Source organism: Podarcis raffonei, chromosome W (genome assembly GCF_027172205.1).
Source record: "Podarcis raffonei isolate rPodRaf1 chromosome W, rPodRaf1.pri, whole genome shotgun sequence".
NCBI lineage: Eukaryota > Metazoa > Chordata > Lepidosauria > Squamata > Lacertidae > Podarcis > Podarcis raffonei.
This window is the reverse complement of record NC_070620.1, coordinates 25401513-25473601: the sequence shown is the minus strand read 5'-3', so window position 1 is coordinate 25473601 and position 72089 is coordinate 25401513. Positions and strand designations below refer to the sequence as shown.

Genomic DNA, 72089 nt, shown 5'->3' with positions numbered 1-72089 from the left:
AGCCCAGTGTAAGTCCCTGGAATGGTATCAAGCGGGTACTGTGGTACCTGCAGGATACCAAGGACTTCAGTCTCAAACTGTCAGCTGCTGGTGAGACGGAGCTCACGTGCTGCACAGACAGCGACTGGGCGAATCTGGATGATGGGAAGTCCGTATCTGGGATGGTAATAAAGGTTGGGGAATCTCTTATTGGGTGGAAGTCCTGGAAGCAAAGTCTCATTGCGCTGTCCTCTACTGAGTTTGTGCCGGGAACTGGAGTTCTATAGATGCCTGGTACAAGAGATCTGTGGGGATTGTAACTCTTCAAATGCTGAAATCTGTTTCTTCAACTGCAGCAAAGAGGTAAGCGTTATGATGAGACTGACCAAACGTACATTATCCTTTCAGGTTTGCCTGAAAGCTGGTTGCCTGTGATTAACAGCATGGAGAGTATGCATCCCTGAGATCTGACCCTTGAGTATGTGGTTGGAAGATTGACCAAAGAAGCAGAAAGGAGGCCAGATAGACAGGCTGAACTCCAAGAGCGAAGGAGTTACAGCCAAGGGGGCCAGCAGCAGAATCTGCCAATGGAGCAACGCCAAGGTTTGGACTTGGCCATGGCATTGAGGTGGTGCTATAGATGCAACCAACCTGGGCATCTCCAGCGTCAATGCAGGGCAAGACTTCCAGGAGACGACATGGAGCAGAGACAGCAATCGACACAGAAATGTAAGCAGAAGGGGTTCTCTTCAGGGAAGAAGAACACACGTTCTGCTCAGCTTGGGTCTGCATTTTCTCGAGAGGAGAGGATACCTCGAGGAATGTGGTTGCTGCACTCTGGCAGCAGCAGGGTTATCTGCAACAATAAGGAGGACTTTAGGACCCTCGAGAAGCCAGTCGACAGAAAAGACTCGATCTATCTTGCTGATGGTCGTAGGAGCAAGATTGATGGCCAGGGAATATGTTTCCTGCAGTGCTTGAACACTACTCTACCAGAGATTCTGTTTGTCAGCAGTTTGGACGATTGTTTACTGTCTGTAAGCTGTTTGATTAATGCAGGGTATATATGCAGGACAGATCCTGAAGCTGAGACTCCAATACTTTGGCCACCTCATGAGAAGAGAAGACTCCCTGGAAAAGACCCTGATGTTGGGAAAGATGGAGGGCACAAGGAGAAGGGGACGACAGAGGACGAGATGGTTGGATTGTGTTCTCGAAGCTACCAGCATGCGTTTGACCAAACTGCGGGAGGCAGTGGAAGACAGGCGTGCATGGTGTGCTCTGGTCCATGGGGTCATGAAGAGTCGGACACGACTAAACGACTAAACAACAACAACAACAAATAGTGTTAAGTTCACGCAGGATGGTTGTCTGATAAAGAATGGAACACAGGTATGTGGCCATGCAAAGATGGAAAATGGGTTATATGTAATGCAGGACAAGCCTGTTAAAGCAGCCTAGGTGGTTCAGGATAATTTGCCATTTCATAAGGGGTGTGTACGTGAATTACATAGGAAAGTGGGTCATGCAAATTTTCGTGTGCTTTCAAAGATGCAAAAGGTGTGCAAGAACCTAAAAGTAAATAGCTGTAGCTGTTTCCTAGATTGCAATGTATGTAAAATGGCCAAATCTAAGAGGAAGCCTGTGGCTACTAAAAGTGACAGAGTATCTAAAGAAGTTTTAGAACTTGTCCATTGTGACATGATAGGTCCTTTCCCACAGAAGACTGAAGGGGGCACCAGATATGTTTTTCTGGTAATAGATGATAAATCACATTTTAGTTGGTTGTTGTTGTTAAAGCAGAAATCGGAGTGTTTCCCCACATTCAGAGAATGGGTTGCCCAAGCTGAAAAGCTCTTCGCTCACCCTGTTGTGCAGTTGCAAAGAGATAGGGGCGGAGAATTTCTGAACAAACAATTTGGGGCATGGTTGTGACGTAAGGGTATCACTCATCATTTCACTAACCCTTATAGCCCTGCTGAAAATGGTCTGTGTGAAAGACGTGGGGCTGTAATAAAGTCAGTAAAGGATTGCCTGCTAGTGGATGCAGGATCAGGTCACAACCATAGGCTGTGGGGCGAGGCTTTCCTCACAGCAAACTTTCTGATTAATAGAACCTGGTCAAGCTCTATAAAGGATTTTCCTTATCGTGTGTTGTTTGGGAAAGAACCAGAGTGGTTGATGATCATAACTGGGGTTCTTGGGCACATGTAAATATCCCCAAAGCTCAGCACCAAAAAGGGGGTGCTAGATTGCAGAGACTGCGGTTTGTGGGGTATCAGTCCTATGGCAAAGGGTGGTGTTTCAATTTACTCCCAGGATGCTTGGTTTTGTCACGAAGTGCAGACTTTGCTGACCAGGACAGATGGACTACGATCCATGCCAACCCAGATTACCTACTGCTCCTGCAAATAAGAGAAGAGGTTTCTTCTCAGCCATTGGCAACACAGGAGCAGAAGGCAGATTTTCCCAAAAGATGTGGCAATAGATAATATTTCTCTAGAGGTAGGGGAAGAAGAGCCAGAGATAAGGGAGCAGGAAGTAGTTGTGGCTAGACGCTCTCAGTGTTCAAACAAGGGTGTACCTCCTCAACGTTTGACCCTAGGAGGAGTGAAAGTATGCAATGACTTGTGTGGAACCACAAAGTTATAATGAAGCCTTAGACTTACCCTCTGGGGAACGTGCTTTGTGGGAACAAGTAAGTGTTTGAGGTCATAATGCTGCCACCTGGTGGCAGAGTGGTGTCATGCAAGTGGGTTTATAAAAGGAAAACCCTTGCATCTGGGGAACCATGTTTTCAAGCCAGATTAGTAGCCAAAGGGTTCACTCAGATTAAAGGGGAGAGTTATGATGAAGTGTTTTATCCCACTGTAAAGAGTGAAACCTTTCATTTAATGCTTTCCATTGCTGCTGTAAGACAATTAGCAGTGCACCATTTTGATGTTGATGCTGCATATCTGCATGCAGATTTAGACCATGAATTGTTAATGAGACAACCCCCTGGGTTTAAAGAGGGGAATGGTGCAGTTTGGCATTTGAAAAAGGCTGTCTATGGTCTCAAACAAAGTGGAAGGTGTTGGAACCAGCGTTTAAATGAAGCCCTTGTAAAACTTGGTTTTAAAAGGAGTGTGGCTGATCCATGCCTCTACACCAAGGGGACAAGCAACAAATATCTAATGCTCTTAGTCTTTGTTGATTATTTGCTTGTAGCAGGGAGTTCCACAGATGAGATCCAGAAGCTAACAAGTCAGCTGGAAAAGAGGTTTAAGCTTAAAGCCTTAGAGCCTGTAAGCAATTACTTGGGAGTAAAAGTAAGGTGGGAAGCCAAAGGAAGCTTCCTATTGAGCCAGAAGGAGAAAATTCTTCATTTGATAGAGCAGTTTGGCATGGAAAACTGCAAGCCAGTTCAGACTCCCATGACACCAGATTTCCCAAAGACAGTGTGTGATGATGAATTTGATCAGCCTGAGTTGTATCACTCAAAAATAGGATCACTGTTATATTTGAGCCAGTGGTCAAGGCCAGACATTGCGTGTGCTGCAAATGTTCTGAGCCAACGTGTATCTAAACCCAGTACTGCCGGTTGGTGTGCTTTGAAAAGGCTTATCAGATATCTAAAGGTAAAAGGTAAAGGTACCCCTGCCCGTATGGGCCAGTCTTGACAGACTCTAGGGTTGTGTGCTCATCTCACTCTAGAGGCCGGGAGCCAGCGCTGTCCGCAGACTCTTCCGGGTCACGTGGCCAGCGTGACGAAGCTGCTCCGGTGAACCGGCACCAGAGCAGCACACGGAACGCCGTTTACCTTCCCGCTAGAAAGTGGTACCCATGTATCTACTTCCACTTAATTGTGCTTTCGAACTGCTAGGTGGGCAGGAGCTGGGACCGAACGACGGGAGCTCACCCCGCCGCGGGGATTCGAACCGCCGACCATGCGATCGGCAAGTCCTAGGCGCTGAGGTTTTACCCACAGCGCCACCCGCGTCCTATCAGATATCTAAAGGGGACATTAAGTGTATGTTTGAAGATATCTAGTACACAAGATGAAAAACTAGAAGTATTTGTTGATGCGAACTGGGAAAGCTGTGTAGCTACCAGAAAACCTACAAGTGGAATGGTTATGATGTTTGCCAATTCCATAATTGGATGGAGGTCAAAGAAACAAGGATTTGTTGCAACCTCATCCTGTGAGGCAGAATATGGGAGCCTGTCACTAGCATGCAATGAAATCATGTGGTTTATACAGATACTAAAAGAGCTAGATTGTAAAGTAGATTTGCCTATCCAAGCATATGAAGATAGTCAATTCTGCATTGAATTAGTGGGCTCAGAAATAACGAAGTCTGCATCAAAGCATATTGCTATCCGTCATGCAAATGTTAGAGATTGCGTACAGAATGGGGTAATCAAACTGGAGTATTGTCAATCACAAGATAATATTGCTGATTTGTTTACCAAGCCTTTGCCAGCAACATGTCATAATGAATTGATGACAAAACTGGGTTTATGTATATAGTGTATGTATGTTTTGTTTTCTGTTGCGGTTTTTTGCATTTAAGAAACAGAAGGGTTGTCACGGCTAAAAATTGACCGCTGTTTCTTTAATGCTCAAAGAACTAAGTCAGCATGAGTCAACGGCCTACAATGACTCATGCAACCTTTCACCTAATTCTACATGTATATATAGAGTGGTCAATGTTAGTGTTGTGTTGTGGGTTGGTTAGAGAAAGCTGGTAGTGTTGATGTGTGTACAAGCTCATCTCTAACTTGGTTTTGCAGAATTTGCGAGAGGAGCTCAGCAGCTACGGGGGAGTTGCAGTTAAGGAGATGTTGGTAATGTTCTTTCCAGCACAGTGCAATAGCTTCTTTTATCTTTTAGAAGTGTGGTACCGTCTGTTGAGCATAGGGGGCATATGCCATGATTTATTGGTTCATATATGGTCTTTGTGGCTTAAAGAAACTCTGTGCATCATGAGTGTCGGCTAAGTGTTGGATCTCTTGAGCTTTTTTTTATCCAACAGGTGTTCTTTAGTTCTCTGGTTCTTCTTTGAACCTCGGCCTTAGTGTTGGCATGTTTTTACTTAGTGGCATAGTTTCTATCTCTTTGCCAGATCTGAAAGGCTTTCCTTTTCTTGTTCATAAGACGTTCAGTCTCACTGTTATTCTCATCAAACCAGTCCTGGTGTTTCTTGGTTTGGTATTCAATAATTTGTTCACAGCCTGCACTAATGGATGTTTTAGCTTGGCCCAGTGTTCCTCAATGTTATCAGGGAATTCTGAAAACAGATGGTCCTTAAGAGTTGTTTGGAAGCAATCCTGCTTAATAGGATCTTGAAGGGCTTGAGTGTTCATTTTACGCCTTGGTTTCCTTCCTTGAAGCCTGCATTGAGGTATAATCTTGATAGCCATCGTGGAGTGTATTAACACTGGGAAACAGTGTGGGTTTTTTTGCATTGACACCTGCAGTTGTTCTAACCTAATTTGACGTGCTGTTTTCATATCTGAAGTTGGTTTTGTTCTGTAAGCTCTAGTTTAATTCATGTTTTTCACTTTTCACCATAAGCTTTGTTTTTCACAATGCAAGAATTCAATATTTTATTAAACACATAGCCAAAGTAGTACAATATGAGTATAAATGTAAGTGACTTATATAGCATTGAACATGACATGTATATCTATGTACAGTTGGAGGTATGCAAAAAAATGTATTCCCTTGGGATACACAGTATACTGGGGAACAATTTTTTTTTCCATTTTCTGTTGCATGAGATTGAAACTGATTGAGAAGGAAACAAACCACACTTTTATGAAGTTAAAGAAAACTACACACTTCTTGTCTGAAATAGAAAACTGTAAACAGTGAGAGAGCAAGCGAGGGAGCACGTGGTAGATTGGAGAGATTACTTGAGTCAGTAGGTGGGCTGTTGCGCCTCACTTTTCTCATATGTAAAATGGGAAGATAACCTGTATTTTACACACTGCTGTTGCAAGAACAAATGAGATGGGGGGGGGGTTGTGGGAATGTTAAGGATAGTAGGAAAGGATATACTGAATAAGTATTATCCTTCCTTCACTCATGCTAGTAAGTGATGTAGCAGAGCAGATTCCCCTCAATATACCTGGAAGCTAGCTTGTGGCTTCGTTTGAAATACAAATTTTATTTATATCCCGCCCTCCCCAGCCGAAGCCAGGCTCAGGGCAGCTAACAACAATAAAATAATGCAACATTAGAAACCATTTATTTCTAAAATTAATTCAAATCAAATTGATGGCAACCATTGGGCTAGAGTTCTGTGAAGATTGCCAAAGGAGGGAGTCAGGCTGTGCCCTGGCCAAAGGCCTGGTGTAACAGCTCTGTCTTGCAGGCCCTGCGGAAAGATGTCAAGTCCCGCAGGGCCCTAGTCTCTTGTGACAGAGCGTTCCACCAGATTGGAGCCACAGCTGAAAAAGCCCTGGCTCTAGTTGAGGCCAGCCTAACCTCTCTGTGGCCTGGGACCTCCAAGATGTTTTTGTTTGAAGACCGTAAGTTCCTCTGTGGGACATACCAGGAGAGGTGGTCCGGTAGGTACGAGGGTCCTAGGCCGTATAGGGCTTTGAAGGTTAAAACCAGCACCTTAAACCTGATCCTGTACTCCACTGGGAGCCAGTGCAGCTGGTATAGCACCGGATGAATGTGATATGGCAGCCAAGACCCCGTAAGGAGTCTCGCCGCGGCATTCTGCACCCGCTGGAGTTTCTGGGTCAGTCTCAAGGGCAGCCCCACGTAGAGCGAGTTACAATAATCCAGTCTGGAGGTGACCATCGCGTGGATCACAGTGGCTAGGTCAGGACGAGAGAGGTAAGGAGCCAACTGCTTAGCTTGGCAGAGATGGAAAAATGCCGCCTTTGTTATAGCTGCAATCTGCGCCTCCATGGAGAGGGAGGTATCGAAGATTACACCCAAACTCTTAACGGACGGTGCTGGCACTAATTGCACCCCCGCAAGAGATGGGAGTTGCCCCCTCAATCCCATATCGTCCCGTCCCAGCCAGAGGACCTCTGTCTTCGAAGGATTTAACTTCAACCGGCTCCCACGTAACCATCCAGCCACAGCTTCCAAGCATCTGATCAGTGTGTCTGGGGCCGAGTCAGGATGGCCATCCATCAACAGATAGAGTTGGGTGTCATCAGCATACTGATGGCAGCCCAGCCCAAAACTCCGGACAAGCTGGGCGAGGGGGCGCATAAAGATGTTGAAAAGCATCGGGGAGAGTATCGCACCCTGAGGCACTCCACACAGCAAGGAGTGGCGCGATGACAATTCCCCCCCAAGCGCCACCTTCTGTCCCCGACCAGAGAGAAACGAGCGCAGCCACTGAAGGACTGTGCCCTGGATCCCCACGTCGGCGAAGCGGTGGTCCAGGAGTTCGTGAGCGACCATGTCAAAGGCTGCTGACAGGTCTAGAAGAATCAGCAGCCCCGACCCACCTCGATCCAGCTGCCTGCGGAGATCATCTGTTAGGGCGACCAGAGCCGTCTCGGTCCCATGACCAGCGCGGAAGCCGGACTGGAATGGATCCAAAGCCGATGTTTCATCCAGAAACCCACCAAGCTGTTCAGCAACCACTCTCTCAATCACCTTACCCAGGAATGGAAGATTTGAAACCGGGCGATAATTGGATAGATCTAAGGGATCTAATGATGTTTTATTTAAGAGCGGACGCACCACTGCCTCCTTCAGTTCCCCTGGGAATGTCCCCGTGCCAAGGGACAAATTGATGATATCCCCCAGGGGGGCCTGCACCTCGTCTGGACACGCTCTAATCAGCCAAGACGGGCACGGGTCAAGAGGACAGATGGTGGGCTTTCCAGCTTGGAGGAGTCTGTCCACATCGGCTGGGGATATCCAGTCAAAGTGGACCCGAGGACAGTCGAGGGGCCTCCAGTTCCGTTATTGTATCCAAATTGGCAGGGAGGTCACAGTGGAGCAACAGGACCTTCTCCGCAAAAAAAGCTCGCAAATGCCTCACAGCTGTGTGTCAAATTGTTATTTAAATTTGGCTGTCCCTCGAGGGACGTTAAAGACCTGATTATACTAAATAATTGCGCCGGGCGAGAGCTAGAGGATGCAACGGAGGCCGAGAAGTAAGACCTCTTAGCGGCCTTCACTGCCATCTCGTAGGTTTTCATAAAAACCCTATAAGATGTTCTTGAGGCTCTGTCACGGGCACCCTGCCATACTCACTGTAGCTGTCTGAGGTCCCGCTTCATTTTCCGGAGCTCCTCAGTAAACCAGGGAGCCTGGTTTCTGCGGGGTCGCAATAGATTATTATGGGCACCACTCTGGGCAGCTCCCAACAGATTAAAAACAGAATAAAACATCAAACATTAAAAACTTCCCTAAAGAGGGCTGCCTTCAAATGTCTTCTAAAAGTCAGATAGTTGTTTATTTCCTTGACATCTGATGGGAGGGCATTCCACAGGGCAGGTGCCACCACTGAGAAGGCCCTCTGCCTGGTTCCCTGTAACCTCACATCTTTTATTTATATAAGATATTTATTAGCATTTTACAAAAAACATAGGTTTACAGAATAAAAAAAATTTAAAACAGTAATTAACATACTAAAAAGAAAACAGAGGAAGAAAAAAAACAGAAAAAATACAAAGTTCAAAAAACAAATAGCTAAGAAAAAATTTAAAAATCCATTTTTCAATATCTTTAAGTTCATTTGCTTATTTCCTTGACCTCCTCACACCTCCCCTTTTTGTGTTCCCATTTACATAATCAATTCAGCAAATCCTTACCCTCTTTCATTTATCTTAACTCTGTATCTTAACCTATTATAAGTATGCATTTTCATCCATTATCAATCCATATATGCATATTCTTATTAACCTTGTTACCAATACCACTTATTTTCAATCCAACATCATTTTAACATTCATTAATTTTACAGTATTTCTGCAAGTAGTCTTTAAATTTCTTCCAATCTTCTTCCACCAACTCTTCTCCCTGGTCTCGGATTCTGCCAGTCATTTCTGCCAATTCCATATAGTCCATCACCTTCCTCTGCCACTCTTCCAGGGTGGGTAAATCTTGTGTCTTCCAATACTTTGCAATAAGTGTTCTTGCTGCTGTTGTTGCATACATAAAGAAAGTTCTATCCTTCTTTAGCACCAATTGGCCGACTATGCCCAAAAGAAAGGCCTCTGGTTTCTTCAGGAAGGTATATTTAAATACCTTTTTCATTTCATTATAGATCATCTCCCAGAAAGCCTTAATCTTTGGGCACGTCCACCAAAGGTGAAAGAATGTACCTTCATTTTCTTTACATTTCCAACATTTATTATCGGGCAAATGATAGATTTTTGCAAGCTTGACTGGTGTCATGTACCACCTGTAAATCATTTTCATAATATTTTCTCTTAAGGCATTACATGCCGTAAATTTCATACCTGTGGTCCACAACTGTTCCCAGTCAGCAAACATAATGTTATGTCCAAGATCCTGTGCCCATTTAATCATAGCAGATTTAACCGTCTCGTCCTGGGTGTTCCATTTTAACTGCAAGTTATACATTCTTGAAAGTATCTTAGTTTTGGGATCTAACAATTCTGTTTCCAACTTTGATTTTTCCACCTGGAAGCCAATTTTTTTGTCGAGATTATAAGCCTCTCTTATTTGATAATAGTGAAGCCAGTCTCGCACTCTGTCTTTTAATTTCTCAAAACTCTGCAATTTCAATTTGTCTCCTTCTTGCTCCAAAATTTCCCAATATTTCGGCCACTTGGCCTCCATATTGAGCTTTTTCTGAGCCTTTGCTTCCATCGGTGACAACCACCTTGGGGTTTTATTTTCAAGTAAGTCTTTATATCTTATCCAGACATTAAACAATGCTTTCCTGACAATATGGTTTTTAAATACTTTATGTGCTTTAACCTTGTCGTACCACAAATATGCATGCCACCCAAAAACATTGTTAAAACCTTCAAGATCCAAAATGTCTGTGTTCTCAAGAAGCAGCCATTCTTTCAACCAGCAGAATGCTGCTGATTCATAATAAAGTTTAAGGTCTGGCAGGGCAAATCCACCTCTTTCCTTTGCATCAGTTAGTATTTTAAATTTTATTCTGGGCTTCTTGCCCTGCCAGACGAATCTAGAAATGTCTCTCTGCCACTTCTTGAAACAGTCCATTTTGTCCAAAATTTGTAGTGATTGAAACAAAAATAACATTCTTGGCAATACATTCATCTTTATAACAGCAATTCAACCCAACAAGGAAAGCTTCAAATTTGACCATATTTCTAAGTCCTTTTTCACTTCTGACCAACATTTTTCATAGTTATCTTTAAATAAATTCCCATTTTTAGCTGTCATGTTAATCCCCAGGTATTTAACTTTCTTAACCACTGTTAAACCTGTCTCGTTCTGAAACCTCTCTTTTTCAATTGGTGTTAAATTTTTCTCAAGAACTTTAGTTTTTGACTTATTCAACTTAAACCCTGCCACATGACCAAATTCTTGAATCAGTTCTAGTACTCTTTTAGTACTAGATTCTGGCTCCTGTAAAGTCAATACTAAATCATCTGCAAAAGCTTTCAATTTATATTGTTTGGCTCCGACCTTTATACCTTTGATCAGATGGTCCCTTCTAATCATATTTAGCAGAACCTCCAGGACCGAAATAAAGAGCAATGGGGAAATTGGGCAGCCTTGTCGTGTCCCTTTCTCTATCTTAAATTCCTCTGTCACCATGTTATTAACTATTAATTTGGCCTTTTGTTCTGAGTAAATTGCACTTATACCATTTTCAAACCCTTGACCAACCCCCATCCCCTGAAGATTTTTCCTCATGAAGCTCCAAGAAATATTATCAAAGGCTTTCTCCGCATCCACAAAAATTAAAACTGCTTTAGTGTTGATGTCCACTTGCAACTTCTCCAAAATGTTAATTATATTCCTCGTGTTATCAGACAAGTGTCTGCCTGGGAGAAAGCCCGCTTGGTCCTTATGTATCTCTTCCACTAATACTTTTTTTAGTCTTCTGGCCAAAATGTCAGCGAATATTTTGTAATCCACATTAAGCAGGGATATGGGTCAGTAATTCTTGAGTTGTGTCTTTTCAGACTCAGTTTTTGGTATAAGTGTAATATATGCTTCTTTCGACGACTCTGGCGCTTTTCCCCCCTCCAAAATTTCATTGCAAACCTCCTTTAGTGGTTGAATTATCCAGTCTTTCAAAGTTCTATAGTATTTTGAGGTTAAACCATCCGGCCCTGGAGATTTGCCCAACTGCATGTTCTGAATGGCGCCTTCTACCTCCTGTTCTGTTAAGGGATGCGGGTGGCGCTGTGGGTAAAACCTCAGCACCTAGGACTTGCCAATCACATGGTCGGTGGTTCGAATCCCCGCGGTGGGGTGCGCTCCCGTAGTTCGGTCCCAGCGCCTGCCAACCTAGCAGTTCGAAAGCACCCCCGGGTGCAAGTAGATAAATAGGGACCGCTTACTAGCGGGAAGGTAAACGGCGTTTCCGTGTGCGGCTCTGGCTCGCCAGAGTAGCTTCGTCACACTGGCCACGTGACCCGGAAGTGTCTGCGGACAGCGCTGGCTCCCGGCCTCTAGAGTGAGATGAGCGCACAACCCTAGAGTCTGTCAAGACTGGCCCGTACGGGCAGGAGTACCTTTACCTTTTACCTCCTGTTCTGTAATTTTGTAGTTCAGCATTATCTTATTTTCTTGAGAGATTTTTTGTAATCCATTTGTTTTCAAAAATTGGTCTATATCAAACTCTTTCTGGGGCCCTTGTGTATATAGCTGTTTAAAACACCTCTGGAAACATTTTCTAATTTCCACTGGATTCTGAATGCTCTTTCCTTCCACTTCCAAATTAGTAATAGTATTAAGCTTTTGTCTTTTTTTCATCTGCCAAGCTAACAATTTTCCACATTTATTAGCCGATTCAAAAGTCCTTTGTCTCATTTGTTTAATTTTCCATTCAATTTCCTGGTTCATCATCTTCATATATTGCACTTGGTATAACTTTATTTCTCTCAGAATCTCTTGTGAATTTGGTTTCGCTCTCAGTTTCTTCTCGCCCTCTTTTATTTTTTCCAAAAAATTTTCTCATTTTGAGCTCTCTTTTTTATTGAATTCTGTTGAATCAGGAACCCCCTCATGACTGCTTTACTTGCGTCCCAGATTACTCTTTTTTCAACGGTAGTGTTCAAATTTATCTCAAAATAGTCTCTCAAGGTTTTTTGAGCCTTCTTAGTAACCTCTTGATCTCTAAACAAGGTGTCATTCATCCTCTATCTGAAAGAACCAGTTGGTGTTAATTTCATCTCCATTTTCACGGCATTATGGTCGGAGCACGTTTTAGGGCAGATCTCTACTTTTCGAGTCTTAGGTGCCAGTCCTCTAGTTATCCAGATTTGGTCAATTCTTGTCCACGTCATTTTGGCTTCAGAAAAGAAGGTTCCCTCTCTACCCAAGGGATTCCTACTTCTCCAAATGTCAATCAAATCCATATTGTCAGTCAATTCAAAAAAAGTTTTTGGTAGTCTGCCATCTTTTGTAACTACCTGTCTCTGCGACTTGTCCATGTTTGTGGATACCACTCCATTCATATCTCCCATCAAAATAATGTTATAGTCCATATAATCTAGCAAAGTCTCATGCAACTTCTTAAAAAATTCAGATTTCCCCTCATTCGGTGCGTATACTCCTACTATCAAATTTTTTTCTCCTTGTGTTTGAATTTCAATTGCTACAAATCTTCCTTTATCATCTTCAAAAACAAATTTCAGTGATAGGCTCTCTTTTGCATAAATAAGTACTCCTCGCTTTTTAACCTTGTCCGATAACCTCACATCTTGCAGTGAGGGAACCGGCAGAAGGCCCTCGCAGCTGGACCTCAGTGTCTGGGCTGAATGATGGGGGTGGAGATGCTCCTTCAGGTATACTGGTCCGAGGCCGTTTAGGGCTTTAAAGGTCAACACCATTTTAAAATGGGGTTTTAGAGTTTTTAGGGGTTTTTGAATGTTTTATGTAGTTTTTATGTAGTTTTATGTAGTTTTATGTAGTTTCTTGGTAGTTTTTATGTAGTTTTTCAATTTCATTGTTCCGCAAGGGACAATGACAATAAAGATATCGTATATCGTATATCGTTGAATTGTGATTGGAAACATACTGGGAGCCAATGTAGGTCTTTCAAGACTGGTGTTATATGTCCAAAAAATTCTCTCCCTGGAGTTATAGAAAAGATTCAAAATTTGGGGAAGTGGCAGGATTTAAAGTAAATAGGAATAAAACTAAATTATTAGTCAAAAGTTTGAAGGAAGAAGACAAAAAAGAGTTGGAGCAAAATATCGAGATAGAAGTTCATAAAAAGGTCAAATATTTAGGGATATGGTTAACATCAAGAAACATAAATATTTACAAAGATAATTATGAAAAAGTGTGGCTCGAGATAAAAAGAAATTTAGAATTATGGAGCAGAATGAACCTCTCCCTGCTAGGAAAAATAGTAGCGGTAAAAATGAATGTTTTGCCAAAAATGCTATTTCTGTTCCAGTCAGTCCCAGTAATGGTAAAAGATGATTGCCTTAAAAAATGGCAGAAGGAAATTTCAAAGTTTATCTGGGGGCAAAAGGCCAAGGATAAAGTATAAGTTACTTAGTTACTTACAGATACAAAAGGAAGAGGTGGTTTGGCCTGCCCTCCCATACCTTAAATTGTATTATGAGGCTGCATGTTTGGTATGGATTAGGGACTGGATAAAGCTGGAAAAGCAAGAAGCATTGGATTTGGAATGTCATGATAATAGATTCGGATGGCATGCATATCTATGGTATGGGAAAGGAAAAGTACATAAAGGATTTTATAATCATATAATTAGGAAATCATTAATGAGGGTTTGGGAGAGATATAAAGATTTAATAGAACAGAAGACACCTTGGTGGTTCTCAGCACTTGAAGCTTTGCTGCTCAAGCCACTTGGTAAAAAAGGAAAATGGCTTACATACAGTGATTTACTAAAGGACCGAGAAGGAAAATGGAAGCTAAAAGAGTATGAGGAAATAAAAGATCATTTTCAGAGTTGGTTACATTACAGGCAATTACACAAGATATACAAAGAAGACAACAAGAAAGGATTTAGTTATACTACTTCTAGATTTCAAAAGGAAGTGATAGAAGGGAAAGTGAAGTTGCTGAAGGGTGCTAGAATGGGAAACAAAAGATGAGGTGAAATCGGTCATGATCAAATGGGCACAAGATATAGGACATAATATACAATTTGAAGATTGGGTTAAATTGTGGAGAATAGATTTAAAATTTACAGACTGTTCTCTTTTGAAAGAAAATTACATGAAAGTCATGTATAGATGGTATATAACACCAGTACAGATTGCAAGAATGTATAAAACCGGGTCAAATGTATGCTGGAAGTGTAAAGAAATAGAAGGGACTTTTTACCAAATGTGGTGGGAATGTAGAGAAATTAAAAATTTTGGGGAAATGATATATAATGAGTTGAAGAAAATGTTTAAATTAACATTTGTAAAAAAACCAGAAGCACTTTTGTTAAGGATTGTAGGGAAAGACCTGCCAAGGAAAAGAAATAACTTATTTATGTATGTGACAACAGCGGCAAGAGTCTTGATTGCACAAGGATGGAAGAATGAGGAAATCCTGACAAAAGAACAGTGGCAAGAGAAACTGATGAACTATGCAGAACTGGCGAAATTGACATGCAAACTATGAGACAAGGACAACTGTGACTTCAAAGAAGAATGGGAACCTTTTACAAATTACCTAAAAAAACAACAAAATGAATTGGACTCCCTGGCAGGTTTTGAATAAACATACACAAATTTATTGAGGGATAACATAGAAGATAGATAATATAAGGATGTATACAGTTTTATAATATGCGAAAGTTAACACTGGATGAGAAATCAGAGAGGAGCTGAGGGAAGTCGTGGGGGGAGGGAGGGAGGGAGGGAGGGTTTGTTGGGGAGGTGGGAGGGAAAAATGGGGGGGGGGAATAAGGAAGATGATTTGTTTTGATAATTTGCTATGTTGAAAAAATTCAAAAAAAAGAAAGAAAAAAAGACTGGTGTTATATGCTCCTGGCGGCCACTCCCAGTCACCAGTCTAGCTGCCGCATTCTGGATTAATTGCAGTTTCCGGGTCACCTTCAAAGGTAGCCCCATGTAGAGCGCATTGCAATAGTTCAAGCGGGAGATAACTAGAGCATGCACCACTCTGGTGAGACAGTTCGCGGGCAGGTAGGGTCTCAGCCTGCGTACCAGGTGGAGTTGGTAGACAGCCGCCCTGGACACAGAATTGACCTGCGCCTCTATGGACAGCTGTGAGTCCAAAATGACTCCCAGGCTGCACACCTGGTCCTTCAGGGGCACAGTTGCCCCATTCAGAACCAGGGAGTCCTCCACACCCACCTCCCCCCTGTCCCCCCAAAACAGTACTTCTGTCTTGTCAGGATTCAGCCTCAATCTGTTAGCCGCCACCCATCCTGCAACCACGTCCAGACACTCACATAAGACCTTCACTGCCTTCACTGGTTCTGATTTGGAAGAGAGGTAGAGCTGGGTAACATTCGCATACTGATGAACACATAGCCCAAACCCCCTGATGATCTCTCCCAGAGGCTTCAGATAGATGTTAGAAAACATGGGGGAGAGGACGGAACCCTGAGGCACCCCACAAGTGAGAGCCCAGGGGTCCAAACATCCATCCCCTAACTCCACTTTCTGAACACGGCCCAGGAGGAAGGAGAGGAATCACTGTCTAACAGTGCCCCCAGCTCCCACTCCCTCTAGACGGTCCAGAAGGATGTCGTGGTCGATGGTGTCAAAGGCCGCTGAGAGATCCAGCAGAACTAGGAAACAGCTTTCACCTCTGTCCCTAGCCCGCCGGAGATCATCGACCAGCACGACCAAGGCAGTTTCAGTCCCATGGTGAGGCCTGAATCGCAAATGGAAGGGATCCAAATGGTCCGCATCCTCCAGGCATGCCTGGAGTTGTTCTGCAACCTGTTGGAAAACGCCCTGGGGAGGCTCCTTCAGATGGCAACTGAATGATGATCTGTTGAGAAGTTCATTAATTGTTAATAAGGCCCAAAAACCCCTAAAGGATTATTTTGAACTTAATATGAATCAAGGAACGGAAATAAGAGTTATTTGGGAGGCCAGCAAAGCGGTAATGAGAGGGTTTCTGATACAACAAAACACAATTAGAAGAAAGTCACAGAATGAGACAAAAGATAAAATTATGGAACAACTAAACGATAAAGAGAAGAAGCTTAGAGGAAACCCAAAGAATTTGCAGATCCAAAAAGAAATTAAAGCCCTACAGGTTCAATATTCACAGTTAGTAAATCAAGAAATTGAATGGAAGATAAGAAGGATGAGACAAATAAATTTTGAATCTGCAAATAAATGTGGGAAATTATTAGCCTGGCAACTAAAGAAGAGACAAAAACAAAGTACTATTACAAACATTGATGCAGAAGGAAAATCTGTAGAGAACCCTGCAGACATTAGAAAATGCTTTTACAAATATTATAAACAACTGTATAAAAAGGATAAAGACGATATAGGGAAAATCGAGCAATTTATCTCATTTAGGTCATTGTCAGGCAGGAAATCCCTGATATTTGTCTGTTTTTTGGCCGTGCTCGTAGCTTCATTGGAATGCTGCCTGCAGCGTTTCTTCCCTCTCATGTAGGCAAAAAAAAAAAATAAAAAAAATAGGGAGAGGATTTCTCAAAATTGCAAGGTCAGGGCAGGTTTTGCTGTTAATGAGCCCTACTCCCTTTAACAGTCTTTATCTGCCGCGTTTATCTTTATCTGCCGCGATTTCTTGCAGATTTATGGGAGAAGTAGAAATAATCTGAACCATAAACCATAAAACTTCTAAAATAAACGCCTTAAGGCATCTTAGGGCCCTTACAACCCGCCAAAGTAGATAGTAAAAACAAAGCTTTACCGAGCATAGAACAAGGCTGCCGTTCACGTCGCCATCTTGATTCTATATTCTTGATTCTTATAATATTTCACTGATAGACCATCAGTTCCATATAGTCCATCACCTTCATCTGCCATTCTTCCAGGGTGGGTAGATCTTGTGTCTTCCAATACTTCGCAATAAGTATTCTTGCTGCTGTCGTGGCGTACATAAAGAAAGTTCTATCCTTCTTTGGCAAGTTATACATCCTTGACAAAGTCTTAGTTTTGGGATCTAACAGTTCTGTTTCCAATTTTGATTTTTCCACCTGGAATTCAATTTTTTTAATCCAAATTGTATGCCTCCATTATTTGATAATAATGAAGCCAATCTCGCACTTTGTTTTTTAGTTTTTCATAACTCTGCAATTTCAGTTTGTCTCCCACTTGTTCCAAAATTTGGCCTCCATATTGAGTTTTTTCTGAGCCTTCGCTTCCATAGGTGACAACCACCTTGGGGTTTTATTTTCAAGCAAATCCTTATATCTTATCCAGACATTAAACAGTGCTTTCCTGACAATATGGTTTTTAAATGCTTTAGGTGCTTTGACCTTATCATACCACAGATATGCATGCCATCCAAATACATTATTGAAACCTTCCAGATCCAAAATGTCTGTGTTTTCAAGGAGTAGCCATTCTTTCAACCAGCAGAAAGCTGCTGATTCATAATAAAGTTTAAGGTCTGGCAGGGCAAATCCACCTCTTTCCTTTGCGTCCGTTAATATTTTAAATTTTATTCTGGGCTTCTTGCCCTGCCAGACAAATCTAGAAATATCTCTCTGCCACTTCTTGAAACAATCCATTTTGTCCAAAATTTGCAATGTTTGAAACAAAAATAGCATTCTTGGCAATACATTCATCTTTATAGCAGCAATACGGCCTAACAATGAAAGCTTCAAATTTGACCAAATTTCTAAATCTTTTTTCACTTCCGTCCAGCATTTTTCATAATTATCTTTGAATAAATTCCCATTTTTAGCTGTCATGTTAATCCCCAGGTATTTCACTTTCTTGACCACTGTTAAACCTGTCACATTCTGAAACCTCTCTCATTCAATCGCTGTTAAGTTTTTCTCTAAAACCTTTGTTTTTAGTTTATTCAATTTAAATCCTGCAACCTGGCCAAAATCTTGAATCAATTCCAAAACTCTTTTGGTACTAGATTCTGGCTCCTGTAATGTCAGTACTAGATCGTCTGCAAATGCTCTCAGTTTATACTGTTTAGCTCCGACTTGTACACCTTTAACCAACTGGTCCCTTCTAATCATATTCAGCAAAACCTCCAGGACTGATATAAAAAGCAATGGAGAAATTGGGCAACCTTGTTGTGTTCCTTTTTCTATCTTAAATTCCTCCGTAACCTGGTTATTAACAATTAACTTAGCCATTTGTTCAGAGTAAATTGCACTTATACCATTTCCAAATCCTTCTCCCACCTCCATCCCCTGTAGGTTCTTTTTCATAAAACTCCAAGAAATGTTGTCAAAAGCTTTCTCCACGCCCACAAATATCAAAACTGCCTTAGTATTAATATTCACTTCTAGCTTTTCCAAAATGTTAATTATATTCCTCAAATTGTTAGACAAATGTCTACCCGGAAGAAAGCCTGCTTGGTCTTTATGAATCTCTTCCATCAACACTTTTTTTAATCTCTTGGCCAAAATATCTGCAAAAATTTTGTAATCCACATTGAGTAATGATATGGGGTGGTAGTTCTTAAGCTGGGTTTTTTCAGTTTCTGTTTTCGGTATAAGTGTAATGTACGCTTCTTTCCACGACTCTGGTGCCTTTTTCCCTTCCAATATTTCATTACAGACTTCCTTTAAAGATTGTACTAACCATTCTTTTAAAGTTCTGTAATATCTGGAAGTCAGTCCATCTGGTCCTGGAGATTTGCCTAATTGCATGTTCTGAATGGCACCTTCTATTTCCTGTTCAGATATTTTGTAATTCAACATTAATTTATTTTCTTGAGAGATTTTTTGTAATCCATTTATCTTCAAGAATCGATCTATGTCAGCTTCTTTCTGTGGCCCTTGTGTGTATAATTGTTTAAAGTAGCTCTAGAAACAATTTTTAATCTTGGCTGGGTTCTGTATGTTCTTTCCTTCCACTTCTAAATTTGTAATAGTATTTAATTTTTGTCTTTTTTTCATTTGCCAAGCCAACAATTTCCCACATTTGTTAGCTGATTCAAATGTCTTTTGTCTCATTTGTTTAATTTTCCATTCTATTTCCTGATTCATCATTTTCATATATTGTACTTGATATAACTTTATTTCTCTCAGGATCTCTTGCGACTTTGGTTTTGCTCTCAATTTCTTCTCGCTTTATTTTATTTTCTCCAAAATTTTGTCTTTCTTCTCATTTAGACTTCTCTTCTTTATTGCATTCTGCTGTATCAAGAACCCTCTCATAACGGCTTTGCTTGCGTCCCAGATAACTCTTTTTTCAACATTAGTGTTCATGTTTATCTCAAAATAGTCTCTGATATTTTTGGGGGCCTTCTTAATCACATTTTCATCTCTAAATAAGGTGTCATTCATCCTCCATCTGAAAGAGCCAGTTGATATTAGTTTCATCTCCATCTTCACAGCATTATGGTCGGAACAAGTTCTTGGACAAATTTCCGCCTTCTTTATCTTTGGTGCCATTCCTCTAGTTACCCATATTTGGTCAATTCTGGTCCATGTCATTTTGGCTTCAGAAAAGAAAGTTCCCTCTCTACCCAAGGGATTCTTTGTTCTCCAGATATCAACTAAGTCCAGATTGTCTGTCATCTCAAAAAAAGTTTTCGGTAGTCTACCATCCTTGGTGACTACCTGTCTTTGTGCCTTATCCATATTTGTAGATACCACTCCATTCATATCCCCCATCAAAATCAAGTTATAATCCATGTAGTCCATTAAGGTCTCATGGAACTTTTTAAAGAATTCAGATTTCCCCTCATTTGGTGCATAAACTCCTACTATCAAGAATTTCTCTCCTTGAATTTGAATTTCAATTGCCACAAATCTTCCTTGGTCATCTTTAAAAATAAATTTCGGTGATAATCTCTCCTTTGCGTAGATCACTACTCCTCATTTTTTAACTTTCTCAGATGAAATAAACTCCTGTCCCAATCTTTTGTTAATCAATACTTTTCTATGTAGCCTTATCACATGTGTTTCCTGTAGGCAAATCAAGTCCAATTGTTCCTTTTTCAGTAAGTGAAAAACATTTTTCCTTTTCTGGGGAGAGTTGAGACCATTACAATTCCAACTTAATAGTTGCAGAGCCATAATGTAGTTACTTTGCTTTTCCTCCAACTACACCAAGTGTTTGTTCTTGTTCTGTTGGTGGTGTCACTTTCTCTGAACCATGCAATCCAAAAGATAAGTTTGCTATGTCTAGTATTCCTCTTTCCAGTGCTCTTGGCTCTTCTCCAGATTCCGCTTCTTTCTGTAAGTCTTCTCCGTGATCTTTCAAAAATCTATCTTTGTCGTCAGGTGATCTTATTTTTATCTTTCTCCCTTTGTATTTAAAAGACAGGCCTTGGGGGAATTCCCACCTAAAAATGATTCTATTACTTCTCAGCAAAGTGACCAGGTCTCTGTAGTTAAACCTGAGATCCAAAAGATGTTTCGGACTGAGCAAGAAATAGAGGGAGCCATTCAAAGTATGCAATTGGGAAAATCTCCAGGACCAGATGGACTGACTTCCAGATATTACAAAGCTTTGAAAGAATGGCTGGTACAACCGCTGAAGGAAGTCTGTAATGAAATTTTAGAGGGGAAGAAGGCACCCGATTCGTGGAAAGAAGCGTATATTACACTTATACCAAAATCTGAGACTGAGAAGAACCAGATTAAGAACTACCGCCCTATATCATTACTTAATGTGGATTACAAAATTTTTGCAGACATTTTGGCAAAAAGATTTAAGAGAGTGTTGGTGGGAGAGATTCACAAAGACCAGGCTGGCTTTCTTCCAGGAAGACATTTATCTGATAATGTGAGAAACATAATAGATATTATGGAATTATTAGAAGCCAATATTAATACTAAGGCAGTATTAATATTTGTGGACGCGGAGAAAGCCTTTGACAATATCTCTTGGAGTTTTATGAAAAAGAATCTTAAAGGGATGGGGGTAGGCCAAGGTTTTGAGAATGGTATAGGTGCAATTTATTCTGAACAAAAAGCAAAATTAATTGTAAATAATGTGGTTACTGAAGAATTTGCTATTGAAAAAGGGACACGACAGGGGTGCCCAATATCCCCATTACTTTTTATATCTGTCTTGGAGGTTTTATTAAACATGATTAGAGAGGACCAGCTGATCAAAGGGATTCAGGTCGGAGCTAAACAATATAAATTGAGAGCGTTTGCAGATGACCTAGTATTGACTTTACAAGAGCCAGACACTAGTACGAAAAGAGTTTTAGAGCTAATACAAGTATTTGGTCAAGTAGCAGGCTTTAAGCTGAATAAACAGAAAACGAAAGTACTGGAGAAAAACCTAACAGTTGCTGAAAGAGAGAGGTTTCATAGTGAAACTGGATTAATGGTAGCAAAGAAAGTGAAATACCTGGGGATTAATTTGACATCTAAGAATGTGAACTTATTTAAAGACAATTATGAGAAATGTTGGACAGAAGTTAAGAAAGATTTAGAAATATGGTCAAATTTGAGACTTTCCTTGTTAGGCCGAATTGCTGTTATTAAGATGAATGTTTTGCCGAGAATGTTGTTTTTGTTTCAAACATTGCAGATTGTGGATAAAATGGACTGTTTCAAGAGGTGGCAGAAAGACATATCTAGATTTGTTTGGCAGGGCAAAAAGCCCAGAATAAAATTTAAGATACTAACTGATGCAAAAGAAAGAGGGGGGTTTGCCCTGCCAGACTGTATTATGAATCAGCGGCTTTTTGCTGGCTGAAAAATTGGCTACTTCTTGAGAACACAGACATTTTGGATTTGGAAGGGTTTAACAATAGGTTTGGTTGGCATGCATATATATGGTATGACAAGGTAAAAACTCACAAAGGTTTCAAAAACCATATTGTTAGGAAAGCACTATACAATGTTTGGATTCGGTACAAAGATCTGTTGGAAAATAAAACCCCTAGGTGGTTGTCACCAATGGAAGCTAAGGAAGTGAAAAAACTTAATATGGAATCTAAATGGCCAAAATATTGGGAAATTATAGAACAAGAGGGTGGAAAAGTGAAACTACAGAGCTATGAGAGATTGAAGTCTAAAGTAAGAGACTGGCTCCATTATTATCAGATAAATGAAGTATTCAAACAAGACAGGAAAATTGGCTTTCAGGTGGAGAGATCAAAATTAGAAACAGAATTGTTAGAACCCAATACTAAGAATTTGTCAAGAATGTATAACTTGCTGTTGAAATGGAATACACAAGATGAAACGGTTAAATCAGCGATGATTAAATGGGCACAAGATATTGGTCATGACATCATGTTTGCTGACTGGGAACAGTTATGGACCACCGGTATAAAGTTTACGGCATGTAATGCCTTAAGAGAGAATATCATGAAAATGATTTATAGGTGGTACATGACCCCAGTCAAGCTTGCAAAAATCTATCATCTGCCCAATAATAAATGCTGGAAATGCAATGAAACTGAAGGTACTTTCTACCACCTTTGGTGGACGTGCCCAAGGATTAAGGTCTTCTGGGAAATGATCTATAATGAAATTAAGAAGGTTCTTAAGTGCACCTTTCATAAGAAACCAGAGGCTTTTCTCCTGGGCATGGTGGGCCAATTGGTGTCAAGGAAAGATAGGATGTTCTTTATGTATGCTACAACAGCAGCAAGAGTTCTTTTAGCAAAGTATTGGAAGACACAAGAACTACCCACACTGGAAGAATGGCAGACGAAGGTGATAGACTACATGGGACTGGCTGAGATGACTGGCAGAATCCGTGACCAAGGAAAAGAGACGGTGGAAGAAGATTGGAAGAAATACAAAGTTTATCTTAAGAACTGTTATAAAATTAATGAGTGCTAAAATGTCATGGGTAATGTAAAATAGAATTGCAGCGGTAAATGATTGGGTAAGAGAAGAAGGATTAAAGAAAGTGAATGTCAACTGAAATGAGGGGTTGCTGAAGAAAATTTTAAAATAGGGATGCAGAAAAGGGAGGCATGGGGAAGTCGCTGAAATAAGGTTTATGAAAAAGAGGTTATGAAATTATACATGTGTATATGTTTGTTTGTCTATGTATTGTGAATTGTAATGTGTTTAATTTATGTTGGAAAACCAATAAAAATTTATTTTTTTAAAAAAAGATGTTTCGGGATGTCCTTAAATATCTCCACACTTGACTGATGTATTTCCAAGGTCTTTCGGAAATGCAGATTCAAAGTTTTGTCTCTCTCCTCTTTTGTTCGAAGGGTAATGAGGCAGTCTCTCACCTTGTTCTTCTTTCCTCCTCTTCCAAGCCTGAATGCACTCACTATCTTAAAATCTTCCTTCCCCAAGTCTAGTTGCCAGAAGTCTGCAAATTCCTTCGTAAGGAAGTCAGTCAAGTTATCTTTCTCAAGTTCAGGTACAGCCCTGATCCTCAAATTCGTTTGTTTCTCCTTCAATTCAATCATAGAAAACATCAACCTGTAGTCGTCAAGTTGCCTATGTATCGGTGGTATCTTCTCTTCAGTGGCAGTTGCTATTTCCTTTGCTTCTTCAGCTGTCTTTCGAGTCTGAGTAGATTCCTGAAGCAATTTCTCAATAGTCTCTGTATTGGTATTCACCTTCTGTCCCAAGTTATTTATGCTTGTAGTGTTTTGGTCAATTTTAACTGATGCTTCAGCTACTTGTTTGTTTGTTTGTTTCAGCTACCTGTTTGTTTGTTTCAGCTACTTGTTTGTTTGTTTCAGCTACTTGTTTGGTTAAATTTTCCAAAGATTCATTAATTCTCCCTAGTGCCAGAGCTAAAACATCCTCAGACGACATTCCTTTTGACTTCGCTTGTACAGGTGCAGCCCCTGATAGTCCAGGTGTTCCAGAGGAGCCAGATGCTGATGCTCTTCTCTGTAGCCCAATATCTGTACGAAAAGATTTACCAGACCTCGTTGTTTTCTCTTGAAGCAACTCTGACTTTTCCATCTGCCATAACACTCTAGATTAAGTCCAAGGTCAGTCCCACAGCTAGGATTTGTTATGAAATGGAAAATTCCCCTGGCCCAGTTGTTTTTGTAACAATATCCAACTTCCTCTAGGGGGACACAGTAACAGTCAATCTTGTAACTTAAAAAAAAACCAACCTTTTTAAGTCCCCCAATTCACCAAAAAACGACAGTTTCAATTCCAGTTACTTTAAAGTTACTTTAAAACCAGGAGAAGTCAGCCAGAAACACTGTATCTCTTTTGCAAAGTTAGCTGTCAAAAGCACTCTATTAACCAATAGTGCCTTTCATAATACGGCATTCCCATTGTCTATAGGCAGTCCGTTCCCAGGGTCTAAGCGGTGGATTTTAGCTTCCTTTCCTCTCTTTTTTGCAGGAAAATACAGTTCAAACCTTTTCCCCTCCTCTCCTGCAATCCGGAGGGGAGATCTCCTGTTTGACGTTAAGATTTGAGTCCTTTTAAAGACGTCTTTCAAAGTTTTAGCTTACAGTCTCTTTGCTTTGATCTATATACAAGAAACGGAAGGCGGACTTCCTGTTTATACCTCCCCGTTTCGGTGCCGAATTCGCTCTTTTCCTTCGTTTAATCCAATTTTATCCTACTCACGGGTAGTTGCTTTTTGTAGCCAAATTGTCCCAGGAAAAAGTCAGCACTCTCCGATAACGGCTGTGCGGCTTCGCTCCGTGGAAGAAGCAATCCACTCACAGCACCGCGCCACTCACCCCGCTTCGCTCAGGAGCCCCCCCAAAAAAGGGTTCCTTCGCAGATTGGGGGGGCGCTGAAGGTGCCCGCTGAGTCCCACGTTCACAGGCTTCACGCGCCTGGGATTTTTAAAGGGGTCCCCGCTTCGCCGCAGCGGTCAGACCCGATCCCGCGGAGCTGGTCCCTCAGAGACAGAGGGAATCCGCCATTACCGATGGCGCTAACCCGGAAGTCCTCCAGAGACAGAAACTTTTGGGGATGTTCATTGACTGTGAAGGGAACGTCTTTGACAGATAGCTAAAAAAAAACAAAACAAATTGATTCCAATGTTGCCTTTTGCATTCAAAAGAAACAAAATCTTTGAAAAATGAAAGTAATTTTCCTTTGTTGGACTTGCTTTTAAAAGATGGATACAAATAGAAATTGTCTCCTCTAGAGGGAGCTTGTTAAATTGTTGCTGCAGTCGATTTGGGGATTTCACAGTTGGGAGATTAGGATCGTGGGACCAGTCTCTGACCTTGAATAAAAAATGTGTTTAGAAGAAGTTTTGGTGCTTGCTTTTTGCAAGACAAGCGCTTTGTTGGAGCAGATGCATGAGAAGATGGATTTGATGACTGTTGCAGTTAAAAACTTTGGACAAACGGTGAATACTCATATAGAAACCATTCAGGAACCAACTCAGGAACCTGTTTTGACAGGGCAAGTGCAAGTGCAGAAGATAATGGAGGAGGTTGCTGTTGAACCTCAAGTAATACAAGTGGAGAGACCCGAGGCCCTTCAGGAGCATAAGCCGTCGTTCTTGAAGATTGAATTCGGAGTGGGCCAGGGGGACTCTGGAGCTATGGGGGCTCTGAATCTCGGAGGGACTTTGAAACATGCTTTTAAATATTTTCTGGATTACATTGCTGACTGTGGGGAGTGGGACTGTGGGGAATGGGCTGATCTGATGAGGGGAGATGGAGATAATTTTGGGTTGGAGTCTCCCCGAGACCTACTCCTCAATGAGAAAGGAAAGAAATTAAGAAAGAGATCAACAAAAGACAAGGAAAAGTGCAGGTATAAACAAGAAGAAGATCTGCAGAAGGGACATGGAAAAGACTTAAGAGCCTCGGACATAAGATTACCAGGTTGATGGACTAGATGGAATGGACAGTAAGGACTGACATAACCCGAGACCAGGAAGAAGAGACGTTGGATGAAGATTGGAAGAAAGTTTTTAAAAAATTTTATTTTGGGAATTAGTGTAAAATTAACGAGTATTAGGAAAAATGTTGGAATGAAACTATTTGGCTTTAGTAGAAATGATATAAGGAGTTATGTATAAATAAGTATTAAGTTTTAAGCTTTAAGGTATTTTATGGTAAGATAAGGTTAAAATAAATTAAGGTAAATTGAATGACAGAATATAGTGAAAGATGGATAGGATTTGCTGAGTTAATTAATAGGTTAGACTGTTAAGATAAATTACCCAACAAAAATTGAGAAAGATGGAAAGAATTTGCTGAAACAATTAATTAAACTAGAACACAAAAAGGGAGGTGTGAGGAGGTCGATGAAACAAGCAAATGAAAGATAAAGATATGGAATATTGGGTGTGTGTTTTTTTGGTGTATTGTTGTATTGGTTTTTATGTACTTTTTTCCCTTTTTATGTATTGTAATGTATGTTTTGTTAAATCTTTTTGTTGTTTTCTTTTTTCTGTAATCTTTAAATTTCTAATAAATATCATTTAAAAAAACAAAAAAAATAAGATATGCTTCTGTTTTAAATTCTTTCTGCAGAATATTCACTGTGAAAGGGGGTTTTGTTGGGCTGCATTTGGAAGTTGATTGACCTTTTGAATAAACTGTAGGACAGTCCTTCCCAGTTTTCCCTATTATTATCTATTATTTACCTGCAAATGATTTAATCTTGATATACATATTCACGTACTTAATTGACTTGGGACAGTGGTTCAGTTATAATTATGGTACAACAATAAGTTAAGTGCTACCTGCTGTATGGCTGAATTTTCTTATAAGAAAACATCTGATGACAGTCAGAAAGGGTATTCCTATTAAACCGGAGGAATAAGCAACTCATGCTGACTAAATATAAGCTCATTTCTGCATCTGTATATTAGACACAGAAGGAGACAGAGTGCAACTCAACTCTTTAACACCAACTTTTCTCTCTCTTTCATATCTATTTAATTCCATCCCATGTAGAGCAGATGGGGGGCTTGAGAGAGCAGGTACCATTAGGGGAAATGTAAGTTTCAAGGGTAAAAGGTAAGATAATAGCCATTTATCAAAGTTAGTTTGAATAGTACTGAGCTTGATACCGACTTTCTGCCCTTCCTCTTCCTTGGAAAAATACTTGTCACCTCATTTACCTGTACTATATCCCAAAAAAAACCTTAGGTGTGGGGTGAGGTAAAGCCACTTAGGGTTGAATGGTGTAAAATCCAGAGCAACACTGTTTCCAGCGTCAAATAACTTCCACCTTATGCCTGTTACTTTTGCTTTGTTGCTTTACTAAATGATCTGTAACCCCCTGCCTCTGCCATACCTGCTTAAGGTACGTGAAAGTGTTCAGCAAAAAATGCTGTGACCACACTTTATTTATTCCTCTTGAGTTATGAAAAATATGGGAAATGATTAAATATAAAAGCAATATAAAAGGCTATTGCATACAAAACCAAGAAATCTGCTAAGCACCTTAAAGACCAACAAATTTACATCACAAGTTTTCATGACCTAAAACTTGCTTCAGCAGATTTATTGAATGAAGCAGGCTTTTAGTCCACACAATCTTAGGCTATTGCTTGTTGGTCACCAGACAGCTTCAGCATAAATACACCATTAGCACACAGGGGATAAGATCTGTTAACTTTTGCATCTAAGAATGACTGCTGCTCTACTTGTGAAGTGGCTGGGGTCACATAATAGGCTGGATGTACAACTGGGCTGACCTACTGAAGCAAATAATCATTTTAGAAAATTATTTTTTCCTGCCCCAGTTATTACACAAGTCAACCGGTCAATTCATATTGGTTTTTATTAAATCTGCATACAGAACATTAATGCCAGCATACAGATGCAGAATTCAGGTATGAAAATTCTCAATCCTCTTCCACTGCCCAGAAGTTCCCAGTAAGTCAAGATGTATCCATTGTTTGCACTGTCTCATCTGCCACTTCAAGATCCAAGGGTGTAACTTTCGTATAGAGCACACCTGTAGTTCCCCTCTCACAGCTGTATCGCCCTTGCCTGTTTGAGGGTGGAGGGGGAGAATAGAGAAGCAATTATAGAGAGTAATGTGTGTCTGCCAGAAATCCCACTAACAAGGGGGGCAGATGGAGATTGAGATATATACTTAGATCTAGTTGCTGTACTGAGTAAAGTTGCCCTTTTCCCAAATAGAACACAGCAAGTTAATCACCCACTTCTGACTACCACACAGAGGAAACAAACCACAAGGCCCTGAGTTACAAGTCACAACAAGCCAGACTCCAGCTTATTTCCTCTGCTGCAGGGCAGTTAGACATGGGCCAAGAGGGAGGCATCTGTACACATAGATTAAAATAGAACTGTTTAATGCTGCATGTGAATACATTCTAAGACAAAGTTATTGGAAAGGAAGACTCCATTTTGGAGCAGAAAGTCAAGTTAGAGCTTCGACCCCTGCCAAGAGCACCTCATTCTGTATTTGTAACCCATATCCCTCTTGCACTATGGCTTTTGAAGAACCTCTCCTGGACAGAGAGAATGTCAGTGCCGCCAGTTAGCCCAGTTGGAGGCTATGAGTGGAAACCCCAGGTGACCTTTCTGGGAGTTTTGGATTGCATTAGGACAGTGACCCAGAAAGCTGATTACAATAAGCCTTTTCTTTTTACAGAAGGTTACAAGTGTTACGAAAAAGGAGCAATGCAGCAGCGTGCTCCAGGTGGCTGGAATGCCAAACAGGATGTTGACGTTTTGGGACTGTACTGTGGGAACAAAGGGACAGTCTATTCAGTGTACTGAGCACCGGATGTTAGCTCAGAGTGTCACATGACCCTGTACTGGAAGTACATGGGAGGAGTTTTTCTCTCTCTGCTGTTGGTGATGAGAGAGTGCAGTCACGTTTTCTCTGTACTGCTGGAAGGACAGAAATAAAGGCATGTAAATACATTTCTGTCTGTCTCTCTCCCCTCCCTGGTAGGGGAGGAGTGGTGTGTTCTTCTCACGTTGAGAAGGATCGCCGATTGAGATCTCGCCTGATCTTGCCGGGAGTTGCAGACAGGGAGGTCAACAAGGATTCAAGCCGGGCACCTGGAGGGTGGCCAATTCCTCTGACTTTTGGCTTGATTCAACAACTGGTAGCAATAGCCGATGGTTCTCTGATCCATGGGAATCAGCATGAGAGGTGAGAGGTCGATGGATCGTTGCCATCCTCTGCACCTAAGAAGATAAGGTGACGTCTGCGTGCAGCCAGACGCTGAACAGACAGCAGGACACCGAAAGGGGGTGTTTTCCAGGCTACGGAGCCCCAAAGGTATGCTGAATTTTCGGGCTAAAAGTGTGAACGCAGATTGATTTATTCTCTGGCTCACGAGAGCTGCGTTTGGAAAAACAGCTCTGAGAGCAGAGGCTTGCATACCAGGAATTCTTGTGGTTGATAAGATTTCCTGTCCGCAGAAAAGGTATGCACAGTTGCTAGGCAACGACCGTCAGTAAGTGGAAAGTTACTGAATGGCTCAGAGCGTGAGAAGTCAAAGTTTGTTTTGGCTATCTACGCAGCTGTGAAACAGCGTGCAGATTGCCTGCCAGAGAAGGCAGAAAAACAGCCCAATATAGACTTTTGGATTTTACTGGCTTGAAAGTGAGAGCAGACACTTGGATTCAGAATGGATGCCAAGAAGGGGGGAGGTTTACCCTATCCACCTCCCCTGACTAATGACAATTATTCATCTTGGTCTATAAAGATGAAGGCCCTGCTGCAGAATCAGAGGATCTTTGACGTGATTGAGAACCCCATCCCTGCAGCACCAACACGAGGTTGGGAATCACAGAATCTGAAAGCCAGGACGGCTATAATTCTGTGTGTCTCAGATTGCCAATTGGTGCATATTCAGAATTTAGAGTATGCACGAGAGATTTGGGAGACACTGCGTAGAACACATCAGAGGGATGCTGGTTCTTCAGCGCTGCTGTATTTTGAGAAGCTGACCAATCTGAGGCTTGCGCCTGATGGAGATGTTCAAGCGCACCTGACGGAGATGAAGTATCTGCGCCAACAGATGGTGGAACGCAATTTCCGTCTGCAGGAGGAAGTGTTTTGCTTCATGATGATAAACAGCCTAAATCGGACTTACAAAATGGTTGCCAGTCAGCTTGGTTCTCTACCGGCTCAAGATTTGACCGCGGAGAGGGTGTCTGCCGTTGTTTTGAATGAACACGACCGCCTTGCTGCACTGGAAGTAAAGGACAGGGGGAGGGAGGAACGGAGTTCTAACTCCCCCACCGATGTTGCTACTGGAGATAATGCTGTAGCTTTGAACATTGTCCGATGTTACAATTGTGGACAGGCTGGGCATCTTCAGCGGAACTGTAAGAAGCCATGCCAGCCAAAAGGAGCTAAGGGCCGCTCAGCAAAGCCTGAGGCATCAGGCAAAAGTCATACCAAGCCTATGGTGAAACCTGCAAAGGCCTTGATGGCGAAAGGAACCACGCCAGATGTTAGGAACTCGTTTGTAATCGACGCGGGGAGCACCGTTCATATGTCCCCACACAGAGGACTATTTTCAACGTTTAAGAAGCAAAGCTTCGCTGTGAGACAGGCCAACGGTCAGGAGCTGGAAGCGACCGGGATAGGGACTGTGTATCTTAAGAGTCTGAACTTGACTATAAACAATGTTTACTTGGTTCCTGAATTGAAGTTCAATCTGCTGAGTGTTTCGCAGATTGCAAAGAAAGGACTGAAACTGTCCTATGATGCTGAGAGCTGCAAGATCTTCAAAGATGGAGAGTTGTATCTTTCTGCCAAAGAGAAAGATGGACTGTATTTGTTGACTTATGCGCAAAGTGATTACATGGAATGTAATTCATCTGTGTCTAACTTGATTTCTCTCGCAGGTGTGACCAAAACGAGCGCCGGGAAGATGGCCAGGGTCGACAGAGCATTTCAGCGGGTGTATGCTGATGTGATTGGTCCTCTAGAACCATCTAGAGGCAATGCAAGATTTTATCTTGTGTGTGTGGATCATTTCTCTAACTTTGTCTGGATTTATGTGTTAAAGAGGCCACAGGAAGCCGTGGAAAGGTTTCAGGAGTTTTGTGACAAGGTTAAAAATATGCATGATGCTAACATTGATTGTCTGTTCACAGATGAGAAGAAAATTTTTCTTTTACAGGATTTTCAGGAGTTCCTGCAGAAGAAAGGGATAAGACACAAGGTTGCTGTTTCAGCGGAAGCGTGGAACAGGGGTGTCTGTGTACGGGTGAACAAAGAATTGCAAAAGGGGATGAAAGCGCAATTGCTTAGTTCACATCTGCCACATGAGTTCTGGGCCGAGTCGCTAATGTCGTTTTGTTATACGTGGTTGAGAAAGGTTTCAAAAGAGTTGGGAAGTTCTCCTTTTGAGAAACTGTTCCATAGAAAACCTTCTGTTGCCCATTTTAAGGTTTTTGGGTCTCATGTGAGGACAGAAGCTCCAGGTGGAGTAAAGAATGCCAGAGGCATTTTTGTGGGATATGAAAAGGGTCTCTACAGAGTAATTTTGTCTGAATCTGGTCAGGTGATTCTCACAAAATTTCTAGAGAGTGCTCCTGAACAGGAGAGAGTGATAGTACACACATTTCCGACTGAGGATGATTCAGATGATGATGATTTTACAGATTACAGTGGTACTGAGAGCGACAGTGATAGCTCGGAGAGCTCAGTTGTCACAGTCATTGAGAGAAAATCTCACACAATGGATAGACCTTCACAAGTGAAGGATGAACCACTGTTTACTATTGGAACTGGTTCTCCAAAGAGTCCTGAGACTGAACCAGTGAGCAGAGAGGATCAGCACCTCATACGAAGGTCTGAGAGAGTTACAAAGGGTCAACCACCCAAGAGGTACTCAAAAGAGTTTGCTAACTTAGCTGTTGCATGTGTTGCTGTTGTACACAACCGAGGACAGGTTGGAGCTGTGTCTAAGTCAGAGACAAAGACACAACAGAGAGTTGCTAGCCAAGGTAATGCAGATGCACTCATTCCTTGGAAGCCAAACAACCAGAGAGGTACACTGGGGAAACCAGTGGCGGGGAGTTCCAAGGGTGGAACTGTAACAACAGGGGAATGTTATGTGTATAACAACTGTTTGTTTTCTTCTCTGGATCACGCTTTGCTTGCCGCAACACGCATTGATTCTTTTGGGGGAGGATGTTACGAAAAAGGAGCAATGCAGCAGCGTGCTCCAGGTGGCTGGAATGCCAAACAGGATGTTGACGTTTTGGGACTGTACCGTGGGAACAAAGGGACAGTCTATTCAGTGTACTGAGCACCGGATGTTAGCTCAGAGTGTCACATGACCCTGTACTGGAAGTACATGGGAGGAGTTTTTCTCTCTCTGCTGTTGGTGATGAGAGAGTGCAGTCACGTTTTCTCTGTACTGCTGGAAGGACAGAAATAAAGGCATGTAAATACATTTCTGTCTGTCTCTCTCCCCTCCCTGGTAGGGGAGCAGTGGTGTGTTCTTCTCACGTTGAGAAGGATCGCCGATTGAGATCTTGCCTGATCTTGCCGGGAGTCGCAGACAGGGAGGTCAACAAGGATTCAAGCCGGGCCCCTGGAGGGTGGCCAATTCCTTTGACTTTTGGCTTGATTCAACAACAAGCACAGGGAAAGTGGCTCCTGCAAAGACAGGATCCTTTTTCAAGGTCGGTAAGTAGTATGTTCCCAAATGGATGCTCGGGCTTCCGGTCAAGATGGCGGCAGGCTAGGCAGTCAGCTCCAGAGCTCCACAAATTTTAACTGAGTTTTAATTGATTTTATCTCGTTTTATCTCATTTTAACTTGCTTTAGACCAAGTATTTTATTTTTCTTAATCACAACTGTTTCTTTTAACTTGGAGCTTGAGAGCAGAAGAATGTTGAGCTGTGAGCAGAGAAAGTGCCGGATGAGTCAGCGTTTTGCAGATAAGGAATAATAGACGACACCATTAATCTTGAAAGCCTGTGACTCCCACGGCAAAGGAGCTCAACAAATTGGTTTTAATTACTTGCCTAGAGCAGCAGCAGCCTTGACGCTGCCCTGTCCGCCCGTCACTCGCTCGCCAGGTCTCTCCACAGTCTCACGACCATCTGAGGCTGAAAGAAAGCGGCGAGAGTGGAAAGCTGCGAGGCTTCGGGTTGCTGTAATTACACTCCGAGAGGTGAAGAAGAAGTTTTCGGCAGAGAGGGGTGAAGAGAGAGGAGACGGAAGTTTAAATCCATCAAGCAGAAGCCTGGAAGTTCACAAAGCGGTGAGACCTTCTGTTCCAAGTAAAGCCTGCCTGCACTTTTCCCGGAGACCGAATAGGGGAGGGATGGGGGACTGGATAAAGATTCAAATTGAGAGCCCTTCCCTCGAACAATTGATCGTGAAGAGGGCTGAGCTGAGATGATCTACTTGAGCCCTCAACAGGGGTAAATCTTTATCGGAATTTGACTCTTATTATAGCTCTTCAACGAACTGCGGAGAAATCCCTGGAGTTAAATACTCAGCTGTATAGCTAAATCATTGACTGTGGTAGGAAGTCCCCTTCTTCTCTCCTGTATTATTTACATTATCTAGCTCATATCTACTGTAGCTATGGGCAAGAGGAAACGCCTCAGAGAAGCAGAGGAATTACTGCTTCTCCCTAGCCCTAAGCTACAAGCGAAAGAAAGAACAGACCAATCAAATTTTCAAGCAGCAGTTACTACATACAATAGATTTCTTCCACTAAGTGACTTGGATGTAGCTAATAACATTCCCAAGTCCCAAAATACCACCTTACACACTTGTAATCTAATGAGCACTCCCATCAAGGGCGGGCCCGATGTGGATGGGAAAAAGATCCGGGATAAAGAAAACCAGCTGGGAAATGAGTCCTCCCATTTACAACTAGTCATTAGGACACTGGACTGTATATTTAAAAAGATAGACGTTCTGACGTGCTCAATCTCCAAGCTAACGGAAAAAGTGATGGATATGGATGCCAAAATTGCCTTCAAAAATAACTACCAGAGGGGACCTCCAGTGATAGCCCCACCAAACTCTGGGGCAAAGGGGATGGGAAAATACAAACTAAATGATCTCATGTGTAAGCAAAATCTAACATTGCAACCTAAGAAGATATGCCTAACGATAAGGTCTGAGATATGGGACTGGTCAAGCTTGGAAGGAGCTAAAATTGCCCTAAGTAAAATCCTGAGAATAAGCACAGTTCATATTGATCTTCATGCTTTACTTCCGCTAACTCAATCAAATGGCTCTTACAAAGTTATTTTAGCCTTCCGTTCGCTGAGACTACCCTTATTAATAATAAGACAAAAATGGAAATTTATAAAAATAAAAATCATACCCACAAGGGTTTTTGCGGACAGCATAGTAAAACCACTACTTGTGGAAAAAGAGAAAGAGATATTAGATTCAGAAACAAGCTCTACAAAATCGTCAGACAAAGAGATGTTGCTTTCCCCACAGAGAACGGAGGAGATTGCCTGCAGTCCACAACCAGGAACGAACTTGGGTGGTTCCAGAATATCCATTGATGAAAGCGCCCTTATGAATTCATTTGACGAATTACAGTCACAAGAAAAAGAAAAAATAATAAATAAATTAGACAAATTAAGGGAGAAGATGTCTCAGGCCAAAAGCAAAATAGGAAACAAAGAAATTCAAACCAACAGGGCCATTGGAGGCTCAGTGGACCTTCTCAAATTTAGCCCACAGCCTCAAAATAGGTCCATAAAATCCAAGGCAACGATACAGACAATCGTCTCGCCACCCCTATTAGTTAATCTGGAACCAGCTCTTCCTGCACCTGCTGGAATGGTTATACCTGCTAAAGAACAGCAAAATGTAAACAAAATTTTGACACATTCCTCAATGCCTGACCTGGAGTCATCATTATCGGACGGAGAATCTCTAGCTGATGATTTAGAAGTTCAATCCGCTACCGATATGGACTGGACAGAAGACCCCTTGGGCCATATAAATAAGATGATATACCCACGGAAGGAAAATCCAATAACAGTTAAAACTTGTACTGACTTAATCTCTGCTCCCCTAGGTGATAAGCTCTCTGATAAAATAAGGGATTTCAGAGAGGAGACTAGACCAAACCAGGACACTACCCCTATAGGATCGGGCGAGCAGAGCATAATTACAAATAGCTCAAGAAGCACACCTGTGCCAAAAGGAGAGAAGTCATCTACTATTAGGCAAAGGAAAATTACTGACTTCTTTAAATTTGACAACCCACCAAGATCAGCGTTCCCCCCTTCTCCATTGTGACTACCCAAACCTCAGTCAAATCCTCTCCCGTTCTCCCTTTTAAGCTGGAACATAGCAGGCTGGAAAGGGAAAAAATCTGACCCGGACCTTGTAAAACTAATAAACTCACACCAAGTAATTCTCTTGCAGGAAACATGGGAAGAGGGGAGAGTAGATATTAATGGTTTTGATGTTACATCATTACCGGCATGCCCGTCTACTAAAGGAGGCCGGCCTAGTGGAGGACTAGTTATAGCAATTTCCTTGAAAATACAGGCAAAACTCACGCTTGTAAACGCTTCCACCTTTGCAATTACAGCCCTGATTACGGGGGAAAATTTTGAACTTGTTATAACAAATGTTTATCTTCCTCCTGGAGGCAACATTGCAGACTTATACAATAAATGGGGAATCTTGGAGGAACATCTTACTCTTTGTCACTCCAAATACCCCAATATACCCAATGTTATAGCAGGGGATTTCAATGCTCGCATTGCAACAAACTGGGAGTCCTTAATCAAAGCCAAATGGTGGATAACCCCAGAATTCATTAATGACCTCTCCCTCCATAATCAAAGACTCTCCAAAGACAAAAGGGTAAATGAAGCAGGAACCCTTCTTTACCAATTGGTACTACGTCTAAACTTAGTGATTCTAAACGGGAACTGCCCGCCTGACGTACCGGGTGAGTTTACACACATAAGCTCCTCTGCAAACAGTGTCCTGGATTATATGTTAGTATCTCATGACATATTCCCCAAATTTTCCCACTTTAAAGTTGAAAATATTCAACTGAGCGACCACCTACCGCTGGTCGCCACAATGACTATAGACTGGACCCCAGATGGAGATAGACACCCAACACATTTGATTACGAACTCAGCATTGCAAATCAAAAGTATAAAATGGTCCGAACTACAGGCCCAAAAATACTCAGCATATTTCCAACAACGACTAAAACAAGCATACTCAGGCTTAATCGAGGATTATTATGATTATGATCAAACTCTAAGACTATTCTCGAACCTGTCGGAAGACCTAACGTCTTTTTTCTCTGTCCCGACGCATAAAATAAATCGAACACAAAGGAAGATAGGTGCACTGTGGTTCAATAGTGCTTGTAAACAGGCTAGACAACTTCTTGGTAACATATACAAAGAGTATAAAGCCTCCGGGGCAACGGTCCTGCCAAAAGAATATTTCCAAGCAAAATCGGCCTACAAGCAAATCCAAAAGGGAGCCAGACAGGAATGGCAAGTGAATCAATGGCGGGCAATCATAGAAGCCTCATCATCACGGAACTCCAGACAATTTTGGCTCCTGGTAAATAAAAGAACTAAAAGATACCCTTTAACTATTATTCCTGCCCCGGTTTGGGAATCTTACTTAAAAAACTACTTTGCCACAACTGACTGTATTGTTAACACAAGAGATGAATCTCAAGATCAGCTTCCCCTCTGGCCCCCCACCGATCCAGAAGACATCCATGACTTGATCGTTAAACTTAAAACAGGGAAAGCGCCTGGACCAGACCTGATCCCGGCTGAAGCTATAAAATACCACGCGGACTGGTGGGCCAAAGCCCTGGCAACCATCTTCGATGCCGTTAACAACTCTGGAATGATCCCGGAAGTATGGAAGGACGCTGTTATCGTTCCAATCCACAAAAAGGGCTCACCAGATGACCCGGGGAATTACAGAAATATCAGTCTGCTCTCAATAGTGGGGAAACTGTATGCCCGCTTCCTGTTGAACAGACTTATTCAATGGGCCGAAGAGAAAAAATTAATTGGGCCCGAACAAGCTGGATTCTGCCCAAAACAGTCAACAATAAATCATATTCTAATTTTACAGCATCTTGCCTGGAAATATTCCACCCCAAAGGGTGGCCAACTCTGTGTGGCATTCATTGACCTAAAGGCAGCATTCGATAGTATCTCCAGGAGCATCCTCTGGGAAAAACTCACCCGCTGGGGCATCGACAGAAGGCTTCTCTGGCTAATAATCAAACTCCATGAGAACTCAGCGGCTAGAGTGAGACTCACCCCGGAGGGCGATCTCACCAATTCAATTCCCATTAACAGAGGTGTCCGACAGGGTTGTATATTGGCTCCATTCCTGTTTAATTTGTTCATAAGCGACATGAGGACTCCCCTAATAGAGGCTCAAGAAAGGATTCATGCACCCCGCCTAGCACTTTATCGCTGCCCTTTGTTACTATATGCGGATGACGCAGTCATCCTTTCTTTTTCTAGAGTAGGTCTTATGAGGGCCTTAAAATTTTTTGGATCATATTGTAACGCAAATTCCCTTACAATTAATTATGAGAAATCTAAAATTCTAATTTTCTCAAAGAGCCGGAAACTCCATAATTGGAGAATTGATGGGAGAGTCATCGAACAAGTCTATAGATTCCAATACTTGGGAGTTTGGTTACAACATAACCTTAGATGGAAGGCCCATGTAGCCTATGTTACAAATAGAGCCAAAGCTATCTCCTTGGCGATCTTGCGATTTTTCTTCACCGATGGGGCCCTTCATATCCCATCGGCTTTGAAAGTCTTCAAGGCCAAGGTGATCCCGACAATTGCTTATGCCATCTCAATTTGGGGGACTTTTGTCAACTTATCCCACCTAGAGGTTATTCAAAATCAGTTTTTAAGAGGGATATTGAAACTGCCCAACTGTGTAAGTAATACAGCGCTACGCATGGAACTTAATATTGTATCCCTGGAAAACGCTCTGTGGAAGCACATACTTTGTCACTGGTTATCTCTATGGCACAATCTCCCAAACTTGTACTTGATACAATGCATGTGGAGAGATGATTTCCAGAGCCCATGGGTTAAAAATATACAACTGAAGATTACGGCAATGGGAATCTCCCCATCCAAATTACTAGAGCAGGATATAGTTCCAGCTAAAAGAACAGTAACCTGTAGACTAGAGGAGATGGACTTGCAGCAGAAAATGGTCTTGGGCAATGGTACCTGCTCACCTCTAAACCTTGGTTTATTACCCCTCTTAAGGCTCCCAAACTATTTGAATTCCTTAACTTCTTCGGCTCATAGATATGCCTTTGTAAAGGCAAGATTCAACACCTTCCCATCGAACGTGCTGAGAAATAGATTCTCCAATGGACAGATATCGCTCTTATGTGATTGTAATTGTGGGGCACCGGAATCGTTGCATCACATAATTTTTGATTGTGCATTTCACTCATCGGCCAGGAGCAAGTTTCTTGCTCAATATCTAAAGGGAATTGCCGATGATACGAATGAAGCCAAACTGAGATACCTATTAAATGATGATGACCCCCTAAGATCACTCATGGTTGCCAGATTCTTGATCAGCGTTCTATCCCTAAAGAAGAGAAACGGACTCCTGTGCGGCTCGGATAATCCCTCTAAACTATGATCTATGTTTTAGGATGTAATTAGGTGATATCACCATTGATGTCTTCTACTAATTTATGAGTAGAGGACGATGTTTATGTTACAAATTTATTGTAATGTATGATGCTGGTCTTTTGTTTTTGATTTGCTTTGGTTCTTATCTGTTTTTGTAAGTTTTGGCGGTTTTAAATTTGGAGGTTTAAGTACATTATGTTGGTATGGGAAACTGTCGTGTGATGGGCCAATGGCCGTAATAAAGTTCAATACAATATATGTTCCCAAATGGTCCTTTCTAGTCTTTGAAAGAAGTAAATAGCTGCTGCCATGCAAAATGATGCAGTTCTTGTTATTGCCCACAACCTAGTGAAACTCCAAGAATAACCTGGTGCACGGAACAGAATGGAAAACTGCACAGCAAAGTGGCTATTCCCTTGCAAACAAAAATTGAAAGTTCTTACTCTTCCCTACTTTGAAACAGCCATGTCCTTGGCAAAGACACAGCAGATGTACAGGGAATACTGGTCTCCCTAAAGGGTCACAATCCCAGCTACTGCCTTTTCACACCATACTATTTGCGCTGGACAATTGCACTTTAAGAACATAAGAACAGCCTCCTGGATCAGGCCAATTGCCCACCCAGTCTAGCATCCTCTTCTCACAGTGGCCAACCAGATACATGGAGGAAGCCCATAAGCAGAACATGAGCAAAACTGCACTCTGCCCACCTGCCATTACCAGCAACTTGTATTCCAAAGCATACTGCTTCTGACAGTGAAGGTAGAACACAGGCATCTTGGTTAGTAGCCCCTGGTAGCCTTAACCTCTCTTAAAATAATCACTGCCTCCTGTGGGAGCATGTTCCATAGTTTAACTATGTGCTGCATGAAGTACTTTATATATCCTGATTCTTCCAACATTCAGCTTCATTGCATGTCTATGAGTTCTGTTGTTGTTGAGGGAGAAAACCTCCCTAGCCACTTTATGTCATGCATAATTTTATAAACATCAGGTCACCTCTTGCTTGCCTTTCCTGTGAACTTAAAAGTCTCAAAGATATCAACCTGTTACTCCACCTTGATCATTTTGGTTGCACGTTTCTCAACTTTCTACTCTCTTGGCTTCCTGCTATCTAACCATTTCTGATGTGCAGGAGGGCCTCTCTTCATATTCCATAACTGCTAAGTTTATCCAGGAGTCTTTGTGCATGTCTCTCGAAAATACCCTTCGTTCCTATTATAGAATCATAGAGTTGGAATAGACCACAAGGGCCATCGAGTCCAACCCCCTGCCAAGCAGGAAACACCACCAGAGCACTCCTGACATATGGCTGTCAAGCCTCTGCTTAAAGACCTCCAAAGAAGGAGACTCCACCACACTCCTTGGCAGCAAATTCCACTGTCAAACAGCTCTTACTGTCAGGAAGTTCTTCCTAATGTTTATTAAAATGAACTCACTCCACTTTTGGAACTAGCAGACATTCTCTTAGGCTGACAACTACTTCAGGCAGAACAATTCTTGTTGCATTTATTTTTCAAGAGTGCGTTTTAATTATCTAAGCTAGAACAGTGTGCAGCCTCAACAATTGGGATATGATTACCTGTAACATTTCAATTACAAGTGTTTGCACTCTGAAGGCATAATCTGCCTGTTCCTGGTACCTGAAGGTTTAACTCTCTCGTCTGTGGAAACAATTTAAACAGGGACACGCTCACCTTTCCGCTTTTTTGTTGGGCATATCGTAGGGACGGAGAAAGTCCAGCTTGTTCTTACTGAGGATGCAAATATCAATGTTACTGCCAGAGCCCAGATCGTTGTATATGCCAGCTGCTATGGCGTCTCTCACAAGCTGTTTGGCTTCTTCCTCCTAGGAAAAAAATTCAAAGTGGGTATCAGACATTTGCCCCCCTTCCCATATTTCCAAGCAATTGCACAATGCCAGCCATCAGCCTCCATTGGAGTAATCATCTCCTGAAGCAAAACTTCCATAGAAACCAAATGCAGGACAGGATCTGTTTGCAAGGCCCAAGATCCTTTTGGTAGAACCTGTGCAACTGGAAATATTGCTCAATTCAAATAAGCAATGAAGTGTATCCATAAATGCTGTAACTATTCCAAGGAAGAGAACATCCAAACCAAAATCCACTTGGAAAAGCAAGCAGGGGAAGGAGGGAATTTTGATCTAAGGGATGAGTAATTTGTGGTCCTTCAGATATTTTTGGATGTGTTCAACAGCTGCTGGGAATTGCAGTCCAGCATCATTATCCATATATGGTGCTTTCTGCAGAGGCCCCCAAGAGTCTCACAGCTCAGTTGTGACACAGGCAGAGAGGTCTGCATTCTGCTTGCCTCATTTGCTTCCACTGAACAAAATGACTGTTCAGAACACACTCAACCTAAGCTTTGTCCTGGTTCAGAATTAAAAGCAGAAACCACCCCCCTGTGAAAGATAGGCTTTCGTGATTTTTGTCATCAAATACGAGTCCTTGGACAAGCCTCAGACATGTTCATGTGACCCTATCTCAGCGACATTCCTCAATTTAGAAAGAAAAAAGATGTACTGAAATAAGCAAACATAATACTTGATACTACCAGAAAAACAGAGGCATTCTTCCTCAGACTGAAAATACAGCTGCTTGCCTGGTCTGTGCCAAATTCAACACTATTTTAGCATGCTTTCAAAGCCATTTTACACGTTTAAACTGACAAAACCAAACTCCACTTTACCAAATCAAGTACCACCTACCACCATCAGGCCCATGTAACATTTTTAACATCCATTTTATTAAATCCTATTAATTAAAGAAACAGTTGCATAAGAGTGGAATATTGTTCTTGCTCAAGAATGGCACTGTGAAACTGCTCAGGAAAAACTGGCCCTGCATACATGCCACATATGCTAATTTCTACCACCGAATGAAGTTCTTAAAGCTGCAAAACAGAGGTGTATATTGAATGTGCTGACAGTCGCAGTCTTAACGATGGTAGCACAAATGACGCAGGGCAATAATTAATCTAAAAAAGTACCCTAAAAGTTGTGAGTATATAAAAGGAGCACTTCCTCCTTTATGGTTACAAAGCCCAAGCTAACTGGGAATATTCTTCTCTGGGGCCCACGGCTGCTCCTTAAATGAGATTACAGTAAGAGTGATGGACAGCTGTGACAAGCAGCCCTTTATGGAGCGCTCAGCTTGCCTCCATTGCTACATCACACAATGGGTCCCAAGGCTCCAATGTGCTCCTCCATTTACCGCCACATGACAAATGGGCAGCACTTGTAAAAGGCACAAAGAGGTCTGGACCAGCCATGTAATGGTCACCACAGATGTGCCAAACTGCTGGAGGGGGGCACAGCAGACCCCCAAGTTCATTAAACTGACCAGTAATGGATCTCTCAAAATGTATCTGAGGAATTGAACAGTAAAGGCTAAAATAAATAACTCAGCATGAAGGCTCATCCGAAATGGTGTTTGATAAATTATTTATAACTGAGGACATTGTCTGCATTTAATTTTGGAGCTACTGGTAGCATCTTTAAAAGATGATTTATGTGTTGTAATGCCATTAAACTCTATATTGGCCCACTGCTGGCTGTAAAGTCTGCTGAGATTTAGAGAATGAGTTTTAAACTGTCACTGCAACATCATAGTAGAGAGAGGACGGTATTAAATCTTTACTTTAAACCCGTTATCAGGAGAGTTGCATTTTGTAGATGCTCCAAAACTGATAGATTACCTCCTTCTCCGACAGCAGGGGCAAGAGTCCCAAAGTCAGGTCAGTTTCTCCCCTTCCCCATCCCCAGCACACAACATTTCCACATTTGTTTTACAAGTAAGTGCCTTGGTCACTTCACTGATTTGCAGATGGAAGAGTATAGAGCACCCAATTTGTGGTGCCAGTTCTCCACTCCATCCAATGCTTTTCACACAAGTTCCTAAGTCATTAAGAAACACAAGTTTTGTAACTGGAGAACACTGCTGTCTGCTATCACAAAGGCAGAAGACCAGGGGCAGAGGAAATCAATGTGAGGTCACCCCACATACACCAAGTCTCCAGTTGCTAAAATTAAAGAGACAATTTCCTACAGCAGGGGCCCTTTAGATGTTGGACTAAAGCTTTCATCATCCATAACTACTGCCCCATGCTGGCTGGGGCTGGTGGAAGTCCAACAATATCTGGAGGGCCACAAGTTTCCCTTCCTCCCCCACCCTACAACACACGGAATCATCTAGCATCCATGGAAAGGAGGTGGTCCAAGGTGCATTTATTTACCCAGGAATCCAAGTGAGCTTGGTGGGACTTACTTCCAAATCAACATTCATAGGATAGCACTGAAAACTTATTTTGCGCACAGTACCTCAGCTGTATTAATTTAAAAGCAGTGATGGGTATAAAAAAAAATCTCACTACAAGATATACACTCTCATATTAATTTAGTGAGTTACATAATGAAAGGTCAAACTTGTTCATTAACTGATTCATTGAAGGACCCATAAAAAATAATGCAGCACAGAAGCTTATGCTGCCATACAAATAATTTTCAAAATGGGCACCACTTTAGCCAAGCTGACTAGATTTACTCCTGTACTGACCTTCACCCAATTAAGCAATTTCTTCCTTGCATCCAGAAATAGCTGGATGAAGTGACCCTAACCCGGCCTCCAGCATACAATGCTACAGCAAGCTGTGTACATTTGTGAAGCATTTTACCTCACTGGTGATATTCCTAATGCAGTAGCCAGGCTGTTCTAGTTACCATTCAGCAGCAAGGAGTAAAAGCATTAGGAACACAAAAGATTCACAACTTCCCAGTTCCACACGGGGAACTGAAAGGTGGTAGCTTTCCAAGTTACAGACCAAATGCCATGTGAATGTTTGCTTCAATGAGGCAGGAAATCAAACAGGTGACGTAACCACACAGTAATCTTCCAGATCTCAAGGCAAGAGAAATTATGAGGTCATGGGTCCCCCACTCTGTTTGAGAATTTAAACATCTAGGAGTGTGGGGGGGGTGTTGTCTAGGTTGCCTATATAACTATGACGGACACCATAGACACACAAGCTTTGGCAACAATAAATAAACAAGAGGTTGCTTCATCACGAGAATTCACCCCTTGTATGGGTGCTGATATTTGAAGTGCGCTTTGCACAACAATAAACTCTGCATGCATGGATGAGACTTCCTGGCAGTAATGCTGGGCACCTTGACCATCAACATGTGTGCTGCTACAGCTCATCCTTGGCTCACATTCTGACACAGCAAACCTTCAGGCTGTTCTGTTAACTACATTTTACAAGAACACAGGTACTCTGCAACGGGTTACTGCAGGTAGGAGCTTTGCAGAGAAGCAAGGAAACATTACTACTTCAGCCACGCCACACACCATGCAAACCCACCTTTTCTGACATAACAATAAAGTGGGGAAAAGAGGCTGAATCTCCAAATGGCAGGACAGTTTGCCTTTGAATAATTTATCTGTGATGTGATGGTCTTGAAGAACACCACTGCCCTTTAAAAGCTCTATCAAGATATTCTGACAATTAGCAAACAAAGGAGCTGCATTAATCTTGACAGAAAAAATATTAATTTTCTACACATTTTAATGACCATGGCACCAAGATTTTTAAAGTTATTTTCACTGCATGTGCATCAGCAGTTGACCAATTCAACATTAACACATTTGAGTGGTACAGAGATTTACCAAATATTGTTCAGTCTTTTCACAGAGGAGCTGTCATCATGCAACCTGTTATGCTACTAAACCTTCCAAGAATTTGTGCTAGAGAACACCCATCTAAAAAGGGGTACTTCATTCTGACCAAGATAGAGCCTCCCTTCATAGTTAGAAAAGCACACACACAAACAGAATTAAAGCCTTTTTGCCATCCAAACCCACATGCACTTGGTAGCCCATGCTATCTACAGTAGTCAGAGCAGGATACAATTCTCTCCCTCCCATAAAACCAGATTAGCCAATAAAACATTTGTTTTTTTCAACTAGGGAGGGGCGTGTTCCCTGGCTGAAAGATGAAGGAGAAGGAATGTGGCAAGACTGTTGGGGATCCTCACTTCAATTCTTCCATATAAATGTGGTTATAAGCTGTTTCAAAATGGAAACTTGCTTCTTTCTTCTAGTCAGAGGACAGAGCAAGCTGCTCTGTCTAAAGCATTATTAATATAGTAATGATGATGATTTTTGGATGAAGAGTGGTATGGAAATGAATAAACCAGTAAAATCATAAATAAATGAAAAGACTGCCAAGGCAGTACAGTCAGGTGTGAAGACCCTGGGGCAAATGGGGCAGCCCCTCTTTTGTGATGCTTCTGCACCTTGACAAGTGACACCACAGGCACACAAAGTACTGGTCTTCTCCATTCTCAACACATCCATTCCCAATCAAGAATAAAAGCTAAGAATTGCTGGGTTAGCACTGGCCTGCTAATCTGAGTCTTGTGAACTCTGCGAGGGTGACACAGGAGCCTGGCCTATCTAGATGTTCACTGTGACTAAAGTAGCGATATTACCAGGATAGAAGCAGTTAAGATCCAACTCATTAATACAATCACCCATCAAGTAAAAATGTTGGGTTGAAGGTGATTCCTTTCCCAAGACAAGCTGTCGACTTCAACTGAGTGCTGAGTCACATTTTGCTCTTATCTGTGAGGATAAATAGAACCTCCAAGAGCGAACACCTCTGGCAAGGGACCGGTAGGGGCTCTTCCTTCCATTACTTTGTACTGGGCTTCCTTCAAAGGACTCAGAAAGCAAAGTCCATTGTTTTCAGACACTCAGAGGCAGTAGCATCAGCTACCACGGCCAACCAAAATTAATGGATTCCTGTTTATGCTCAATTCAGCAGCCAATTAAAAATGCAGCTTGATTGTGTACATGACAATTGTTTAAATCAGGTTGGCCTTTAAGCAACTAGAAACATACTATTTCTGCTCCCATTTTTAGCCATTCTGCTGTTTCAACACACAAATATGGTACAGTAGTACCTCTGGTTACGTACTTAATTCGTTCTGGAGGTCCGTTCTTAACCTGAAACTGTTCTTAACATGAAGCACCACTTTAGCTAATGGGGCCTCCTGCTGCTGCCGCGCCGCTGCCGCATGATTTCTGTTCTCATCCTGAAGCAAAGTTCTTAACCAGAGGTACTATTTCGGGGTTAGCGGAGTCTGTAACCTGAAGCGTATGTAACCCGAGGTACCACTGAGTACTGAGGATTTCACCCTTGACAAACTGGGAGAACCACTAAGCCACAAAAAGTGACTTCAATGCCAGTCTCCACTTAAAAAACCCCTCAAGGGCACAGAATGTGGCTTTGTGAAGAACATGCACAGACTGTTGTTGTTTAGTCGTTTAGTTCTGTCCGACTCTTCGTGACCCCATGGACCAGAGCACGCCAGGCACTCCTGTCTTCCTGCAGTTTGGTCAAACTCATGCTGGTAGCTTCGAGAACACTGTCCAACCATCTCATCCTCTGCCGCCCCCTTCTCTTTCCCAACATCAGGGTCTTTTCCAGGGAATCTTCTCTTCTCATGAGGTGGCCAAAGTACTGGAGCCTCAGCTTCAGGATCTGTCCTTCCAGTGAGCACTCAGGGCTGATTTCCTTCAGAATGGATAGGTTTGATCTTCTTGCAGTCCATGGGACTCTCAAGAGTCTCCTCCAGCACCATAATTCAAAAGCATCCATTCTTCGGCAATCAGCCTTCTTTATGGTCCAACTCTCACTTCCACACATCACTACTGGGAAAACCATAGCTTTAACTATACAGACCTTTGTTGGCAAGGTGATGTCTCTGCTTTTTAAGATGCTGTCTAGGTTTGTCATTGCTTTTCTCCCAAGGAGCAGGCGTCTTTTAATTTCGTGACTGCTGTCACCATCTGCAGTGATCATGGAGCCCAAGGAAGTAAAATCTCTCGCTGCTTCCATTTCTTGCCCTTCTATTTGCCAGGAGGTGATGGGACCAGTGGCCATGATCTTTGTTTTCAGATTACAGACCCAATAATCACCCATACGTTTCACTTTTGCACTCATATCTTAAAGAGCCAGGCACAAAATATCTGGAAACACCAGCATTTGAGGAAACATCAGTTACGTGTTTAACACATCCTGCAGAATTCCTGCAATTACATCCACAAGGCACAGGTGTCAGACTTGTACTGATTTTTCCATGAGAACATAGGTAAACACATTTTACAGTTTTGTGTCTAACTCAAGTTTTGTGCATATTTATTAGCACAGAAACAATACTTTGGATAATCCCCACAGAAGACAACAAAGTGACTCTTCAGACTGTTGTGGCATTGCTGTAACTGAAAACCAACCATTAAAGATCATTCAAAGGATTAAAGACTAATAAGCAACCCCATCCTACAAATCACACTATGCTACTATCACAATTACACAAATAAACAGTGGGAGTACAGGAGGCAGAGAGAATGTTTACCTCCATGTCAGGCTTGAATTTGTCTTCAAAAACTGCCATAGCTGCCAATGAACCTGAACCTGAAAAGAGCAAGAAGTTTTCATTTTAATTTTCACTAGTGTTATGTCCAATACACCATTATGGTTTTCAAATGACAGAACAGAAAAGGCAATGATGAGACAAGAACTTTACAAATACTCATTTACATTCCTATACAGTGGTACCTCAGGATGCAAAAGGGATCCGTTCTGGAGCCCCGTTTGCATCCTGAATGGAACGTAAGACGCGATGGCACGTGCCGCGCTTTCGCGCATGCTCGTGACATCATTTTGAGCGTCTGCGCATGCGCAAGCGGCGAAACCTGGAAGTAACGCACTCTGTTACTTCTGGGTTGCCACGGAGCGCAACCTGAACGCGCTCAACCTGAAGCACATTCAACCCGAGGTAGGACTGTACATTTGTTTTGCTACTTTAGAGCAGCATCTCTTATTCAAGCTCAATAACAAACAGAGCCTTACTCTGAAGAAAGGCAAACGGGAAAAGCAGGTTGATAACTCATACCAAGATGGGAAGATGCAGTCTCATCCGCAGATGCCCACTAACAACCCCCAAGTTCGTAAAAAAGGAGGGGGTGGGGGCACTGGATGGAAAGCCCCCGAGGGAGTCTGGATCTCCCGGACGCTGTCCCCAGGAGCGCCCAAGTTCCATTTCTTAAGATGAAAAATTGGATTTATGTTTTGGACATGCTTTGAGCGAGGATGGGGAAATTAATCTGCCAATTAAGCCAGCCACTGAGGTGCCAAAAGAGACGGAGTGGAAGAAGGATAACATCTAAGCTGGTATGTTGGAATGGAACGGAAATGGGGGGGTAAAAGCTTTTTCTACTATAGGACTCAGATTTATTATAATACTTGGCAAAAAAACCCAGAAAAATCATTTACATCATTTATAGCAAGCGAGAATGAAAAGTTTATATTTGTTGATATAAATATGGCTTTAAACTATAAACTGTGTGGAAATAACAATATTATATAATTAAAGCTTTTGATCTTTGAATTGTCTGGAAGAAGATAAAAGATTCCCCAATTGTTGATATTAGACAGAAGCAGGATCTCATTAGCTGCTGGAGAGATGTTAAAAAATTTTGGACGGTTTCCTAGAATGAGTCGAAGGAGTGATGACACAGTTTTAATTTGGAAATCCGCCATGATGGAATAAGACCGAGCTGCAGAGTTATAGGGGGAGGTGAGCTCTTAATATGCCATTATATTTGTATTTCAAGCATGATTTGGTAAATCTCCCCTGGAAAGGCTAATGTTTGATGCAACCGGTCTGGGAAAATTAATGAGCAGACACCAAGAATTGTTTCATTGGAACTGAGAGAAGATAGCGGCTGCCAGCAGCGAAAAGATTTTTGGATTGATTCAGCAGAAATACCAGTGGGTGAGGAGATGTTGCATGGACAGAGGGGTATCACACAATTAAATCCACACAGAAACATACAATTTTTTTTCAACTCACCTGCGGAAACAACTTGGAGACAGTGAAAGAAGGAAAACAACAGGAAGATTTAAAGGAACTATTAGAAATGACTGGCAAAAGCAGCAGAAACATGAGATGATCAGAGCCCCCCCCCCCGAACTCAAGCATTTTTTGTTGTTGTTGTTTAGGCGTGTCCGACTCTTCGTGACCCCATGGACCAGAGCATGCCAGGCACTCCTGTCTTCCACTGCCTCCCGCAGTTTGGTCAAACTCATGTTCGTAGCTTCAAGAACACTGTCCAACCAACTCGTCCTCTGTCGTCCCCTTCTCCTTGTGCCCTCCATCTTTCCCAACATCAGGGTCTTTTCCAGGGAGTCTTCTCTTCTCATGAGGTGGCCAAAGTCTTGGAGCCTCAGCTTCAGGATCTGTCCTTCCAGTGAGCACTCAGGGCTGATTTCCTTAAGAATGGATAGGTTTGATCTTCTTGCAGTCCATGGGACTCTCAAGAGTCTCCTCCGGCACCAAAGCATGGGAAGTCCCAATAATAATAAAAATATAATTTGGCAGAATATTTGGATTATTTGATATGTATATGTATAGTTTGGAATATTTAATGTGATTTGATTGGATTGTTAAATTGGAAAATCTTATATATATATATATATAAAGATAACTCATACTAAGCTCCCTGCAGAAGCTGTACCAGGGTTTAGTGGGAGCATGTTCAGCTTTTATTTCTTGAACCCCAACCCCCTTCCCAAATGCTTTTGAAAATATTCTCAATATCAAAAGTGAATAGTGGTGTGGTATGGCAGAGAGGGTGGTGGGTGGTCCTACTGTTCAAGGCAAATAAAAAAATCCTGCTGGGTATGACCAAGCCTTTAGAAGCACCAGAAGCACCCCTCTAAATCCTGGAGTTTGTTTTTTTGTATAGATTAGGGCAGCATTTCTAGAACAGCTGAGATATTTTCTAGAAAAATATATACTGAGCCACGTATGACCAAGCCAGAAGCTCTGAGAAGAGGCAGACTAGGGCTTTAAAATCATTTGGAAAGGAACAGATTATTTAAAATCATTTGAAAGGAACAGATTATTTCAGTGGGTTGGTTTAGCACATGCACAGAAAGATATAGGAATCCGGGTGGCCATTCAGTCTCATCTACCCCAGTTCAATTGTGTTTTATTTTATTGGTTTCTGGATTGTTTCTAGTTTGCACTATAAAACAGTAAGGCAGAGCACACCAGAGTGGCAAACATGAATCACACACAAAGGTTTAAACACACACATTTGGCGATTTCAAGAGCTGTCCTACAAAAATACTAACAGAAGAACCCCCTTTCCGATGTCAGCTCCAGGCATTACAAGTCCATGCAAAGAGCGGCTATGAACTATTCGGCAATCTTAAATAAGCTTTGTTCAGAAGAGAATGTGAATCTTCCCTGCATAGACATCATCATCATGTTTCAGTGCAGCCCAGAAAGTATTTCAGGATGATCTGCTTTTGGAGACTGAATAAAGTTAGCAACAATTTTTTTATGCCAATTAGATTTTTTGGCATTTATTAATTTTTAACTTGTTTTGCATACCACTATCTGTTTAGCTGGGTCACCCAGAAAGCCATATTTTCCATTTTAAATGATTTGTGTACATCACTTGACCACCTCAATGGTTTAGTAAAGAAAAAGGCAGCGATTAAAGAGTTTCAAATGAGGTGTCCTGCTGATTTTATTAAGTCTGCTGAATGTATAATGAAAAGGGAGACGCTGATAGTGACATTGCTGAGAAAATACAGACTATCTTATCTGAACCATTTAAGGAGGTCCAATTATAGATCAAATTTAAAGGGTAGAGGCAGATTTACAGACACAAATCAATGAACATGGTAATTCCAGCGAATGTGACAAAGACTCCTCCTGTTATGGAATATTGCTGTGGTTGAGGATCATTACCTTTACAGTACCAAATACATCACATTTATAATAATTTATTATTTGTACCCCGCCCATCTGGCTGCGTTTCCCCAGCCACTCTGGGCAGCTTCCAACAAAGATTAAAAATACATTAAAATGTCACACATTAAAAACTTCCCTGAACAGGGCTGCCTTCAGATGTCTTCTGAATGTCAGGTAGTTGTTTATCTCTTTGACATCTGATAGGAGGGCATTCCACAGGGCGGGCACCACTACCGAGAAGGCCCTCTGCCTGGTTCCCTGTAGCTTTGCTTCTCGCAATGAGGGAACCACCAGAAGGCCCTCGGCGCTGGACCTTAGCGTCCGGGCAGAATGATGGGGGTGGAGACGCTCCTTCAGGGTTTACAAAGCATCTTCTTATACTCCAGGCAATGGCTATTTGTTTTTGCCTCGGAGCCACATACAGCTCCATTTTCAAAAAGGTAGGAATGGGAAACAAAAAGGAATTCTTTGCAAGTGACGAACAGGAGAGGAGAGCAACATGCACAAAATATGCCAGCTGCCAAAAATAGCAAAGAAGAAGAACTGTGCTGAACCACAAGGAGGTCAAAGTGAAGTCCTGTAGTGCTGCTCTGGATGCAGTTTATGAGGCGAGCCTTATTGCCAAGCTCCCCACAACAGGAATAAGCAGAATCAGGTGGAATAAGAGGCAAGCAAGGTGTCTGGAAGAGCCTCGCATTGGAGTTTTAACAGGCAAGACAAGAGCTGTAATGTGCCAGAAGAAATATTTTACAACAATCTGTTTTTTTATGTAATTTATATCTAGGCCTTCCTTCTGAAACAGCCCATTTTGCATTCACATGCTAGCAAAATTCCCAACATTTCGGAAGGCAGGGGATGAGTAGGGCGTGAATAGAGAACATACTGTAAAGATATATACACAGACAGCAAGTTATCACCAGCCCGTTCCCCAACCAGGTTCTGATTCCCATCTTTGCAGCTGCAGCACTCTCATTTTTGACTTTCAAAGAAGAGCCTTAATGGATTCAAAGACTGGATATTGCTGGGGGGGATGCTGTTAAGAGACCCCACCAATGGGGAGGGGGGCTTGAGGGGGGTGGGTGGATGTCAGGGAACTGCCATCAGCTCAGAGGTGAGAGGTGGAAGGGCACTTGGGTTACAGGGAGCCTCCGAAGATTGTGCGAAGCAGCTCTTCCTCCGGGGAGGAGGGAAGCCTCCAGTGGGGAAGGGATGCAGGGATCGGAAGATGCTAAAGAGAGCCGCAACACCGAGCCTGAGAAAAGTGTGTGGGGGGGAGGCAGGTCCCCCTTTGCCGACGTCCTCTCTGTGCAGTCGGTTTACGCGCAGAGAGGGGAGGAGAAGGATGGGGGTCAAAAGACTTTTATGCTGGGGAAAGTTTAAGGACCGCCCACTCCCAGATTCTGCTAGCGACTGAGCAGACATGGACTTGAGACGCTCTGCACTGTAAATGTTTTTGTACAGATAATAAAGCCTGGAAAAGACCGGTGGGAGTCTTGCCTCTTTGCTCTCGAGCAACCATGCCGGCACCTAACAGGTGGTTTTAAAAATATTTTAAAATAAACTGATCAGGGCACATAAGTTTCTCAGTGCTACCTGCATTTAAATTAAAAACAGCCTAGAAATAAGTTCTACACCAATCTCAAAGTGATTTTTTTTATTAGACCCAGAAAGAATAACAAGAAAGGGAATCTTTTCTGTGAACTGCCCTCTTTTCTGTAAACCGCCCTGAGATCTCTGGGTATAGGGCGATATATAAATAAAATAATAAAATAATAATAATAATAATAATAATATCTGAATGATGTTCTCTTTACAGTTACATTACAGAGTCACAGCATTCCTTTTTATACATCTGATGACCTAGAGATACTTTTTGTGTTTTAAAATGACCTTGCTGTCCCATATTTAACAGATATTGGACTCGTCCATTTGCACACTGCAGTTAGCAGCCTTTTGAACGTCAAACATTCAGTGAAGAGTGCTTTCTTTTACTAAATAGCCTTCTGCATCTTCCAGCACTTCTATTTGCTGCTGCCACACTGGCAAACAAATGCACTGTGAAGAGAGTAACATTTAGATTTCTCTAATCCATCAGTGTCAACAGTCCCTGACAGCGCACTTATTCACAAATGCTCATTGTTATTCAATTTGCTGCTCCTCCTAGGTAGATATCCAGTGCTCTCCACAGACCCATCGATCGGCATCATTTTTCACTCTGGTTCCTGGCTGAGAGGCCTGGTCTCTTGGTGGCATTGCCTGTGCAGCAGACAGACATTGCCAATGCATGAAGAGCTGATTTATGAATATGAAACAATACTGGTGCCAAGAGATCAGCCTCAGCCACAAGAGACCACCAGAATGCATCTTGCTGCTTCCCAAGTCTGAAGTACAGACTTCAAGCCCTTTAATTGTATGCATGCATTTCATTATATAGCCATGGCCAGAAGCTTTTCTAGACAAGCCAACAATCAGACAATCTTGCATCGTTTGCTGAAATCCGCATTTGTCCTTTGTCAGCATAAACACTTTAATTTGATGTTTTCACTCCTGAGTAAGCACTGAGTATGTTTTAAATTCCTTCTAAGGAACGACACTGGTCTCTTATTTAGGAACAAAATGCTGGATTTCTATTCTTTGCCAGTTTTGAGCAACAATACAGAGGCCTTACATGCACACACATGTAAAATATTGCTTAAAACAACAAGAGAAAGGTATAGGGAAATTAGTATTCAGTTTGTAGATACATGGAGGAATCACGGAATAGCAATACTGCTGCCTTGTGTGTGCCTAACATCTGATCAAATATGAGCAGGTCTGAGTATTTACTATTCTGCTGTGATAGCTAATTCCTTCCGGCTTAAATATGTATTCTCTGCCACCAACCTAAGTGTGGAGCTTGTCAAAATGTTGAGTTTAAAAATCATGCTAATATATTGGCACATAAGAGATCAGTCAGCCTTCACAGGAGTACTAAAAACACAAACTGTGTTCATATTGCATCACATCTGCCCATCAAAAGGTTACAGACCTTTCTTTCCAGAAGAGGTCAAAACTGGGTTGTGTCAATGTAGAGGCACTGCAAGACATTCATGTCTGTGCGAGTTATCCATCCCAAGAACAGAGCTTGAGGGCATGAATTTTGATGTCTGGTTTTATGATCATTTTAAGATTGTAATCCCTAAGCCTTAGGTATGCTGCACACTGCAGCAAGAAATTCATTCTTCAGTCTCTCAGTTTGCCATATCACATTTAAAACATGGCCCTACATTTGGACAAATTATTTAAACAGTAGATCGAAGTTGTCTATACTGAAGGCAGCCCTGTTTAGGGAAGTTTTTAATATTTAATGCTGTACTGTTTTTAACTCTTGATTGGGAGCCGCCCAGAGTGGCTGGGGAAACTCAGCCAGATGGGTAGGGTATAAATAATAAATTATTTTTATTATTAATTATCATTATTATTATTACTACTACTATTATTATTGATATTTACCAGACCAGAGATTTGCACGATATACCCCATGTCATTCCTGTAATGAAGCATTCTCAGGTATTGTCAGGGAACTGCCATCGGAGCCTAGAGTGGAGGTAAGGCTCCCTAACGATGCAGGAGAAGGGACCAGCAGGGAGAGAGAGCAAACTTCCTTTGAGGAAGGAAATAGGAGGGACACCAGGAAGCAAGGGGAGACTGCGGAGAGAGGGCTCCAAGACTCTTCCACAGAGAGCAGCGGGGAGAGCCCAGGACCTCCGTTGGGCACACCCACTCTGCGCAGGAGACTTCCGCGCAGAGAGGCTAGGAGGAGACTTGGGGTCAAAGAATTTTTATGTTGGAAGAATTCAGAAAACACCCACTGACGGATTCTGCCAGCGACTGACACAGCCATGGAGAAAGGGCTGTCCAGCCAGGGAAAGGTTTAGCCAGGCAACGTTGCCTAGAGCTGCAGCACCCTTTACGCACAAGCAACCCCCAATTCCCTTTACAGCAATCCGTCAGTCCTTGACGTTGCTTGTGCACAAAGACAAGACAGGCAGCATCATGAGTCAAACCGGAGGAGCAGGCGCCGGAGAGGCAGCAGCGGCAGCGCCAAATCTGGAGGAGAGAAACCGAGATTTGGAACAGCAGGTTGCTCTGTTAGCGGCGCGGCTAGATGAAAGGAGGACTCAGGATGCCCAGGGGAAGCCCACCCCCATCGCAAGGAAGGTACCAGGACTGGTGCACAAGTTTGGGGGAAACCCCAGGGATTATAATGCATTCAGGACTGAGGTACAGTACGCGCTGGAACTGCAGTTTGACGACTTTGTGGATGATGGGGAGAGGGTCGCTTATGTTATCGGGCATCTTCAAGACGCTGCCAGGGAATGGATCCGGCCATTAATGGCAACGCAGAATGCTGCCCTAAAGGACCTTAGGAAATTTTTTGGCGCCATGGACGCCATGTTCTCAAGTGGGGTGGAGCAGAGTGTGGTTCGCCGGGAACTGATGGCGTGCAAGCAAGGGAGCCAGTCAGTTAGAGAGTACTGGTCGCGTTTTGCTATGCTTATCCATAGACTTGGGTGGGAACTGGGCTCGGAACCAGTGCAAATGTTATTTGAGGAAGGCTTATCCCCCTCAGTGAAGGACGAACTCTCCCGCGCGCCCCGCCCTCAATCGATGGATCAGCTGACTAAGGCTGTACTTGCAATTGGAGCGCGCCAAGAAGCCCACGCTTTAGAGAAGCGGGAGGCGAGAGGAGAACGTTGGGATGACAACCACATTCCTGAAATACCGGACCAACCTTCCCAGCCAGTGGAACCAATGGAGATTGGGGGAGCGCGCGCGCGCGCGGGGCTTCTAACTCCAGCGAAGTTCGAAAGAAGGAGGGAAAGGAGGGGGAAACAGCCAAGAAGTGTTTCCTCTGCCAACAGCCAGGACATTTTGCCAGGGTCTGCCCTCAAAGGAAAGCATGGCAAGGAATGGTGGGGGCTGCTGGCTGTGAGGAGGGGGGAGAGGAGGAGCAGGGAAAAGCCAACGCTTGGCTGCCGATCACCGGGCACAGCAGCCAGGCCAGCAACCAGTAAAAGTGCCCAAGCCAGACCACCCCCAAGCAGCCATAGCCTTAGAGGTGGTGCTAGAACTCCCCAATGGGCACCCAATCAAGGTTAAAGCACTGCTGGATTCAGGTAGTTCCTGTAATTTTTTCAGCAAGGATTTCGCCCTGGAGCACCAGCTGTACCTCCTGCCTCTAGACTGTCCCTTACAAGTAACGACCATTGATGGCAGAGAACTCTTGGGAGGGGAGGTGACGCACCAGACTCCCCCCATGAGAATGAGGGTTTCCAGACACACAGAGACCATTGCCTTTCACGTAGCCACACTGGCAGGACCACCCATCATACTGGGAATGAGCTGGTTGGCACTACATGATCCAGTAGTGGCATGGCACCAGCGGACCGTTTCTTTTGGGTCAGCTCACTGCTTGGAACACTGTCACGGGGGGGAAACCTCGAGGATGGCTGTAACCAGGGTGGCAGGGATGGCGGTGGGGGAAAAGGGGAAGGTACCGCCACAATACGCTGACCTGCAGGATGTCTTCAGCGAGAAGGAAGCGGATAAACTACCCCCCCATAGACCCTTCGACTGTCAAATCAACCTACTCCCAGGGGCTCAGCTACCAGTGGGTAAACTGTATGCCATGTCGGACAGGGAGATGCAGGAGTTGCGGGAGTTTATTGACAAGAACCTGAAAAGAGGTTTCATAAGAGAATCAAGGGCGGTGGGAGGCAGTCCGGTGTTCTTTGTGGACAAAAAGACACTAAACAGCCCAGATTGGTCGTAGACTTTAGGTCCTTGAACCTTGTATCGGAACCAGTGACCTTCCCAATGCCCAGGATTGACGATATTTTAACCAGGGTGAGGAAGGGGAAAATTTTTACTAAGCTGGAACTTCGGGGTGCGTACAATTTGATTAGGATGAGGGAGGGGGATGAATGGAAAACCACCATGTTCACCCCTCTGTGGGCCTTTGAATACCTCGTTATGCCTTTTGGATTACAATCAGGCTCTGCCTGTTTTCAATCTTTCATGCACCACGTGTTGGGATCCCTGCTGTACAAGAATTGCGTGGCCTTTTTAGATGACGTGTTAATCTATTCGGACAACGAGGAGCAGCATGTCAGAGACGTCCGGGAAGTGCTAAAGAGGCTACAGGAACATCAGTTGTGGGTCAAACTGGAGAAGTGCCAGTTCCACGCCCGAGAGGTCGAGTTCCTGGGATACAGGTTGTCGGACAAGGGCCTAGCTATGGACCCAGGAAAGGTGCAGGCGGTGCTGGAATGGAAGACCCCCAAGACCCGGAAGGACGTACAGAGGTTCCTGGGGTTTGGGAACTTCTACCGGAAGTTCATCAAGAACTTCGCCCACTTGACAGCGCCCATCACAGATTGTCTCAGTAGCAAAAAGAAATTCGTCTGGACGGAAGACGCACAGCAGGCCTTTGAAAGGCTGAAGAAGGCCTTCGCTTCGGAAGAGCAGCTCTTACACGTGGATCTGCAGAAGCCAACGAGGCTGGAGACAGATGCGTCAGACCGAGCTGTAGGGGCGGTGCTACTCCAGCCAGGAGACCAGTCCAGCTGGAGACCGTGCGCGTTCTTCTCGAGGAAGCTGAGCAAGTCGGAGCAAAACTACACGGTCTATGACCAGGAACTGCTTGCAATTTATGAAGCCTTTCGACGATGGAGACATTTGTTAATAGGGGCGCAGCACAAGATCCAGGTGTGCACGGACCATAAGAACCTGGAATACTGGAGGACTGCACGAGTACTCAACCAGCGACAGGTGCGATGGGCTCAGGAGTTCGCAAGTTTTTCTTCAAGATTCGGTACGTACCAGGAGAGGAAAACGTCAGAGCAGACGCCCTCTCCCGGAAGCCGGAGTATATGGAAGGAGAAGGACCACCAGAAGCCCGACATGTGATCCCCGAGAACCGATGGGTGTGTGGGGGAGTATTAGTAGAGAGACGAGAACTAGCCAGGCTGACGAAGGACGACGAGTTCGCACAAACCAAGATCAGGGAACTCAGGAGCATGGGGGAAAACCATGGGGGTTTTGAGGAGAAAGAAGGGGTACTGTATTACAGGGGAGCACTGTACGTACCAGGGGATGACTTGAGGAGAAGGGTACTCAAACAGCTCCATGATAACCCAACGGCGGGGCATTTTGGTCAACACAAAACCATGTTGCTGGTCACCAGGCAGTTCTGGTGGCCAAGGGTGAGGGAAGATGTACGGGAGTACGTACGAGGGTGTGACTGCTGCCAGCGAGCAAAGGGGGAGAGGGCGGCGCCAGCGGGGTTACTAGAACCCTTACCCACACTGGGAAGACCATGGGAGGTGGTATCCATAGATTTTATGACCGATTTGCCCAAGTCAAGGGGGAAAACAGCAGTCATGGTGGTTGTCGACCTGTTAACAAAAATGTGCCACTTTATCGCTTGCTCACATGCGGTGACAGCAGAGGAAACTGCCAGGCTGTTTGTGGAGCACATCTTCAGGCTGCATGGCACCCCCTTGAAGACCTCCCCTGGTCTTGCCGCGAGTTGCTGACAGGGAGGTCAACAAGAATTCAAGCCGGGCACCTGGAGGGTGGCCAATTCCTCTAAACTTCGCTGGCTTTTGGCTTGAATTCAACAACAATAACGCGGAACATGTGTCCACGGGAATGAGCCCGTTCATGGCCAATCATGGGTGTCACCCCAGGGCCTTCCCAGGGGGAGGGGAGGAGAGGTGGAGTGTGCCGGCAGCGGAGCAGTTTGTGCAAGAAATGGAGGCCTTACACCAACAACTTAAGATGAACTTGGAACGGGCCAAGGAAGTGTATAAGAGGCAGGCCGACAAACACCATAGGGAAGGAGAAACCATACGTGTAGGGGACTGGGTGTGGTTGTCGACCCAAGGGTTACCATTCAAGGGGGGTTGCAAGAAGTTGCGGCCAAGGCGGCTGGGACCTTTCGAGGTGACACAGCAGGTTAATCCCGTGGCCTTTAGACTCAAGTTGCCGACCAGCATGAAACTATACCCGGTGTTCCATAGATCCCTACTCTCTCCGTACAGGGAGGGACTGGAATTGCCGGGGCGAGAGAGAGTGGTCCCCATTCACCCACACGTGGAAGAGAGGGAATTCAATAGTCAAGCCATGGAAATACTCGATTCAAGATGGCGAGGGGGGCAAGTGGAGTATTTGGTGGCTTGGGAGGGGGAACCAGAATCGGAAAACACGTGGGTTCCTGCGGAAAACATCAGGGATGAGTCTCTCCGGGGGGAGTTTCACGGCAGGTTCCCTAGGAAGCCCAAACCCACATCGAGGTTCTGGGAGGAGCAATTTGGCACCACAGATGAGGAAGAAGATTTTATGGGGTTTCCGGTGTCCGAAGAGGAGGGAGGAGAGGTATCTGGGGGAGAGGAATCGGACTGGGAAGAGTACCCTGTGCGAAGAGATAGCAGCAGGTGGAGAGAAATGTTTGAATCTTTGGAGGAGGGAGATAGCTCCTTCCGGGGATTCCCCGCATCACCATCAGGGGAAAGGGAGGAATTTAGGCCAAAGGAACGGAACGGAGGTGAGGGGGGTCCTGGAGGGGAAGTGGATGTCAGGGAACTGCCATCGGAGCCTAGAGTGGAGGTAAGGCTCCCTAACGATGCAGGAGAAGGGACCAGCAGGGAGAGAGAGCAAACTTCCTTTGAGGAAGGAAATAGGAGGGACACCAGGAAGCAAGGGGAGACTGCGGAGAGAGGGCTCCAAGACTCTTCCACAGAGAGCAGCGGGGAGAGCCGCGGACCTCCGTTGGGCATGCCCACTCTGCGCAGGAGACTTCCGCGCAGAGAGGCTAGGCGGAGACTTGGGGTGAAAGAATTTTTATGTTGGAAGAAGTTCAGAAAACGCCCACTGACGGATTCTGCCAGCGACTGACACAGCCATGGAGAAAGGGCTGTCCAGCCAGGGAAAGGTTTAGCCAGGCAACGTTGCCTAGAGCTGCAGCACCCTTTACGCACAAGCAACCCCCAATTCCCTTTACAGTTATGCAATAGCCCAACCCTAAGCACGTTTACTTGGAAACAAGTGCTGTGGAGTTCAGTGTGGTTTGCTTTTAAACATGCTGTAATTGCAGCCTTCTTCTTCTTCTCTTTTTAAAGGAATAGCAGCATGGTAGATAAAACAGACAGATTAATACTGTCAGGCTTCATAGGCTTAGAAGCCTATTCCCATTTAATGACAGCAGTCCTTACCAGTCAGATTTCTTTCACTGGGTGCAGCGAACAATATTCATAGGATAGCCATGCTCTACAGCTTCAAACAAAACAGGGTCAAAGGATTCCTGGTGCAAGGCAGACATGAATCCTGCAGTTTTGGGTCACTAATCATTCACTATACAAATGCAGCAAGGTTTATTGTTCAGCAGTTTAATAATTTATAAGTTTCAGGACACATTTGTAAATATTAATCCAATTTCATATTTTATGTTAATTCATATAAGGGTCTGAATAGACTAATACACCATAAATCCTATAATAGCATTCTTTCAAAAATAGATTTCATGCACAGAATAAATAATTTACTACTTTGTAGGGTACCATGGCACCATCTATTGGTGTAAAAAAGCTACACTCTGTTCTAAGCATTTTGTACAACTCTGCTTGTCTATGCCCAGGACTATGCCCAATTTTCCCTAACACTGGCATGAAAGAACATCAAAATCAACCAAACAGATGCAGTAATTTTGGAGTACACCTCTTCCATAATCTAACTAGGGCTATCTGTAATAGAGATGCTTCTATGATGTGTGTGTGTGTGTCTTCAAGTAATTTAAGAAAAATGTTTGACCCTAGTAAACACAGAGGTGTTCTCTTTTTTTTGTACATATAGGCAGGCAAAGCATTAGAGCAAAGTGAAATTGGGGTCAGAATGAACTGAATCTATGTGAACAAACTCCATCAAACATCCATAGTAATAATAATAATAATAATAATAAAAATTTATTTATATCCCGCCCTCCCCAGCCGAAGCTGGGCTCTGGGCGGCTAACAACAATAAAATAATACAACATTCTAAAATCATTTCATTATAAAATTAATTCAAATCAAATTAATGGCAACCATTGGGCTAGAGTTCTGTGAAGATTGCCAAAGGAGGGAGTCAGGCTGTGCCCTGGCCAAAGGCCTGGTGGAACAGCTGTGTCTTGCATTTGCCTATTAACTACTGCATCCATTTCAAGATCAAAACATTAAATTAGAAGCTCTCACACTCTCCACTGACAAGTGCTACACGCCTGTATTTTCAGTCAGCTAACATTATTTTTGCTGCTGACAGCCCCTATATAAGCTACAGGGCTGCTTTAAGAAATCTGCAATCACCCTTACAGTGTAATTTCTCTAGTGGTTCTGATGGCATTTCAGAAACTTTGTGTGTGTTTGTTTTAATGTTCTGATGAAGAACCACTACCTTGGGATTTGAATTAGCAAACCATTTGTCATTCAGCATTGAAGCTACACTCTGGGAGTCACTTCTCTGGCAAATGTGACCAAGCTGTATTTCCCATCTCCCCACCAAGCCATTTACAATTTGCCAATTATTTAAATTATTATTATTAGGCACCAAGAGATAGGATCACACAGAGTATGAGATCCCTGTTTTACTTTCACTTTCTACAACGCTAATGACATTTCAGAATCACACACACGAGTAAAGATGAGGAAAGAAAAACTAATTACGACAGATTTCCACTAGTGGGCAGTGCAGTTACCTAAATTGTAACAGGGAAAGACTCACCCATTGTGACATAAGGCAATTTGTCAGTAGATCCATGAGGATAGATGCTGTAAAGATGGGCCCCAGTGACATCTACCCCACCCAGAACCAGGGCTGCACCAATGTAACCTTGATACCTGGAAGACATGAATGTGTTTAGCATAAGAGTGTGTGAACACCAGAAATGCATTCCAAACAGTGTTAGAAACTGGCGTATAAAAGCTAAGAGCCTAATGACATCTTAAACCTGCATTCCAGGCACTACAAGAATGCCTAGGTGCCTTTTCATTGGAAAAAAAGGTTGTGGGGGATCTGCAAGCAGCACAGCACCAAAAGAGCACAACCACAGCCAACTTGCCAAAGCAGGGGCAGGAGCAGGGTAAGCCATGCAGTTCTGTGCAGTTTTCTCTCCCTCTCAAAATGCACACAAACACCAGTGGTGGTGGCAGTTTAAAGACAGGGGCACTCCCCTCACCCTTCCTAGCAGAAACTATTTAAACCAATAAAAGGGAGCGGGAAAACAAGGGGGTTCCTTAAGAGTGTTGAAACGTCAAGACTCCTCTCATAAAACAGATGGGCTTCCCAGAGAGTAAAAAGCAGCTGCCCCAAAACCTGCACTCCCTGCCCCCCGCCCAGCTTATGCTGCGCAAACAGAAGTTGAGCAAAGAAGAAACATGGTGGCCGCGCACCAGGCAGCCTTCACCACTGGTTTGATTCACAGGGACTCGAAGCTTTCCCAAAGAAAGAGGGGTGGAGAGGAAGTGTTGCCTGTCTGCCCACCTGTCAGCTGCGCATTGCCCAAAGTCTCTGGTTTGCAGGACAGAGAGACCCAGCCAGAGAGACGTAGACACATGGTGTTGGCGGGTGGAGGCAGGCTCACAGAGCCGAATCTCTCTGGCCTTGCAAATTCAGCAGGCAGGAAGCAGCCCTTTACTCTGCAGTAGATAGATGGCTAGATGGGAGGTATTTCAACACTTGTATTTTGGGGTGGTAACAAAAACAGCAGTGAGAAAGAACCACAATTAAGGCTGCTTTGGGTCCCAGGGAGACATTCCTTTAGCCCATCAAATAGTTCCCTGGGGAGCAAGCAGAAAGGGAACGCTGGAAATCTCATTTTGGTTGCTAGGTGGCGCTACTGAGTCGAAAAAGAGATTGGAGACTGGTTAATTTTGAATGCTGATGACAAACACAAAAATTTCCATTTTTAAATGCTGCCCCTGGAGGCTTCTGCTTGTAAAATTGTTTAAACACACACATATTTTAGAACATGCCACTCAGCTGCTGAACTTTCCCAACTACATGTGTCTGTATACTGCTTAACTGAATGAAGAGAGAAAGGGGAGGAGGCAAACAGTGGCAATAGCACTGCTCAGTCCACAAGCCAGTTACCTGAAGAGCATCTGCTTGAGCATCCGGTTGGCTGTGACCACCCTTGGAAGCCGTCCAGTTGAGAGCGAGTGGAGTTCGATGTTAGAAGAGATCAACTGAGTTGTCATTTCTGTGTCTGCAGCCGTTCCAGCCCCGCAACAACTGCAAACATATTTACTTCATTTAGTAAACAAGCAGCTTCTGAATAATTATCTAGAAGCCATGGCCACACTTGGTTGGCAGCCGCCCCACAAACCTCCGGAACACATTTGCCACTCTATTGGAATCAAGAGCCAACTAGACAGTCTTAGTCCATTAAAGCAGGTGGTCATTTTCAGGAGAGGACAGAGAAAGCCCTTTGTGAAACATGAATTAAATACCCATGCTTTTTCTTCCTACTTTTCCCTGGTTCCCTCCAGTAGAATGACAATAAAGATATTATTATTATTATTATTATTATTATTATTATTATTATTATTATTATTATTATTAGAAACAAATACTTTGCAACTTTCCACTTCCAGAAAATCTGTGGTCATAAGCAGGCCTAGAAAAAGGTTAGTAATATATATACTTACTAAATGTTTGGAGATATATAGTGTATTTTTGAACAGTTCTTGTCAGCAACAACCATCCCTTCAGTGGCTCTTGTATCTGCTCCAAGTACTATCCCATCCTAGATAAAGAAAGGGAGATGGCAATCCTATGCCCACTTTCCTGGAAGCAAGTGTCACTAAGCTTAGTGGGACTTACTTCGGAGTAGACATGCATAGGACGAACACTGAAAAAGCTGATATTACTGCAACAAGCATTGGGCCTCACCTTAAACACTACCCCAGCAATGGTGGTGCCAGTCTTGTGGGCTGTGGGAAGACGCAGGCCCTTCTTGGTCCCCTCCACTTCAAGGTGAGAATTCCTGCAACAGGAGGTAATCATGAAAATGAGGCACTGGTGCTAAAAGTTAAAAAGTCTTCTCCATAAATAGTGTAAGGAGATCCTGACTACTCTAACTGCCAGAGGATGAGAAAGAAGTGAATGCAGCAAAAGGAACCAATGCAAGCACCAAGCCCACCAACACCCCACTCCTCCCGATTTAATAAAAGGAAGAAAGTACTGTCAGGAAGGTAACAACCTACCCCCATCGCTCCCTGAATCTGGCCCCCTGACTAGTTCATTATAGGACACACACACCCCGGAAGCTGGTCATGCATTTAAAATTTAACTCTTAGAAATTGAAGGTTATAAGTAGATCCCGCTAGACTGAAATCCAACCTTACTTACCTTCTCAGTAAGCCTGCCCAAGGGCTGTTGGCTACAACAGTGGATCGCTTTTGCATGCTCCACCCGCCCTATTGGGGAGCAGGCAAGTGTGTTTTCCCTTGGCATTTCAGCGCACACACAAGCAGTTTGGAGCAAAAACAACCCTCACGCTCCCCCCACCCCTGCAATTCTCTTCTACCACCACCACCACCCCGCTATAATTGGGGGTGGGGGAACTAGCAACCGTTTGCTCCTATGGGAGGAGCTACGATTTGGCAAAAATGGGATTCATAGCACTGCAGTGTTGGAAGGGACCCGAAGAATCACCTAGTCCTAGTCCAGCTCCCTGCAAGGCAGGAATACGAAGCCGTCCCATGCAGGGATCGAACCTGCAACTGGGCAAACGTGGGATTATCAACATCAGGCTCTAAGCAACTGAGCCGCCCAGCAGGATAAAAAGGTGGATCTGACATCTTTCCGCAGGGCCCGTAAGATGGAGCTGTTCAGCCAGGCCTTTGGTCAGGGTTCAGCCTGACTCCCCCTCCCCTTTCATAAGCACTTGCATGAAAGCGGCTTCCCAATTTTTCTCACAGGCCCATACAAACACAAACAGCACAAATAGTTGGGCCTGGTGAGCATTTAAGGTCCCCAACCCTAATCTGCGGGTTGCCATCTGATTGGATTTTATTCTGATCTTGATCTGATTTGAGGATGTATTTTAATTGATTGATTTTATGTTAATGTGTTATACATTTGATGTTGGCTGCTCTGAGCCCAGTTTTGACTGGAGAGGGTGGGGTTTAAATAAAAATTATTTTTATTTTTATTATTCCCGTTTCCCCGCCCCCCCCCAGCAAAGAACCTGAGCGCTATTTTCGCGCTCTGGCAGCTAGTTACTAACCTAGTTACTGAGGAGGAAAGAAATCCATTCGAGGTTAATAAACCCGCAGGTTTAAGCTTTCCAAGAGGTGGATAGTGACGAAGCGACAGCCCTTCCTTCTCTCTTTGAGATAAAGGGCGGGGAGAGGCAAGGTCCCCCCCCCCCCAGCCCGCTCACCCCATGGGCGGCCCTTGGGGGTCAGGCTCAGCCACTTCCGAGGGGGGGCTCCTCCTCCGCCCTTCGGCCCCGACCCCCCCTCCCGGGAAAGAACGAAGCATCCGCGGATCCCAAGGCAGCTTAAGCGATCAGGCGAATAAGAAGGCCGCTAAGGAAGATCCATGGGGAAACCGCAGCAGCACCGGCGCGCGCGTTACTTATTACCGTTGTTGTTTCAGAAGAGCCCTTTCTCTCCCACCCGCGTGAGGGCCTCGCTAGGCCTCGGAGCCGCCCCGCCGGGCCCCCACGCCGCCTCCCCCGCTCTACCCCCGCGGCCGCCACTGACCGGGCGCAGTTGTGGAAGCTGAATCCTCCGGCAGCGTCGGCCAGCGAAGCCTGCAAGACGGAGAGCGTCGCCATCTTGCTCGGGCTTGATGGGTTTCCCCTCAGGCGGCGGCGGAAGCGGCCTCGGCGGGATTGAGGGAGGAGGCGAGGAGAGAGAAGGGGGGAGGTCGCCGCCCCCGCCGCTTCTGTCGATGAGTCAGGCGGGGGGCCCCGCCAGCTTTCTCGCCAAAACCTGAGGGAGGCGGAGGAGCCTCTGCGCTCGCCTTCCTCTCTGTGCTGCTGAAAAGGGGAAAAACGTAAAAGGCGGATCTACACGGATCCTCATGAATTCATATGATTTTTTCATTCAAATTAAATAAAACCACCATGATACTGTAGACCATGTCTTACTCTGTAGAAAGCATCAAAAAAATCACGCATCCACTGTTTCGGGGGGGCGCAGGGGCGCAAAAACATGGTTAAAAAACACGGATCCTCATGGATCCTCATGATTTTTGCACTAGATCAGCCCAAACTCACCATCAGATCAAAGATCATGGCCATGGGCACAGCATCCACCACAAAAATCACGGATCCACGGCTTCCTGGCCTCTCCATGGCCCAAAAACGTGGTTTTGAAGCACGGATCTTCATGGATCCACACGCTTTTTGCATCGGGCCAACCCAAACTCACCGTCAAATCACACATCATTCCCAGTGGCACAACCTGCACCACAAAAATTACGGATCCTCGGCTTCCTGGCCACTCCATGGCTCAAAAACGTGGTTTTGAAGCACGGATCCTCATGGATCCTCACACTTTTTGCATTGGGCCACCCCAAACTCGCCGTCAAATCACACATGATGTCCGGAGGCACAGCCTGCACCACAAAAAACACGGATCCACGGCTTCCTGGCCACTCCATGGCCCAAAAACGTGGTTTTCAAGCACGGATCCTCATGGATCCTCACGCTTTTTGCATTGGGCCAACCCAAACTCACTGTCAAATCACACATCATGTCCAGGGGCACAGCCTGCACCACAAAAAACTCGGAGCCACGGCTTCCTGGCCACTCCATGGCCCAAAAACGTGGTTTTCAAGCACGGATCCTCATGGATCCTCACGCTTTTTGCATTGGGCTACCCCAAACTCACCGTCAAATCACACATGATTTGCAGGGGCACAGCATCCACCACAAAAATCACGGATCCACAGCTTCCTGGCCACTCCATGGCCCAAAAACGTGGTTTTCAAGCACGGATCCTCATGGATCCTCACGCTTTTTGCATTGGGCTACCCCAAACTCACCGTCAAATCACACATCATTCCCAGGGGCACAGCATCCACCACGAAAAACTGAGATCCACGGTTATCTGGCAGTGGCATGGCCCAAAAACGTGGTTTTCAAGCGCGGATCGTCATGGATCCTCACGCTTTTTGCATAGGGCCAACCCAAACCCACTGTCAAATCACATATCATAGCCAGGGGCACAGCCTACACCACAAAAAACTCGGATCCACGCCTGCCGGGCTATACCGTGGCTCAAAAACGTGGTTCCGAAGAATGGATCCTCATGGATCCTCATGATTTTTGCACAAGACCAGCCCAAAGTCACCATCAGATCAAACATCATGGCCAGGGACACAGCCTGCACCACAAAAAACACGGATCCACGGCTTCCTGGCCACTCCATGGCCCAAAAACGTGGTTTTCAAGCACGGATCCTCATGGATCCTCACGCTTTTTGCATTGGGCCAACCCAAACTCACTGTCAAATCACACATCATGGCCAGGAGCACAGCATCCACCACAAAAAACTCGGATCCACGGCTTCCTGGCCTCTCCATGGCCCAAAAACGTGGTTTTGAAGCACGGATCCTCATGGATCCTCACGCTTTTTGCATTGGGCTACCCCAAACTCACCGTCAAATCACACATCATTCCCAGGGGCACAGCCTGCACCACAAAAATCACGGATACATGGCTTCCTGGCCACTCCGTGGCCCAAAAACATGGTTTTCAAGCACGGATCCTCATGGATCCTCACGCTTTTTGCATTGGGCCAACCCAAACTCACTGTCAAATCACATATCATGTCCAGGGGCACAGCATCCACAACAAAAATCACGGATCCACGGCTTCCTGGCCTCTCCATGGCCCAAAAACGTGGTTTTCAAGCACGGATCCTCATGGATCCTCATGCTTTTTGCATTGGGCCAAACCAAACTCACCGTGAAATCACACATCATTCCCAGGGGCACAGCCTGCACCACAAAAATCACGGATCCATGGCTTCCTGGCCACTCCATGGCCAAAAACGTGGTTTTGAAGCACGGATCCTCATGGATCCTCACGCTTTTTGCATTGGGCCAACCCAAACTCACTGTCAAATCACACATCATGTCCAGGGGCACAGCATCCACCATGAAAAACTGAGATCCACGGTTATCTGGCAGTGGCATGGCCCAAAAACGTGGTTTTCAAGCGCGGATCCTCATGGATCCTCACGCTTTTTGCATAGGGCCAACCCAAACCCACTGTCAAATCACATATCATAGCCAGGGGCACAGCCTACACCACAAAAAACTCGGATCCACGCCTGCCGGGCTATACCGTGGCTCAAAAACGTGGTTCCGAAGCATGGATCCTCATGATTTTTGCACAAGACCAGCCCAAAGTCACCATCAGATCAAACATCATGGCCAGGGGCACAGCATCCACCACAAAAATCACGGATCCATGGCTTCCTGGCCATACCGTGGCCCAAAAACGTGGTTTTGAAGCATGGATCCTCATGGATCCTCATGATTTTTGCACAAGATCAGCCCAAAGTCCTCATCAGATCAAACATCATGGCCATGGGCACAGCATCCACCACAAAAATCACGGATCCACGGCTTCCTGGCCATACCGTGGCCCAAAAACGTGGTTCCAGACCACGGATCCTCATGGATCTTCATGCTTTTTGCATTGGGCCACCCCAAACACACTGTCAAAACACACATCATAGCCAGGAGCACAGCCTGCACCACAAAAAACTCAGATCCACGGCTTCCTGGCCATATTGTGGCCCAAAAACGTGGTTTTGAAGCACGGATCCTCATGGATCCTCACGCTTTTCACATTGGGCCACCCCAAACTCACTGTCAAATCACACATCATGGCCAGGGGCACAGCCTGCACCACAAAAACTCGGATCCACGGCTTCCTGGCAACTCCGTAGCCCAAAAACGTGGTTTTGAAGGACGGATCCTCATGCTTTTCACATTGGGCCAACCCAAACTCACCGTCAGATCACACATCATGTCCAGGGGCACAGCCTGCACCACAAAAAACTCAGATCCACGGCTTCCTGGCAACACCAGGGCCCAAAAACATGGTTTTGAAGGACGGATCCTCATGGATCCTAACGCTTTTTGCATTGGGCCACCCCAAACTCACCGTCAGATCACACATCATGTCCAGGGGCACAGCATCCACCACAAAAGACTAGGATCCACGGTTATCTGGGAACGCCATGGCCAAAAAACGTGTTTTTGAAGGACGGATCCTCATGGATCCTAACGCTTTTTTCATTGGGCCAACCAAAACTCAACGGCAAATCACATATCATAGCCAGGGGCACAGCCTACACCACAAAAAACTCTGATCCACGGTTATCTGGCAACGCCATGGACCAAAAACATGGTTTCGAAGCACGGATCCTCATGGATCCTCATGATTTTTGCACTAGATCAGCCCAAAGTCACCACCAGATCAAATATCATGGCCAGGGGCACAGCATCCACCACAAAAATCACGGATCCACGGCTTCCTGGCCATACCGTGGCCCAAAAACGTGGTTCCGAACCACGGATCCTCATGGATCCTCATGATTTTTGCTTTGGGCCAACCCAAACTCACTGTCAAATCACACATCATAGCCAGGAGCACAGCCTGCACCACAAAAAACTCAGATCCACGGCTTCCTGGCCATATCGTGGACCAAAAAAGGTGGTTTTGAAGCACGGATCCTCATGGATCCTCACGCTTTTTGCACTAGATCAGCCCAAACTCACCATCAAATCACACATCATGGCCAGGGGCACAGCCTGCACCACAAAAATCACGGATCCATGGCTTCCTGGCCACTCCATGGCTCAAAAACGTGGTTTTGAAGCACGGATCCTCATGGATCATCACACTTTTTGCATTGGGGAACCCCAAATTCACCCTTTATTCACATATCTTGTACATAACCACAGATCTGACCACAAACATCATGGATCTACTGCTTCATGGCCCTGGCCAGATGCTACCCTGGATATATTGGCCAATTTTTAGGTGGGTGTGCTGGGATGGAGGAAACGTAGTTGGCTGAATCTCTGTCCTTTAAAGATGGGCGTCCAATGGCTGGGCCAGAATAATTTCAGTTTGGTTTTCCAGCTCCCAGCTCTTCATGGGGCGCAATAGTCACCTGTAGCTGCCATAAGGAGTCCCTGTGTGATCCTGGATGCTTCTGTCTCTATGGAGGCATTGGTCACAAATGTAGCCAAACTGGAATTTTTGAATCTATGTCAGGTTAGGCAATCGGTACCGTACCTGTCCCTTTCCAACCTAGCCATGGTGATCCATGCAGTAGTCACCTGCATACAGTGGTACCTCGCAAGACAAATGCCTCGCAAGACGGAAAACTCGGAAGACGAAAGGGTTTTTGGTTTTTTGAGCTGCTTCGCAAGACAATTTTCCCTATGGGCTTGCTTCGCAAGACGGAAACGTCTTGCAAGTTTGTTTCCTTTTTCTTAACACCGTTAATACAGTTGCGACTTGACTTCGAGGAGCAACTCGTGGTAGCCTTTTTTGAGGTTTTTGAAGACTTTGGTGATTTTTGAAGCTTTTCCAAAACTTTTCCGACACCGTGCTTCGCAAGACGAAAAAAATCGCAAGACGACAAAACTCGCGGAACAAATTAATTTCATCTTGCGAGGCACCACTCTACTAGACTACTTTAACTTGCTGTACACCTGAGCCGGGGAGTGCAGGGTATAAATGTGTGTGTGTGTGTGTGTGTGTGTGTGTGAGAGAGAGAGAGAGAGAGAGAGAGAGAGAGAGAGAGAGAGAGAGAGAGAGAGATGCAGGGCTACCCTTGAGACTGCTCCAGAAACTCCAAATGGTCTAAAATGCAGATGCATGAGTTCTTACTTGGACTTTTTGGAGAGCCCACATTCAGTTGGTTGTTCATCAGCTGGATTGGCTCCAGGTGGAGTATCAAATCAGGTTCAATGTTTTGGTGCTAATCTTTAAAGCCCTAAACAGTCTGTGACCTTTCTTATCTGTGGGAATTATCTTCCAATACACCCCCATGAGTGTGACGCTCATCTAACAACAACCTACTGGTGGTCCCTGGCCCAAAACATATCCAGCTGTCCTCAACCAGAGCCAGAGCCTTTTTGGTGGAACACTTTGTCTAATGAGACCAGGGCTCAGTGCAATCTATCTCAGTTCTCTCACTTGTCATGGTGGGTGGGCTTGCACATTCCTATGACCTTTGTGAGCGAAGCCGTTGGGAATCTCGTACTCCCAGCAGGGTCACCCAAGGTGGTAAGGTCAAAGAAAATTAAATATGCTCAGAGTCCTGTAGTGATTTCATGCTCTTTATTGCAGCTTGTAAAACAGTGACTGAATTTTCCCCAAAACCTCAGGCTTTTATATACATTATTTACACAATGAGTCCCGTCTGACTGGCTGATTCTGCTTCCCTCCTGGAGCCTGATTGGTCTTTTCCTGCAAGCCAATCAGTTCTTGCATTCTAGGATCCTACTTGCCTATTGTTCTAGGATCCAAGCTTAGTACATAACAGGGAAGGAGCTAGACAAAGAATGATCCAAGAAGTCCTCAACGGCAGAACAGACGGGTGATAACAAGCAGTGTGTTACAACGGCTGTGAAGGCAGATGAAGGCTGCAGCAGATAGGATCCACCAGTTCGTCGTGACTACTCATGCCATCAGAACAGAGCCCTACTGCGAAGACTGTGCGTTGGTCAGTGTGCACTGATCTACACACATAAAACAAATTCACGCACAGGCATCTTCCAAAAACCCAACCCCCCCAAACCCTCCCCCCCATGGCGATCACTAAATGGCTACGGGGGCAGGAATGTGAAGCCCCTAGTCATGAACCGACACATGGGCGTTCAGTCGTTCTGACTCAAGGAATGAGGCAGTTGAGCAGCTCAGCAGCTGTATCCATGACTGAGCAGCCCCTTTTAGGATCCACTATGCTCACCCCGAAAAGGGGAAGGGGCTGGAAACAGTGCCCTAAACATAGTATGCCTCCCTTTTTCCCTGACTGGATTACCGCGTCCAGGTGGAATCTCTTTTCCCATAGTTTGAATCCATTATTCTGCATCCTAGTCTCTAGAACAGCAGAAAACAAGCTTGCTCCCTCTTCAACATGACATCCCTTCAAATATTTAAACATGGCTATCATGTCACTCCTTAATCTTCTCTTCTCTAGATTAAACAAATCCAGCTCCCTAATTCTCTCCTCATAGGGCTTGGATTCCAGACCTTTTACATTTTGGTCACCCTCCTCTGGACATGTTCCAGCTTGACAATATCCTTCTTCAACTGGACACAGTATTTCAGGTGTGGTCTGACCAACCAGAATAGTGTGGTAGCATTCCTTCACTTGATCTAGACACTATACTCCTATTGATGCAGCCCAGAATTGCATTGGCGTTCTTAGCTGCCACATCACACTGTTGACTCATATTCAGCTTGTGGTC

At 43.9% G+C, this 72089-nt stretch overlaps 1 protein-coding gene across 1 annotated transcript; it reads right to left on the bottom strand.

Annotated features, from left to right (window-relative positions):
• Window positions 1–27845: 27845 nt before the first annotated feature.
• Window positions 27846–65470, bottom strand: LOC128405968 (proteasome subunit beta type-7-like). The gene is made up of 8 exons (XM_053373025.1): window positions 65342–65470; window positions 63522–63615; window positions 63278–63375; window positions 62721–62861; window positions 61353–61468; window positions 47142–47200; window positions 40402–40553; window positions 27846–28075 (listed from the first exon to the last, which is right to left on the bottom strand). The coding sequence occupies exons 1-8, from the start codon at window positions 65413–65415 to the stop codon at window positions 27964–27966; spliced, it is 846 nt and encodes a 281-aa protein (XP_053229000.1). The 5' UTR covers window positions 65416–65470; the 3' UTR covers window positions 27846–27963.
• Between the last annotated feature and the right edge of the window lie 6619 nt (window positions 65471–72089).

Coding starts and splice junctions, on each gene's coding strand:
- LOC128405968 (XM_053373025.1), bottom strand. CDS start 65,415: ATGGCGACGCTCTCCGTCTTGCAGGCTTCGCTGGCCGACGCTGCCGGA. Junction 40,554..47,141: donor AATTCAAGCCTGACATGGAG/GTAAACATTCTC, acceptor TTTTTTTCCTAG/GAGGAAGAAGCCAAACAGCT. Junction 28,076..40,401: donor CCCAACAAAAAAGCGGAAAG/GTGAGCGTGTCC, acceptor ACCCTCAAACAG/GCAAGGGCGATACAGCTGTG.